We start from the raw sequence: 71,159 nt of genomic DNA, 5'->3' as shown, positions 1-71,159 counted from the left end.
TCTAGGGCCATAAATCTCAGGATCCTATCTAGCAGAATCACAACATAGGATTCAAGAGGGCAGGCCCAGGAGCCCATCCTTGGCATGGGCCATGCTTAGGTTAATGCCCTGTGTTTGCTAGCTTGACATTCTTTTTTTTTTTTTTTTTTTGTCTTTTGTCTTTTTAGGGCCCCCGGTGGCATATGGAGGTTTCCAGGCTAGGGGTCCAATTAGAGCTGCTGCTGCCGGCCTACACCACAGCCACAGCAAAGCGGATCCAAGCAAAGACTCTGCAACCTACACCACAGCTCACAGCAATGCCTGATTCTCAACCCATTGAGCAAGGCCAGGGATCGAACTTGTGTCCTCATGGATGCTAGTCAGATTTGTTTCCACTGAGCCATGACGGGAACTCTCAACATTCTTTTTTTTTTCCTTTTTAGGGCCACTCCTATGGCATATGGAAGTTCCCAGGCTAGGGGTCTAATTGAAGCTGCAGCTGAGGCCTATGCCACAGCCACAGCAATGCCATGTCCAAGCTGCATCTTTGACCTGTGCCATAGCTTACGGCAATGCTGGATCCTTAACCCACTGAGCAAGGTCAGGGATCCAACCCGCACCCTCACAGACATTATGTTGGTTTCTTTACCCACTGATCCACAATGGGAACTCTCTGAAATTCCTAATTTTTTTTTTTAAACAAGGAGCTCTGCATTCTTATTTTGCACTGGGCCTTGCGAATTATGTAACTGAGCCTGCCCAACAGCACTCATGTTCCTATGGACCGGGCCCTCTTCTTGGGTCTTCTGGACCAATTCCAGATGTAGGAAGCCTGGTGTGGGCAGGACCCCCTCCCCAAGCCGGATGCTGCTAGCACAGAGGGCAAATCAGGGCTGGCCCCAGGGAAGGGCACAGATTGTTCTCTGGATTTCTGGCATCTGGGATTCTTGGGTCAGTGGGAGGAGAGGAAAAACGTCATCATTTACAGAAGAAGGTGGAAGAGAAGCGAGATGGGCTTCCAGGAGCTATAACCAGGGGAGCTGAGAAAATGAAACAATCAGAGATCTGGGAGGGTCATCTCCCTGGGGTCCTGGAACCACAGGAGTATGGCCAGCTGCAGGGACAGAGTCTGAGGCAGCATATCAGAAAAGTTGGGCACCTGGGGTTCAAGTCACACTCTGCCCCTCGGCAGGTATGATCTTGATCCACACAAGGTGTTTCCTGATTTGTTACATAAAAATGATACCTACTACTGTGCAGAGGACAAATTAGAGGTGACGGAAGTAAGGAACAACTCTCCAAAATGCCTGCCACATGTCAGGCAGTGTGCTGGACACAATATATATCCCTTAGGAGGCTTTATTTAATTCTCACTATCAACCTATGAGTGGATGTTGAGGCTTAAAGAGCAGACCCTGCCCAAGGTCACAGAGCAGATGAAGTAGTGAAGTTTGAAGCCAGTTTTGTGATACTCCAAGCCTTCCCGGTGCCACCACCCCTCCCTGTTAGGCACTGTGATGCTGAACTAGGGGTGTGTGTGGTGTGGGTTTAGTCACACGGATCTTGTCAGGGAGAAAAGTATTCCAAGAGTAGATGACATCAAGGAGGTTCTTCTGCGAACTATCATTTAAAGTCCCTCTTTTGGAAAAAGAAAAAAATTTTCTTTTTCTAAAAGGAAAAGTATAATTAGAGACCATCCACACCGTCTCCTTGGAGCCTGCCCCACCTCCCACCATCGGCCACCCTGTCTGAGACGGGACTGAACGGAGGCCGCCATCATGTCTGGAGTGAAGGATGCTGGGACGCCTGCCAGCGACCCAGACTCTCCCATAATCCCATTGTACTTATGGGCTTTTTTTCCTAACGTTTTATGGGAGTATAATTTACATGGTGAAAGTAAAAAAAAATTGGTAGGTACGTAGCTTGATGAAGTTTCACAAAGCAAACACACCAGATGACTAACATGAAGAAACAGAACATTCCCGTCATCCCAGAAACCTCTCTCCTATTCCCTTGGAATACCTACCCCACCCCACCCACCAAAGGCTGACTTCCAACACCACTGATTAGTTTTACCTGTATGGAAACCTTTATGTAAATGTAATCAACCCACATACTCTTCTGCAACTGGCCTTTTTGATCAATATCATATTTGTGAGTCATCTATATTTTTCCACGTGCACCATCATAGTTCATTGATTCACATTGCTGTATAGTATTCTTTCACATGACTATGCTATAATTTACCTATTCTGAACATCTGAGTAGTTTCCAATCACTAATAGGTTTTTAATAGCTTGTGATTTTGAGTGACTAGATGTCAGGCTCTCCAAAAAGCTCTTTGTAAAAAGTAAGGTTATGTTTTATCACTGACAGATGTTTTTAACCAAGGATGTTGAAGATTTCTCTTCTGTGAAGTTGAAAGTATCACAAACAATTTGTGTGATGGTTTCACCTCTAATAGGAGTCCTAGAAAAATAATAACTAAAAAGTCATTTGAGGGAGTTCTTTGGTGGTGTAGTGGTTAGGATTCGGCACTTTCACTGCTATGGCCTGAATTCAATCCCTGATCTGGGAACTGAGATCCTACATCAAGTTGCTGCTCACTGTGGCCAAAGAAAGAAAGAAAAAAAGAAAGAGAGAAAGTCACTTGGAATAAATACATGGGTAAATTCTACAGGCATCCCACTGAATCTTCTCTTAGAACCGATTACAGTTTCAAGAAAATTTGAGCTTTCAAGACAGCAAATTATATTGAGAGAGACTGACAACAGAGCATGATAAGAAAAAAGCTTTGCATAAAATGTCCCTCATGCCAAAGAAGGGCAAGGAAGACCCCTTCAGGTAGCAAATGCTTGTCATTTTTTCCCCAAAATATGAGAGATGAAAAGGTGATTTAAATAGCTAAAATAATTTTCCTCTCTTCTGTTCCAATCACGGGGAGGGGGGCAGAGAGAGTGGCATATGTAGACACAGTAAATTTTCTCTGCCATGAATTTCTCGGTGGTGATAAATGAAAGTATTTATATTACTGAAAATATCTGCAAACTCATTTGGCCCCCAATCACTGAAATTTTAGCAGTTACTCCAGATTTTTTTTTTAAACTAACTTTTCACTACAGGGCTAACATTTTTAATTAGTAAAGTGATAACATTGAGAATGCTGATAACATGGAGGAAGAGTTGGGATGAGGCTGGACCTGTGGCCAGGGCTCAGATTACACAGGGCTGTAAGCAAGAGGAACTTGGATGTTCACTTACTTGGGACTATGGACTAACTTCTATATTTTTAAAAGAACAGAAATAAAATGTCAAAATACATTTTAAACTTCTTCAAATTAGGCAAAAATATGTTTTGCTCTCATTGTTTAAATCAATGTGATCTTTCAAGCATAAATTGTTGGGTTTTTTTTACTCTTTTTGTCTTTTGAGGGCCGCACCCACAGCATATGGAGGTTCCCAGGCTAGGGGTCTAATCAGAGCTGTAGCTGCCAGCCTACAAAAGAGCTACAGCAACACCAGATCTGAGCCGCGTCTGCAACCTACACCACAGCTCACGGCAATGCTGGATCCTTAACCCACTGAGCGAGGCCAGGGATTGAACCCGAAACCTCATGGTTCCTAGTGGGATTCATTTCTGCTGTGCCACAACAGAAACTTCCAAATTCAGTCTTCTGAAAACTTACCACAGAAGAGTTTGAGCCCCTTTTTAATTTTCTCTATTTGATTAAAAATAATATCCAGGGGAGTTCCTGTCGTGGCACAGTGGTTAACGAATCCGACTAGGAAACATGAGGTTGCAGGTTCGATCACTGGCCTTGCTCAGTGGATCCAGCATTGCAGTGAGCTGTGGTGTAGGTGGCAGACACAGCTCAGATCCTGTGTTGCTGTGGCTGTGGCATAGGCTGGCAGTTGTAGCTCTGATTTGATTCCTAGCCTGGGAACCTCCATGTGCCACAGGTGCAGCCCTAAAAAGTAAAATAATAATAATAATATTTTTTTAAATAAAAAATAATAATAATAATATACAGAGTTCCCACTGTGGCTCCGTGGGTTAAGAACCTGACTAGTAACAATGAGAATGCAGGTTTGATGCCCGGCCGCACTCAGTGGGTTAAGGATCCAGTGTTGCCGTGAGCTGTGGTGTAGGTCACAGATATAGCTTGGATCCTACATTGCTGTGGCTGTGGAGTAGGCCAGCAGCTACAGCTCTGATTAGACCCCTAGCCTGGGAACCTCCATATGCCATGGGTGTGGCCTAAAAAGACAAAAATAAAATAAAATAAAACTAGTAGCCAAGATTTATCATTGGGGAAAACTGGGTTCTCTTGTACATGTTTCTGCAACTTCCTGTGAATCTGTAATTATTTCAAAACTTAGAAGTTGAAGAATAATGATAGCATTAAACTAGTAAAGAGTTCTGTTGGCCAGGCGTTTGATTCATTTAACCCCACGGCAGGCATGATCTGAGTTCACAAGGCATTTTGGAGACAATGAAGCTGGGAACCTTTCCACAAGTTTATCATTCCAGAGGGCAATATAGAAACATAACCTCAAAAAAATGACTCCAAATTATAGACATTTGTAGCCATACAAGACAGAGTTTGTAAAACATCTACTTTCTTTCCACTTGAAACCTCTTTTTGGGGGGCAGAGGTTGGGGGATAGTAGTGGGAAAGAAACCTTTAGGCAGCTTTTCTCCCCCAAAGTGATTATGCAGAAGGGCCTGGCCTTGCTCTATATTCTGTGTGCATTTTTGCGTGCATTTACATCTGAGAATAGGTATTTTTTCTGCCACAACTACACTTCAAACACAAGTATGGAGTTGTATTAACAAACGTTCATGCAGGCAGTCTGAGTTTGCAACTGACAGGAAAATAAATTTTCTAAATACTGAATTTGTTGAACATTGTCCAAAATAGTGTCGTCTTTTTGTTTGGGGGCTTTAGCAGGGTGCTGGCTGGAGATCCCTCAGACTACCTTACGCAATGCCTCTGCTTCATTCAGAACCTCAACAAAAGATCCTCCAGCCACATGCTAGGCACTGGACAAGCTGCCAGGAGCAGCAATTAGGTTGCGAGATCATGTTCCAGTTCTGGCCACGTCTTTCAGGACAGAACTTGGATGTTCTTTTACTGGTCTCCCAAACAACAGGAAACGCAAGAGTAGCCAAATTCACAGAAGCAGCTATGGCAACAAAAGCTCCAGTTTATTCAATTAATATGGGATTGACCCCTTACTCCCTCACTTGGGACCAGATTACTTAAATCCCCAACCAAAATCACCAAGTGGGTACACAAAGGCAAGGAAGTGGTTAAGAATTGGAGACTTGGAAGTCCAACTGCCTGGGTTCGAATCCCTGCTCTCACTACCTGTATGATGCTGAGGAAAGGAATTAGCCTCTGTACCTCCGACGTCCATCATCTGTAATATCCAGATAATAATGGTAACTGATAGCATTAGTTATTGCAAAGATCTAATGAGATAATGCATTAAAGGGCTTAGAAGAATGTTCTCTATTCTTGTTCTTTAAGTACTCAGAAAGTGTGCTTTATTATTAAGTCGAATTATTCACCAGAAGGCTGCTTGGTGAGCCCAGAATTTGTTAAAACGAAGGGCAGTTACTGCAATAGTTGCCCTCAGCTTCAAAGGTATCTGTAAAATAGCCCTCGCCCCTTGAAACAGTGGACATCGTCTGGTCACAGGCTGCTCATGATCTTCACCTTTTATAGTTCCCTCCCCCGGGCCCAGTGTGAAGAAGCCTGACACATGTTGCTTCTCTAAACTCCTTTTTCTGTGTGAACCACCTCTTGTCTGTTGGCCCATTTTCTCCTTCTGCTTAAAGTGCAGGAGTTCCCATCGTGGCGCAGTGGTTAACAAGTCAGACTAGGAACCATGAGGTTGAGGGTTCCATCCCTGGCTTTGCTCAGTGGGTTAAGGATCCAGCATTGCTGTGAGCTGTGGTGTAGGTTGCAGAGGAGGCTCGGATCCCGTGTTGCTGTAGCTCTGGCGTAGGCCAGTGGCTATGGCTCCGATTAGACCCCTAGCCTGGGAACCTCCATATGCTGCGGGAGCGGCCCAAGAAATGGCAAAAAGACAAAAAAAAAAAAAAAAAGTGCATTAGGATTGTTCTTCCCACAGTCCTGGTAGATGCTGTTTCTCCACCCCACCCCCACGCATCCCAGTATTGATTCAATTAGAACCACTCTCTGAGCTCCAGCTGGGGCACCCAAGGTCACAGCCCATGTGCAGAAATCACATTACCCTCCCTATGAATCACAACTCATCATTTCATACTGGTGTCAGCAAGACTTAAATAGTTCACTAAGGGCTACACATGGATTTCAGTGGTATAGTTCCTGCCTATCTTCCCCCCCAACCCCCAGCACAATTAGGTTTTAGGGCACATGTAATTTTATTTTAGGTTCCATGACTTTATTTGCCTCTCACAACGGAAAATGTGTATGCGTTTGCGTGTTTTTAAGCTTGACAGGTAAACATGCTGAGGTAGCCCATGTTAACTCCTTTGATCTCAGTTTTCTTGCTCAGCTGAAAGGCAACTACTTCCATTCTGAACATGAACATCATGTTTTCAGATGACCTGCTTTGGAAATGCCCTAACCGGGGTATATAACTGTTGACAATTCCCCTTTGATCGCCAAAAGCATCTTACATTCAGTATATCTGAGATTAAACTCATAATCTTACCTCCAAACTAGGTCTTCTTCTGGGGTCTCTCATCTGAATGATGGCACCTCCATCCCTGCATCTGGATAAGCCTGGACTCTAGAGCCCATTCTTGGCAATTTCTCTTCCTCACCTGCCATACGCAATTCATCTCAAGATGTTAGCTCCTGAACATCCTCTGAATCCATCCACTTCTCTCCGTCTCCAGTGCTTTCAACCCCAGTCAAAGCCACATTTGTTTCTGAGCCAGGCCATAACAATAGCCTCCTGCCTGGTCTCTCTGCATTCTTTCCTAATACTCTAGTCTCTTATTGATAAGAGAGGCATATTCTGTTTTCCAGATTGTCTAGCTGTGATTTCCAACCATCATGCATGTCAAATCACCAAGTATCCTCGCTAAAATGCAGCATCCACCTGTGGAGATTCAGATGCATTAACTTGTTTGCTTGTTGCCTTTTTAGGGCCGCACCCATGGCATATGGAGAGTCCCAGGCTAGCGGTGGAATCAGAGCTGTAGCTGCCAGCCTACACCACAGCCACAGCAACACAAGATATGAGCCACGTTTGCAAATTACACTGCAGTTCATGGCAACACCAGAACCTTAACCCACAGGGTGAGGCCACGGATCGAACTTGCATCCTCGTGGATACTAATCAGATTAGTTTCCACTGAACCACAACAGAAAATCCTGATGCATTAAGTCTTGAGCAGGATTCCAGAATCTTGTATAAGTAACAAGTACACTAAAATGATTTTAATGCAGTGAGTCTGTGAATTAGCATTTGGGGATCAGGGGCAACAGCTCACCAATGCCATACCTGGCCCATTTAGAGATAGCCACATATGTTTCCTGCATGAATCAAGGGATGAGGACCCATCTGACAAATATTTCTGGAGTCCTCACTATGTGCCAACTGAGGCACTTGGGATATAGTAGTGAATAAAATGGACAAAGAGAACAGACTCGTGATTGCCAAGGAGGAGGAGGGTGGGGGGGTTGGATTGGGAGTTTGGGACTAGCAGATGCAAACTATTATATATAGAATGAATAAACAACAGTCCTACTATATAACACAGGGACCTATATGCAATATCCTATAATATACCATAATGGAAAAAAATATGTATATGTAAAACTGAAGCTCAACTATACTTCAATTAGAAAGAAAGAAAAAATCCCTGCCTTCATGGAGCTTACATTCTTACACTAGGAGACAAAGCAAAAGAATAAATAAAATATATAGAATGTTAGATGGCAGTAAGTGCTACGGAAAAAAAAATAAAGCAAGCTGAAGGATGGGGGGGAGAGAGCTGTGGAGGGAGGGACAGGTTGCCATCAGAATAGGATGGTTAGGGAAGCCCTCCCTGGAAAAGCGGCAGTTGAATAAAGACACCAAGGAGAGGAGGAGAGTGAGCCATTCAGGTGACTTCAGGAAGCACACGCAGTCCTGCAACTCTAGAAGAAGCAAGCAAACTTCGCTCTGCTAGTATTCCCCAGGAGAAAGATATTGTCTGCAGATACCCCTGGTCCTCAACCCCATACTGGAGAAGACACTCACAATAAAATGGTACGTCTCACCTCCAGGTCGCTGTTCAAGTGTTCCCTCTGCCTGAACACCTGCTCAGGACCCCTCAGCTTTGAAGCTCTACTAGCTCAGCCCTTTTATGCTCTCTCACATCTGGACATCCTTCTACCACAGCAACTAAAATACAGTATCGGTTTTGTTTTGTTTTGTTTTGTTTCTGGTTGATATGCTTGTCTCCCCCACCTTCTAAGACCAGACTTCGGGCTGTTTATCTTCATCTGTTATGGTATTCTTACTGCAGAGCAAAGTATTGGGCCAGAGGAGATTTTTTTTTTTTAATTTTTTTTTCCTTTTCAGGGCCACATCTGTGGCATATGGGGATTCCTGGGGTTAAATAGGAGCTGCCACAGCCAAAGCCACAGCAACACTGGATCCAAGCCACATCTGTGACTTACACTGCAGCTTGTGGCAACGCCAGATCCTTAATCCACTGAATGAGGTCAGGGTTCGAACCCTCATCCTTACAGAGACAATGCTGGGTCCTTAACCCACTGAGACACAACAGGAGGAGATTCTTGGTAAGTGTTAAGTGTAGAAAAGAAAGAAGGAGGGAGGGAGGGCGGAAGATGGAAGGAAACAAGGAAGATCTAACTTTGTGTTAAAGGCCAAGGTAGGTATGACATAGTGGTCGGCAAACCAAGACCCCTGCCATCCAGTCCTATGGAAAGTAACACCCTCATTCATCTCCATCCTTCAGTGGTCTCTCTGGAATTGCCTTCATGTGCAGTGAGTGACCATAAGACATGGGAATAATAATAACAGCTGTCACCTGCCGGATGTATGCCATGTGCCTAGCACTATGCTAAGTCCTCTACATGCATCACCACATTTTCTTGTTTAATCTTCACAACAGCGCTAGGAGGCAAATACTCTCCATCTTTCACAAGTAAGGTGGCCAGGGTCTTGCCCAAGGTGAGTGATGGAGCAAATATTCAGATCTAGGGAGTGTGATACAAGAGCCCATCTGCGTAATTTATTCTTCTTCTTCTCTCTTTTTTTTTTTTTTTTTTGGTCTTTTTAGGGCCACACCCATGGCATATGGAAGTTCCCAGGCTAGGGGTCTGTGGTCACCAAATTGGCGCTGTAGCCACCTCCCTACATCATAGCCACAGCAAAGTGGGATCCTTAACCCACTGAGTGAGGCCAGGGATCAAACCCACATCCCCATGGCTACTAGCTGGGTTCATTACCACTGAGCTACAGCGGGAACTCCCCATCTGCCTAATTTCTGATTCTGAGCCAACCGAGCAGTAACTTCAAGGGGACCCAAGCACTGGGTCAGGAAGCTGGGGAGAGCAGGTAAAACAGAGAGGAGGAAGAGTGGTCTGGGCCAGAAGAGAGTCCTTCTTGTGAAGAAAAGGGGCACATCAGGGGGCCAGGCAAAAGTCAGAAACTGCCCCCCACCCCAGTCCAGTCCTCTCAGGAGCTGAGGGGCTCTTCCACAAAGCTCTACCCAGAGCAGAGGAAATGAGGCTGAGAAGCCTCTGAGGGAACTTGAGGAGGGCAGTTAGATTGGAAAATGGATTGAGCAGGGATCTCAAACTCAGGAGATGCCGAAGGAGACGTGGCTCCTCAGTCGGCCACAGATAGACCTGGGGGCTCTTCGCCCTCTGAGGCTGCCCTGGGGAAGGTCATCCCTGGCCGGGACCACCTCATGACCCAGTTCTAGGGGCATCATTCATTCTGGGCTGCAAGGGGAACTTCCTTCCCCCAGGTCAACAGGCCTAAGTGTACTTGGCCCCTGTGTCCACAGGACTCTCTCATCCATTCCACAGAGCTCCCCTCTCCCAGCAGCTGTCCTCCCCCCACCCCACTCTCATCCCACATACCCCCCACCCCCAAGAAATCCTTCCTTCCCCTGGTTTTTGCTATCATCTGAAGAACACGAAAGAGGTGAAATGGAGAGAGGTGAGGGGTCCAGCCTGAGCCCAGGCAGGGCCTCTGATTCTGGAAGCTCTGGAGAAACTTGACACCAAGGCCAGGTTCCCAGCCAGGGCGGGGGAGGGAGTAAACCATCTTCCCGGAGCAGGAAGTGGGTGGGGGGAGTGCTGGAGAAGCTCTGTTTTCTTTGGCCCCTGCCTGCCCAGGAGGGAAAGGGAGAAAGGCCAGAGGGAGGAGGATGGGGCTGGTGGAAAGGTCGTTGCTTCCTACCCTCCCCCAGGAGGTGGAGGCTGGACGTGGGGAGAGGGGCGGATGGAGGGCACTCAGGCCAGGGTTTCTGCCTGCCTGCTCCCTGTGAGGTGTGCAAGGGATGCTGAGGCCAGTCAGGTGAGAATGGGGAGGATGGGGAGGGCTGGAGGCGGGAGGACGGAGAGATGGGACCGGCCCAAAGGCACAACTAGCACACTCTGGCCTTGCATTCTCTCCAGGCTTGACCTCCTAGGGCTGCCTCCGAAAGTCCTTGATCTTGTGCACTGCTCTTTCCACCAAACAGAGCCTGAGCAGGTAGGGGGAAAGCTCCAGGCCTAGGCAGGCAGGGGTACCCTTCAGAAGCGACTTGCAGAGCCCCCATGTGTCTCCTGAGTACGTGTAGACAGAGGTAGTCATTTTACTCCTAATAGAAAGGCCTCCTCAAGGGCAACTCCACCCTTAACTGTCAATCTCCCAGCAACTTCCACACCAAATGTCATCCAAACACCAAACTCAATGACCCAGCACCCTGCCCTCACTGGAATCCCAGACCAGTCTCAACCCAAACCCTGTTCAAAACTGCTTAGGAGTTCCCTGGTGGCTCAGAGGGGTAGGGATCCAGTGTTGTCATTGCTGGGGCTCTGGTTACTGCTGTGGCTCAGGCTCAATCCCTGGCCTGGGAATTTTTGAACGCCACAGGCGCAGCCAAAAAAAAAAAAAAAAAAAAAGCTGAATTTAATCCCATATCTCAATTCTCATCCAAAACCTTACTGTAGCCCCAACTCTAAACTCTCACCCTGATCAATGTGAATCACAAGCCTGACCCATCCAGAGCTGTCTGTTGTGGGGTGGGAATCAGCAAACAGTTAAGAGCTAACATGCATGGAGCATTTATGGGGTGTTGTGCATTGTAACAGGCTTTTTCTATTTCTTGTATTTAATTAATACGAACCCTATACCTTAGGCATTACTATTACTACCATTTTTTTTTTACAAATGAGGAAACTGGGACACAGAAACATCAGGCTAGTTACCCAGGTAAAATGCCACCAGCCCTGGATGTGACTGAAGTCACTGTTCCCATCAGGAATACCTCACTGGGTGAGGGTGGGGCCTCAACTGAGATATCTTCTGTCTGCATGAGGAACGCTATGGCTGTTCTAGAAGCCAAACCAACTTCCATCAGATGAGATCCAGATGGGGTCTCTGCTCAGCTACTGCATGAAGAGTTGGCTCTGAGGTAGCCAAGCCTGGAAACCCACTGCGGAGTGACACAAGAATCATAGCATAGGTGAGAAGGACCCAGTCCAGGAAAACAACCCCACATGTGGTTAACTCCCAGCTCTGCAGAACTCCTGAGGACGCCAGCACCACAGCCCCCTACCCTACCACTTCAGCAGTACCCTCCCCAATCAGCCAACTCTAACTCGGGCTCAGCTAATTCAGATTCAGCCTGGCGAGTGTGCCAGGAAAATGCCATTCTAAATCCTGAGGTCCTGGGAGTTCCCCTTGTGGTGCAGTGGAAATGAATCTGACCAGTATCCATGAGGATGCAGGTTCAATCCCTGGGCTTGCTCAGTAGGTCAAGGATCCAGTGTTGGTGTGAGCTATGGGGTAGACCAGCAGCTATAGCTCCAATTGGACCCCTAGCCTGGAAATTCCATGTGCCGTGGGTGTGGGCCTAAAATGCAAAACAAAAAACAAACTAACAAACAAATAAGGTCCTTGCAGAACACAGCGAGGAACAAGATCAGGACAGGGAACATGGTCTTCTCAGCACAGAGGTTCATCCCTGACACACACACTTAGAAACGGGCTTGTTCATACACAAGGTCCCATTCAGGACCTCACCAGTCTCTTACCTGCCTCAAACCTTAGGTTTTCTCTAGGCCAGCGAGGGAAGTAAACAGGGGGTCTACCTCCCTCATCCAAGAGGACCTCACTCGGGTGGACTCTGCCCTATAAATTTCTCAGGACATCAGCAGGTCCAGCCAGACCAGAGGGAAGGGATCAGCTCTCTGGAGTCTTCTATCCCTTTCTGGGTCAGGCTTTGGGTCCAGGTGTTATGGCCAGGGGGTCTGCCCGATCATGAAGGACTGCATCAAGAAATGCTCCATGCACCCCACCTGCACCCCCACTCCTCTCCATCAGTCTTGAGAAGGTGACCCAGCCAGGGAACTCTGGCCACAAAAAAGCTGAATCAAAGGCCAGATGGGAGACCCAGCCTATGGCCCAAGGTGCTCTGACTTAAAAGCCAGAGTCCTTTCCCAGATATTCCTGGCCTGTGCAGAGAACAACTTGACCACACAACCCTTGCCCCTAGGGTTGCAGGGTGATGTTATGTGGACCCTTTCCAAGCCAGTCCCGGGGTCCCTGAGGTAGTCCAGGGAGCCCCTGAAGCCACCTGTGCCTGGTCCCATCTTGTTCTCCCCCCACCAACATTTATCTCCCTCTCCAATGCAGCCTGTGTGTTCTTTCTCTCCTGCCACCATCCCCACTGTCATTTGGGAGCCATAACTTGGGCTCAGTAACAGTAATAAGCCTTATTAGCTCCTGGAAGAGGAGGAGCCAGTGGCATATGCAGAGTGGGAATGCAGGAGGCAGGGGGCCTGGGTGGGGGGAAGGTGTGAGACTCTGATGAGACTGCCCCCCACCCCCCCACCCCGTCTGTCTCTGCCTGGAATTGAGAAGCCAAGAACCCATGACCACAGAGAGATGGGAGCTGCTGCCCCTGACCAAAGCCCATCAGAACAGCTCCTCTGGGCCTGGTGGCATGGAGGCCTCCCCAGCCCTCCCACCCCCAGAAACTGACAGCTCCTGGGGCTGGGAACCCAGCAGGCACAGATCCCCTCCAGATTCCACAGATGCAGATAAAAGTCAGAATAGAAATAACTGGCTCTGAGAGGGGCGGATACAGATGTGGCCATCAGAGCCCCAGATGTGGCTCAGCCATGGCTGCCGCCAGGACCGCTGTGGCTGTGAACAGGAATGTAGACCCAGATGAGATGGGGGTGGGGGTGGGGGCCAGAGGAGGGGGACCATGCAGAGTTGCTCCAGGAGGGCTGGAGAAGGGTCTAGTGGCTGACTTCACAAAAAGACTCAGCCTGGTCCTGGGGAAACTAGATTCCTGCAAAAGAATACTCCACCCTCAACCAGCCAGAGCCTTATTATCCTCATCCTATACTCTCCTCCGAAGCGTGCTGCCCTTCCCCACCTCAGCCTCTAGCCACAGAATCAGCTTCATTGGGTTGCCTCTCTGCTGGCAGGTACCTCCCGCCACAGATGGGAGGCCAGCAACACTGCCTCTGCCTCTGGAAACAGAGGGAAATCTCAGTGTCAACCTGGCAGGTCAGCCTCCATCCTAAGCCCCGCTAATACCCAGCATTCCAGGCGCTGTAAAGATGAAGGGGCCCACGGCCCTGCTCAGGGGCCCCTGCACATAAACACCCCCAAAGATAAAGCTCCCTCCGCCATCACTCATGAGGCCCATTTACTTCCCACTTTGTTTTAAATGTTCATCTCAAGAAAAGTTTGCAAATTGCTAACGGCAGGAATTTTCCAGAAGTTATAGAATATAATCAGTGCTTCCTCAGCCTTGCCACTCTGAGGGAGCACCCCCAGGGAGCCGCCCACCAGAGAACAGAGGAGGCAGAAGGCTGAAGGCAGCCAGTGGAGTCTGGGTGGGAAGAGGCCAGGGAGGCCTCTCCCACCACCGCCCACCCCCCCACTTCTGGGTGAGCTGGCCTGCGCCCCAGCCAGCCCCCATCCGGCCCTGTTTGTGAAAACAAGGAGACCAGCCCACACTCAGCTATTCCGGGAGGATTAGCTATCTCAGCACAGAACACCTCCCCCAGGCAGGAAGTTTTCTTTAAATATACCCTCCCATGACGGGATCAGCTCTTGCCTTAGGTCCGGCCTCAGGGGGGGCGGCGCAGAGGAAGATCGCTGTCCCTCTCCTCTCTTAAGGAGCCAGAGCTGCTGCGCCGGGATTGCCAAGTGCCCCCGCCACTGCGCCTCTCTTTGGCATGCAACACAGACCCGTTCACCGGCAGAGTGCGGCGGCTCCCAGATCCAATGGCCTCTGAGGGGAAATTTGAGGACGGGGGTCCCTCAGCATCACCCTGTCCCCTTGATGATCTCTAGCGATGGCCAACTGCGTGTGTCAGGGGAAGCAAATCCTCTTTGAGAAAAATTCGCCCCCCTTTTCCAGTCTCCTCAAAAGAGCAAATAGATACCTCCTGAGCACCTACTATGTGCTTCACCTGCTTGAACATATTTCATCCTTACAGCTCTACTAGTGTAAAAATACCACTATCCTCTTAAACATGAAGGAGCAGCCTCAGAGAGAATAAAAGTCTTCACCTGAGGTCACGAAGCTACTTGCTAAGAGGGCAGGACCTGGACTCGAACCCAGGTCTGAGTCCTCGACTTGTGCTTTCCCCTCCACGTCACACTCCACCTGAGAAGACAGGAGCCTGGACCCGCGTGGGCAGAGGAAAGTGACACAGGAGACACATACAGCATTTCTCACAGTCACGCTTTGACAGTGACTCACCTGGCTGCCTTCCTGACAGATTAGCATCCGGCTTCACACTTGGACGCACATCTTCCGACAGCCCAGCAAGGCGGAGGGTAGCACAGTCACTGCTTTCCCCTCCTCCGCTAGAGGAGGGTAAATAGCTTTTAGAGTTTCACCTGCAAGTATAGCTTGGTTTGGCTTCTCAGTGTCACCTGGGTTTAAATCAAGGCAGACTGCCGGGAAGAGGGGAGATAGTGGCCGGTTTTACAAAGAAGGGACATTCTTTGCCCAGGAAAGAGGGAGAAGAAACCCCCAGAACAGTGAAGGGATGGCACAAAGGTTGGAGAAGTGGGCCCGCCACCGAGGGGAGCAGGTGGGGGGCGCCAGGAATGACGGGTGCTGAGCGGGGCTCAGCGGGCATCTGCAGTGCTCCCATCCAGAGCTCAGAATCAGACCCGGAGGGGGCTGCAGCAGCCCTCCTCATGCGGTCTCCTCCACATTCCTCACATTCTTTACGCTCAATTAAGGAGAAATAATCAGGGGAGCAAGCGAAGCCGCAGCGGGGCGGCCATGCCCCATACTGGCGGTGTCACGTGTGTGGAAACAGCCCCCCTCGGTCAAGCCAAACCGGAGCTGGGACCCAGGGGCCTTTAGGGGATGAGGAAGGCAAGCGAGGACGACAAGGGTGTCTCTCGGGGCTCCAGAGAGACAAAAGAGGGTGAAGGAAGTGGGAAGGGGGTGGGACAGCAGCAGGAAAGAAAAGGAGACAGAGGGCCAGGTCAGAGCATAGGGGAAGTGTGCAGCCCAAAGACCTCAGCCATCCATTATTTTAACCAGGTCATTGCTTTACCATGATCACAGCACTGTCACCATCATCATCCACCAACATCATCAAATGCCCTTTGAGACACTTTTTCTTTCTTTTTTTTTTTTTTTTTTTTTTTTTTTTTTTTTTTTTTTTTTTTTTTAGGGCTGTACTTGTTGCAGATGGAAGTTCCCAGACTAGGGGTCGAACCAAAGCCACAACTGCCAGCCTACCCCACAGCCACAGCAGCTTAGGATCCAAGCTGCGTCTGCCACCGACACCACAGCTCACAGCAATGCCGGATCCTTAACCCACTGAGTGAGGCCAGAGATCAAACCTTCGTCCTCATGGATCCTAGTCAGGTTCTTTAACCACTGAGCCACAAAGGGAATTCCTGAGGCACTCCTTGATGCTTAGAGCATTCTGGCCTTCATCTGTTAGTGGCATGTACCTCTCTGAAATCTTTTTTTTTTTTTTTTTTCTTTTTAAGGCCAAACCTGTGGTATATGGAAGTTCCCAGGCTAGAGGTCAAATTGGAACTGCCCCTGTTGGCCTACACCACAGCTACACGCCAGATCCAAGCCTCATCTGTGACCTACACCACAGCTTGCAGCAATGCCAAATCCTTAACCCAGTGAGTGAGGCCAGGGATCAAACCCGCATCTTCATGGATACTAGTTAGGTTCTTAAGCCACTGAGCCACAATGGGAACTTCCTCTCTGTAATCTTGAAAACATTCTGTGCACAGTGTGCAGAGGGATGCCGTTCTTGCCCCAGTGAAACATTCATATATTTTGCTCCACTTAGACCCAACAGGCCTGGTCAGCCAAACAAACCCGTGTTCCTTCAAGCCTCTATCTGAGGACTGCATCCACCCCCAACCCCAAACCTCAGCCCCCCCTTAAGCCTTCCCTGACATCCCCAGCAGACCCAAAGTCTCCTCTGGGCCCCTCCTTCACCTGGTACATGGAACCAGGACAGATCTTGTGCTGTTTTGTAATTTCAGGTGCATATGTCTACATCCCCATTAGAATGAATAACAACTAAATGGACGATCGTTATTCTTTCCTGAGCATGTTCTATGTGCCACACCCTGTGTTTGCACTCGATAGATCACGTCAGTTAACCCTTTTAACGTCCCTAGAGGTCACGATTATTACTCTTCCCAATTTACCCATGAGGAAGCTGAGACTTAGAAAGGTTAAGTAACTTGTCTAAAGTGACCCAGCTAGTAAATCAAGGAAGGGGAACTTGAACACAGGATCATAAAATGCCCAGACCCACGCTATTTATCTAACTCTGAGATGTCTGGGCCCAGGGTCTGTATTTAGCCCCGTTTATCACTCTAAGGCAAAGAATAGGTGCTCAATATAGGATCGGGGGGGGGGGAATAATGTGAGCTTTACAGAGTCTCAGCAGTGGAACTGGACCAAAAGCTCTCTTGCCAGCTCCTTCACAATGGATCAAATTCGTGACCCGATTTGTTAGATCAAAGACCCACTCTATGTTCCTTATTGGATCTACTGTGGCGACTTTGGAGCCGCAGTCTATGACCATATCCACACTCAATCTGTGTCCGTTTTGGGGTCTCGGTCCACGGTCAGAGGTAGGAGCCAGCTTATAATCAGGGTGGGAATCAGTCTGAACCCGGCATAGAGCATCTGTCTGTGGCCGGGGGATGTCGGAGGAGAACGCTTCTCCGTCACGCTGACCTGCAGCTGAACAGAGAACGCACAGTTCTCAAGCCAGAGTGCCATGTTCCTGAGCATCTAGATGTGAAGAATGATACGTGCAAGAGTAACAGGGTGTGTGGGATGGTCCAGACTACAGTGCCCGGGGAATGCGGGTAAGAGGATGCATCCACTGAGCGAATGTCATGTACCCCTGGGGAGTCCCGCATATGTGTGAGTGCGTGGTGTGGCACATGTGTGTGAGCTGTGTGTGTGACGGGGCGACAGGGGCTGGGCGGGGTGTGGGAGAGACAAGCACACACCTGTAATAACATTGGCTTCAGACGCTAGGAGAGAAGAAATTCCCCCAACTGTTTTATCAGAGCCGAAGTTACCAAATTACGTTGTTGTTTTAAATTTGAGCTTCTCTGCCTGCAAACGGGGGGATCTCAGGTTCACCAGCTTAATGCTTGGCTGGGCCTGGAGCTCCACTTCCCCACCCAGCCCAGGCTCCCAGAGCTCCCAGGCCTGATGAACAAAAGTCTTCTCTCTCAGGGCTTTGAAGTGGAAACACTAACTGCTCCCTTTAATTAGAAAGAAACCCCCTATTGTTCCCGCTTTATTACTGATGGATGAAGACGGGGGGGGGGGGGGGGGGGGGGTGGATTCTGAAGAATAGGAGTGGAGTGGGGGAGACAAAGAGGGGGACATGAAATTTCTATTTAAAAAAGAGGATCGGAGTTCCCATCGTGGAGCAGCAGTAATGAATCCGACTAGGAACCACAAGGTTGTGGGTTCTATCCCTGGCCTCGCTCAATGGGTTAAGGATCTGGCATTGCCGTGAGCCGTGGTGTAGATCACAGATGCAGCTCAGATCCAGCATTGCTATGGCTGTGGGGTAGGACGGCTGCTGTAGCTCCGATTCAACCCCTTGCCTGGGAACCTCCATATGCCATGCGTTCGGCCCTAAAAAGCAAAAATAAAAATAAAGCAGAGGATATCCATACTCAGTTTCCATGCACCAAACCAGGTCTCTTTGTCTACCCAATCAATCAAGATTTTACAAGGCATCCAGCCCTTAATTAGGTATTATGGGAAAGAGAAAGGACCGGATCCCAGCCCTCAAAGGGTTTATAATCTAGGTACGGGAGGCAGGACAGGGAGATGAGAAATGACAAATAATTGATACTAAAACGGTACTGCCAATATAAGCAAGAAGAGGGAGTTCCCACTGCAGCACAATGGGTTAATGATCCGACTTGTCTCTGTGGAGAGACTGTTTTGATCCCTGGCCTGGTGCAGTGGGTTAAAGATCCAGCGTTGCTACAGCTGTGGCATAGGTCATAGCTGCAGCTTGGATTCGATCCCTGACCTGGCAATTTCCATATGCCTCAGGGGGAGCCAAAAAATAAATAAATTCACAAGAAGAATTTGGCATATGTAGATCAGAGAGATAGTCCCATAAGATAACCTCTTAAGAAAATTCAGGGCGGTGGGGGGTGGTAGCTTGGGACTTGGGCTGGATGCTGCAGACAGGAGAGTATTGTCCAAGTCTTGGAGAGGGTATGTCCACTCCAGGCAGAGTAAATAAATGGTCTGTGGAAAGGCACAGCGGCAGGAACAGGCACCTCATCTTTGGAGGACTATAAGCAAATGGGTCTGGGTGTAGAGGAGGGTGCATGCAGAACTACGGAAATCAGTTTTCATGTAGCAGATGTAACTAACAGAGGAGTGGAAGGCTTTGAAAGCACATGGGGACAATGGCCTTGATGAGATAATTCGGCAGCCATGGGGCTTTCCTGAGTGGGGGCGTGATAAGAGGTGGCTCTTGGAGTTCCCGTCATGGCACAGTGGAAACGAATCTGACTAGGAACCATGAGGTTGCAGGTTCAACCCCTGGCCTCCCTCAGTGGGTTAAGGATCTGGCATTGCTGTGAACTGCAGTGTAGGTCACAGACGCAGCTTGGAGCCCGTGTTGCTGTGGCATGGGCTGGCGGCTGTAGGTCCGCTTCGACCCCTAGCCTGGGAACTTCCATATGCTGAGGGTGTAGCCCTAAAAAAAAAAAAAAAAAAAAAACCAAAAAGGACAGAATAGATATAAGGGGATAAAAGATTGGGAAGAGTCAAGATACCTCCAAGACTTCCAGCCTGGAGACCAGGCGGCCCTGGAGTGGGAAAAGGTTAGAAGCCCTCTAGGGAAAGTGAGTTAACAAGAAAGCCCCCCGCCGCCAACGCTTTATTCTCCCTTACAGATGCCAAAGATGCCCTGAACTCAGTACTCAGAGACTGGTACTCCAGATCAGGAAAGCTTTGTTCCCTGAGACAGGGAACACCATTAATGAAAATACTGGTACAATCTTTTTTCATGCACTTCAAAGTAATTCACACCTGTGCCTCATTTGAGCCTCAAAACAACCACCCAGGTATCATTCTCCCCAACTTGCAGGTGAAAAAACTGAGTCCCAGAAAGATCAAATAACTCCAAGTTATACAACTAGTTAAGGCAGAACTGGGAGCAGAAACCTTCTGACTTTCAGCTCAGAACCCCTCCCTAGGCCTACTGGCAGCCCTGGACTTGGGGGGGGTGGGGTGGAGGAGGGGCCTGGAGCTGCATGTGCTGGGGGGTGGGATGGGGGTGGGGGGTCAGGAGGCTGAGACTCAGAGAGAGGGTCCGCCCCAGACTTCAACCGCATCTCCAGTCTGCTCCTCACACGCACATAGGGCGTAAGTCGGGAGCCAAGGGTTGGAAACGCCAAGTCTAATCAGACCTCACAAGCCCACAGATGGTTTGAATCAACGTGCTACCTTGATAGGAATAATGAGGAGTCCTGAAGACAGTCTTATGCCAGCTCCATCCGTCTGGACAAAGAACCTCACCTTCCCCAAGAACGATGCGGTCCAGGTTCCCGTCACCCTCCCAGCTGGGCAAATCCTTCCTGGGGATGTCACCGGGTCCCACATCACACCTGCTCCTGGGCCCCCACCAGCAGAACCTCCCACAGATTTTTCCAAAATCTTTGGCCTCAGGTTCTGATTTGTCAAACTCTAAATTCCTAGGCCTTGTTGGAGGCTGCACATGGTTCCTGGAGAGAAATGAGGAACCAGGGGTTACAGAGCTGGGGCAGAGATTAGAAGGTAAATGTGGCAGGGTGCATGGGCCTGGATCCAGACAAACGCACAACCAGACAAATGTTCCACCCATTTCCTGGAAGAATGAGTAGCCCCAACTTCACTGTTTCATTCATTCAACACAACAAATGTCACCATGATACTTCCTTGATGGGACCCCTGATCTGGGGCACCCAGATCTCATGAAGCCTGGGGTTAGTCAATCTACAAGGTCACAGAGTCCCAGGACCAGAACCAGACCCATGGTTTAAGAAAACCTCACCTCTTAGTGGGAGAGCCCTTTGGAGCCAGACCCCCAGAACGGGAGTGGGCACCCTTCCCTAGGGAAAGCTCAGGCTTGGGATCTCGACACCCCCCGCCCCCCCCACGGGTGGCCCTGTGGGCAGGAACCTGCTTTAATGAAAATTTAGCCCTGCCCCACCCCCTTACCTAGCAAAGCTTAATTTGAAGCTTAAAAAACAATGAAGTTAATTTTTAAAAACCTTTCATTGAGTTCCATGAGACCCCTATTAATTTTATTGTTTCAATAAAGCATTTATTTAATTGTCTCCAGAAGGGCGCTGTTAAATGCACAGATGTTACCTGAGTCAGAAGGGAGGGAACTGGGAGTGCTTTTTTTTCACCCTCTCCTGTAGGCACATTAGCGGGATTCTGTTATTGGATTAGCTGATTGTCACCTTAAAAGTCACAAAGTACAGCCCTGAGGGAGAGACATGGCAGGTAGATTCCTGGGAAGCAGTTCACCGCACAGTTGCAGGAAGCAGGAAGCCAAGCTCATGATAAAGAGGCTGAGTTTGGCTAAGACCGGAGACGATTTCTTTCTGCTAATGAGGAGACATTTGTTATTTAGCCTCTGGCACAAGGCTGATATCCCAGGGGAAAAAAACCCAAAGGAGAAACACATTACTAGAGATACAATGTTCAAGCCATAGGAGGGGAAGGGCTCAGCTTGAGTTGGCAGAAATTCTCTGGAATGTCATGTTCAATCCATGCACAATTATTTAGTACTGAGACTCTGCTAGATGCTGCCACTACTTGGAGATTTGAGCAAACAGCAGCGAATAAAACAAAAGACCCCGATCTCATGGTGTTTAAGTCTAATGAGGGGAGAGACTGACTCAAAAAAAATGAAAACATAGCAGACATATCAAGATGATTTCAGGCAATGACAAATGCTCTGTAGACAGAACCGAGTCAGGTGTTAGAGAATTGTCAGAGGGGGGCTTGTCTGATGAGATGACATTTGAGCCAGACTTGAATATACAGAGAAGGAGCCACAGGAGAGTCTGAGAGAAGAGCTTTCCAGGCAGAGGGGACAGCAAGTGCAAAGGTCCTGGGGCCCCATTTTGAGAGAAGCTTTATCAAATGAATAAGTAACCAGAGGAACATGCTGTGGGAGAGGCCCAGGAGATCCTTTTACACCAAGAAGATTTCAAGAATTCGCCCAGGACAGAGACTCATCGTTCATGTTTGAGTCCCTAGTCATTTGCTTAATGTCTAGCATAGAGTAGGTGATCAGTAAATGTAGGATTGAAAGGGGGAAAGGAATTAGAGGAAGGGGCAGACTGAACATTTAGAGGGAACTTCATTTAGTCAGATTACTTTCTAATTCAACAGCCAATTAAAGGAGAAAGAAGGAGGAGGGGGAGGAAGAAAAGGGAGGGGGAGGGGAGGAGGAGAAGGGGTCGAGAGCTCAGATTATATTCTAGGTCATTCATTATCAAGCTAAGGAGGCTCAGGGGAGGAAGGCCTGGGGATATACATCTAGGTCCATCTAGGAGACCAAAGTGTAGCTGAAGAACTAGTAACACCTCTAAAATTATTATAAGCCCTGCTGGTTGTGGGATGGAATTCCTGTGAAATTGGACTATGATGATCATTATACAACTATAGATGTAATAAATTCATTTGGGTAATATAAATAAATAAATAAATAAAAATAAAATTATTATAGGCCCTGCTTTAGAGCTTACAGAATGCTCTTGCATACATTTACTGTTTCAAACAGCCTTGTGAAATAAAAAACAACATTAGTCAATATTTAGCTAATTGTCTCTAAGCCATAGCGCCATGCTAGGCAATAGGGATTTACCAGGAGAAAAAAAATCAAACAAGGCTCCCTTTTCATGGAGTATATAGTCCAGAGCAGACAGATTTCAATCAACTGACACAAATGAGAGGAAGGACAGCCACCATGAGTGCTGCGATGGAGCACAAGAACCCACACTGGGGTGGTCAGGGAAAGCTTCCTGGAGGAGGTGTCAAGAGCTGAGCTCTAAGGACGAGAGGAGTAACTAGGCAAAGAGAGGAGACGCAAGGGTTCCGAGCAGAGGGAAAGAGCAAGGTGCAAATGAGGAGCAGGGGAGGGTAAGAGGGGCTCAGCAGACACCAGGAGGCAGGGCATAGTTAAAGGGGAATCGGGAGCGGTGGGCAAGGCTACGGTCGGTATGTGGGGCCTCAGAAAACATGAAAGAAGCTTTGTTTTTGGCCTTTCTTCCTAACTGGAAGTCAGTGAATGTTTTAAGTGATCTTCAAATATTTGAAGAGCAGTCCTGAGGGAGATGGTTTAGATTTACCGCAATTAAATCCTGTCTTGGCTACCTATAAGAAGGTGTGCTTTGGAGTTCTCACATGGCTCCACAGGTTGAGGATCAGGCATTGTCACTGCTGTGGCTCTGGTTATAGCTGTGGCACAGGTTTAATCCCTGGCCTGGGAATTTCCACAGGCTGCAGGTGCAGCCAAAAAAAAAAAAAGAAGAAGAAGAAGGTGAGCTTGTCCCTCTTGGGGGTGGGGGTTAGGGGGTGACTGGGCTATTCCATTGTCAGGGAGGAGTTCTACTTTGGCCAGGAAATGGGGCAGGATCAGTGGCTCCCTTTTATTTATCCTGCTGCCCCACAAACCCTAGATTTTTTTAGAGTCTGCCTCGCAGGTTACATTTACGTTACATAATTTTCCCCCTGTTTTTCTTAATAAACAACTGGTGTCACTCATCAGACAATGAGTCACTCGAGAGACGCAAGGCGTGATATAATTCTGGCCACAGGCAAAGAAAGTCAATGTTTCCTTTGGGCAAACCTATCATGAAGTATTTAGGGTTAGGGTTAGGATTAGGGTTTTCTGGAATTTTGACAATAGCTACCCCCTCTCCCTAATACATTTACAGACTCCTGAAGATCTTTGGAGTCCTATTATTTGATGGTCACAGCCAAGGTATCTTCCAAGCAGGCGACCCTCTGGGTCATGAGGCATAGCCTTCTTGTGGTCAGGCATTTGGGGAATGAGCAGTGGATGTGAACTAAAGTAGTCAGGGAAAGCTTTTGGAACAAGAAAGCCTGGAGATGGGCCATGAAGGACCAGCCAGCTTCAGATAGGTGCAGAAAGGATGTCATTAGGCAGAAGGAGCAGAGGATGGTCTGAGATGGGTAAAGCAACCAGCCAGGCTGCAACACAGAGTCAGGAAGCACTTGTGGATACAAGAATAGAAGAGGTAGGTTGCAACCGACTCTAAACGCCAAGCCAAATTACTCTCCAAATGAGGGGGAATCATCAATGATTTTAGAACAGGAAAATGATGTGTTGGAAGCGGTGTTCTTGGCAGATGGACCTGGTGCCCATACATGCTCTGAGGTGGGAGAAGAACATCGAAGAGACCCAGTCAACAGACCAGATGTGCGAGGAAGTGCCTGGACTGGGGAGGATGGCAGTGAGGAAATAAAGGGGCAAATCCAAGAGATTTTTTTTTTTTAAGGGCAGGACTTAAATTTGAGTTTGGAAGCAGCAAAGAGACCAAGGTGTCCTGGAGCCTGCTGGTACAAAATGAGACAGTCATCAAGGGAAACTCAGGGATGGGGTGGGTGGGATGTGGGGGGAGGGGACAATGACCGCCTGTGCTATCTTAGGGCATCTTCACACACATTGCCCTTCCTAGTTATCTCTGCAGGTGGGGATGGAGGGGCAGGCAAGGGGGCTTTTTATATCTTATGATATATAATCTCTTTTAATGGAGGGATTTTGTATAATTTTTACTTCCTTTTTGTACTTTTTTGGAATTTTTCAAATCATTATTTTAATTCCACGCAGACGCCCAGAGTCTTGTTAACCCTTTGTAAACCACCACTCCTGGTTTGTTCCCTCTCCCTCACAGAGAAAGAGAAGGAGAGAATGACTTACAGGCTCTGCTGGGCTCTCTGAAAAACACTTCAGAGGGGTTTAGTCTTAGCCCCTGAGTCTGTGGGTTTCCCTGTGGGTGGGGGATGGGAGGGCTCCTCAATGTACCTCTTTTGGTATCTTCTTCCCTCTCTCCCCACTGCCCTCTGCCCCAGCAGGGCTGCCTCTGTCCTTTAAAGACTCAACCAGCATCAGCCACGGCAGTGCTGCACTTAGAAAGATGGACCTTGGGATGTTTATAGCTGAAATCAGCCCAGCCCAGCCCAGGAACGAAACTGCGGGCACGGGACAGAGATGGAAGAGTACAGCTCTGCCGTCAGAGGCATCTGCTCTCTGTACATCAATTTTCTCATCTTGGAAATTGGAGATAATAACAGTATTTATCTCCCAGAGGTATTAAGTGGATTAAATGATGATGAAAGGCATTTAATGAGTGTACTCTATCATTAGAATTAGTAAGAACAATAAAATAATAAATCTTTATGACCAAACTTGGTGGCTCGGAGGCAAAAATCACCTTAATGCACGTCTATCTTGGTTCCCACTGGTGGCATTTCTTCACCGCTCTGCTGCTCCCTTTGACGGGCACTTTCCTTCCCCAACGAAGAGCTGAGAGGAGACTTGAAGCAGGGCCGGAGTTGCTGCTGCCTGATTTCATGGTGGTCTGCTCTGCCACTTACGATTTGTGTGACATTCAACAGATTCCTTAATCTCACGAGCCTCAATTCCCCCATCTATAAAACGGGTGTAATCATACTGACCTCACAGTGTGTGTCAAGAGGTTAGACGGTTCCTGGCTCACAGCAGGCTCATAGCTCTCCTTGAGGGCTCCAGGTAGGGGCCAGCTCTTCCCTGCCCCAGACCCTCCACAGTCTCCTTGGTCCCTGGTGGCCTGACGTGAATCTTCCCAATTACACGGTAAGCTCCTCGGGGCAGAGGCAGGGCCAAGGCCTCTTTAACTGTGAGGAACAGCCTTCTTCCCGGGCCTGGGTCCAGGCCAGCCTCCTGCGGCAGCTGGGGAAGAGAGAGAGAATTGTCAGCCTTCTGGAAGCCCAGGACCAGATGTACAAACTCAACAGCCCCTCTTTCTTCTTCTTCTCTCTCTCCTTTCCAAACCACAGTCCTGGGGCTGCTCAAAAAGAACTGTTTCTTTCTATTTGACCATGGCCTGGGAGAAAAGTTGTCCCATTGACTCCGGGCATTTGGCTTGGTCAGAGAAGGTGTGATTTGTTATATCTGATCACCTGGCCCCTCTGCTCCCAGTTCCATCCCTCTCCCCTGCAAAGACCTCTGGACAAAGGCAAAGGCCTCCCCTCTACCACCCTCTGCCACCGGAGTCTACCCATCAATCATTGATCCAATGGCCAACTCTTCATCCTTCTACCTGCCTCTCCATCTGCTCAGGGGACAGAGCCCCTAATGTTCAAAGCTCACTGTTCTGCCTCCTTTAATGGGTCTAAGACAGAGTCTTGATTCTGGCCAGGGTCCAATGCTGAGGCAGCCTCCTCCCTCCACCCCCCAGGTGATGGCTCTAAACAGGTACCTCTCAGCCTTCTCCATCCCCAGCCCCGCCTACTCGAAGCTCGTCTAGTCAAAGGAACCAGTGAAGGAGGAGGACGCACAACCCAGACAGCCAGGAACAGGGAGAGAAAGAGAAGCTGTTATGGAGCATCTGGCTGGGCTGGTAAGTGAGGCTCAGCAGGAGAGAAGGGGAGGAAGAGAGAAGCTGGCTCAGGGAGAGAAACGGGAACCCAGATCTGGAGGCCGGCGCAGGAGAGCTCTGCGCTCACAGGGCCTTTTAGCTTCTGGGGTCCTGGAGGGCCTCACTCTCTGACAGGGTCATGGAGCCAAAATGGCTCAAGTTCCCATGTTGAGACCCAAGGAGAGGAACTAAGCTCTTTTCCAGAAACAAGTGGCAAGGTCTCTCCTGAGCCAAGGCTTTCTCTGTCTTTGTCTGGCTACCCTCCGCAGGATTTAGGCAGTTTTCTCTCTGTCTCTGTGTTTCTGCATCTCTGTCTATCTTTTTTCCTCTCTTTCCTCCTCTCTCTGCCCTCATCTCTGTCTCAGATCATTTCTTGGGGACTCTGCCTTGGGGCTCCCGCTCTCCGGTGTGTAGGAAACCTGACCTTCATCATCTGTTTTTTATATTTTGGAAACGTCAGCTTCACTTCCTACCTGAGGGAAGTGGGGGTGGGGAGCAGGCTGCCTGGCTCCGCCCCCTCCCACCCCCACTGTCTGTCCCCTCCCCCAGCTCCTTGCCCCAGGGAGGACAGATCGAGGCCTTCCCCACGCACTGGTCACAGCAGCCAAGAATCAGGCCTTGATTCGCGGTCTTCTCTCTGCAGCTCCCCACAGGGTGGGGGAGGCTATGAGGCCTCTTCTGATAGACCGCTGGTTTGCTGATTTGGGGAAAAGTGAAAATTCCAGACACACAGAGAGTCCAGGAGGTTGAGGGATTTCGCCGGTGGAAACCAGTACGGAAAGTAGTTAAAGTCATTTCTGCCCCTAGGCAGAGTCAGAGTTAGTTGTCTAACCTGTTGTCACAGATGGTAATTTGTTTAATACTATCATTCATACCAGCTATAGATTATACATATTGAGGGCTTCCCCGGTGCTAAGACATTTTCATGTCTTTGCATTTCATTCACTCAACAACTTTAGGGACGATTATTATCTCCCATTTCCTTCATGAGCAAACTAATACTCAGAGAGGTTAACTAACTCACCCAGAGTAACTCAACCAATGAAGTCTGAATCCAGGTTTCTTGGACTCCAAGTCCCAAGCTTTTCACTCTGTATCAAGGTTACCAAGACCCGAGAGATATATTTTGTACATTTCCTTTTAAAGAAAATAAATCCACAAAACTCTTGAGAAGAGACCTTGAAGATTGCAAGGACCCACCTATCCCCGTTGGAGAAGTATTGTAAGTCCCCATTTTCTAAGAGACCTTGAAGAACCAGCTGGCAGAGATTCCGGGGAAAGGCTACAAGCGGGCATTGCAGGAAAAAGACCTGGGAGGGCCACAGGGGAAAAACGCTAATGATGGCTGCAAGTCAGGAGACAGTGCAGCCGGCAGGCCGGGGCAGGAAAATGAAAAGGGAGGCCTGGGCTACGTGGAGGCCTGGAGTCAGCTCAGAGAGGCCCGAAGTCCCAGCTCAGTTTATCCTCCAGGTTTTTGAGCAAGGAGAGTGATACCCCAAAAGTAAGTATTTGAGACTCAGGCTGGAAGGAAATGGTAGCCAATAAAGAGGGCTGAGGAGAAGTTGGGATTGCAATCCAGGGAGCCTAGGATGATCTGACAAAACATGCAGAAAGACATGTGCTAGAAGACACTGCCAAAGAAATGCCGCATCTTGGAGTTTGGGCCATCTCCCTAAGGATTGCTGTCTAAGTTGGTGTTTGGGTGCTGTGGGGTGTGAGGGGCAGAGGGAAGAGCTGGAAAACACTGTGTGTCTGGAGCACTGAGCCCGCGCGCTGCCTGGCTGGTCTGAGTGCCACTGTGGCCCAGCATGAGACTGAAGGAGGACAGTCCTGCGAAGATGGCACTCAGTGCTCTGAGCCACATGCGGGCCTGAGGGCCCTGGCCCGGGAGGCCCAGGCTTCTGGCCTGGCCAGGTCTTTGGGGCAGGGCAGATGGGTAGACTGTAGGTCTGGATCCTGAAACAGAGTTTCATGTCTTTTTCAATGCTTTGAAATGATTCCACTCCTTGGGTGGCAAAAAAAAAAAAGCAAAAAAAATTTGGTTAAGAACTCAGAAACTGCCAATTCAGAAACTCTAATCTGTTCAAAAAGTTCAATCCCCTTTTTTCAGAGGCCAAAAACCTATTTCCGTCAAAGATTGTATATGTCTGTGTGTCTGAGAGCTGGCAAGGGAGACAGAGTGAGTGTGAGAACGAGAGCTGAAATGCCTTTGTTCCTGTATGTGGGGCTACTGCTCTGTGGGCTCACGTGTGTGCCTTGTATGTATATACATTCAGGCCTGTTTCTCAGGCCCTGTGTGCACTGAACTTTCAAACCATAACAAAAACACTGAAGCTTGGCAAAGATATCACAGGAATAATTATCTAATTTCAGAACATGTTATTATAATACCTACACGATGTGTAACGAACTTAACAATGTTCACGTTATATTCACCAACGCTGAGTTAGAGACCCACAAGGCCACGTCTTACCTCTGAGGCTTCTCCAAGACCCTAGAGCAGAGCAGGCCCCAAAGAAAACTCTCGAAGGAATATTTCCCTCCCCCCTGCCCCAGTGGCTTCTTCGTGGATCAGGAGGTTTAGCTGATAGAAATGACATGATCTCTGGAAAGGCGGCAGAGCCTATCCTGGGATGGCAGCTCTGTCCTCCCAGAATCCCCATTCCTCCCAAACAGAGGAGCCCCTGGAACTGGTAAGGAAATGGCCATGTTGAGGTCACAGAGGCAGAGAGGCTTTCCCTGACTCAGCTGTGGGCCAGGGGGGGCCTCAAGGCTCCCCTCTGCCCCAGGAGGCTGGATTGGACTGTGGCTGAGTGTGAGGGGAATGTTTGCTGTTTGCTGCTGCTCCCTGTTGACTTTAGCCAGTAGCTCTGTTTACAAATCCAGGTTGGTTTTCCCAGCACAGTTAATTAGACCAAAGACATCTGGTGTGAGGACTGGGGAGGGCATCTGCTCAGAGCCTTCCCCCCACACCCAGCAGCCAAGGGCCAGAGCAGGGCAGAGCAGCTAAACAGGACCAGACCAGAAGCCACCAAGCCCAAGGTCCTCGGGAGAACTATGCCTTTTCTCACTCTGCCCTTTCCACACTAAGTTAGGCTGGACCCCACTCTCTTAGGGGAACCCTAGGAGTCAGGGCTGGATTGCCCCTACATCAGTGGGATCACAGGCTGGAGATCAAGGACCTTCCAGGTCCAAAAGAACTGGACAAGGTTCCTGTTTCCTCTTCAAGTCACAGAGACTCTGCATTCTGTTGTAAGGCCTGACCTCTTCAGCTTCCTGGAGAAAAGATTTTTTTTTTTTTTTTTTTTTTTTGGTTCTCCACCTCTTCCCTGACTCCTCTCCAAGCAATCTCTGACACTGAGGGGAGGGAAGGAAGTGGGTAGGTGGACAGTTCTAAGGCGGCGGGGAAGTGAAGTGGAGGGCTGGGAGGGGGAGGGGCAGCGGCTTATGTCTCCCAGGAGGGGGGAGCTCACTCCAAACAACTAATGCACTGGCGTGTGAAAGCTCCTCAATTAGCACTAATGATGCAATCAGGGAGGGAGGAGGAGGGACCAGAAGTTCTGGTAGAGTCAGCACCTACTTACACTCACGATACACACTCCCTTCCTCGAACACAGGGGCCCTTTCAGACACACTAATGCACACACTCCGCAGACAATCTGAACCACGCATGTCCGTGGGCACAAATGCACTCTTTGCCCAAACTACTAGCACGCATGTGGTTCGTGATCCGCTGCTGACCCCGTCTAACTGCAGGGGTCCCAGAGGAGGGATTCGATTTGGGGCTTCAGGGACAAGGAAAATCAGAAATCAGAAAACAAAACAAAACAAAACAAAACAAAAAACTGGTAGAGGAGGTTAAAGAGGCCATCTCCGAAAACTTCATGATTTTTCCTCTGATCCCGGAGTTCCTGTCCCACGCGCGCTCGCAGGTGCCAGCTCCTCAGCTCCAGCCTTCCCCTTCCTCCGCGCCAGAATCCAAGACTGGGCGAGGAGCTGCCACCCGCAGCTCCACCCCTGCGTCGTCCGCCCCAAGGCCCTGGGTCGCCGAGAGGGCGCACTGGGATCACGCGGATCCCCAGCACCCGGACCCAGCGGCTTGTCCCCACCGGAATCCGTTACCCGCCGGCCTCGCCCCTTCGTCTTCTCCCCCACCCTGCCCAGCCGGCTCCGTTAGCCGCTTCCCGGTCCCGTTATTCGGCCACCCCAGCCCCGTTATCCACCCGAGCCCCCGCACATCCCGGGGCCGCCACCGCCCCCTCCCTTTCTCCCCGGCCGGAGCTCAGGGGCCGCGGGCCGGGCAGGGCGGGAGCCGCCTCCGCGCCGCTTCCCAGGCCGGGACAGCCGCGGGAGGAGGTCCCGCTGTCAGTCAGCGGGGAAGGCCGGGCCGGGCGGCCGGAGGGGGCGGCGCCGAGGACGGGCTCGGGCCGGGAGCTGGGAGGCGGAGGCGGAGGGGGGCGGGGGCGGGGGCGGCTCCGGGCCTTATAAGCGGCGGGGGCAGGGCGGGAGGGAGGCAAGTGTCAGGCCGATGTGCCGCCCGCGAGGGGCCGGGGCCGGGGTCGGGGCAGCCGGGGCCATGCGCGCAGGCTGCGCAGGGAGCCGGCGGGGCGCTGAACCGAGCCGCCTCGGAGCCTGAGCGGCCCCGGGCCGGGGCCGGGGCCGGGGAGCCGCGCGGGGCCGGCCGGCCGGGGGGGAGGGGAGCGATGCGGCGCCGGCGGGCGGCGGTGGCCGCGGGTTTCTGTGCCTCCTTCCTGCTGGGCTCGGTCCTCAACGTGCTCTTCGCACCGGGCTCGGAGCCTCCGCGGCCAGGCCAGTCCCCCGGGCCCTCGCCAGCCCCGGGCCCGGGCCGTCGCGGGGGCCGCGGAGAGCTGGCCCGGCAGATCCGAGCGCGCTACGAGGAGGTGCAGCGCTATTCCCGCGGGGGCCCGGGGCCCGGGGCCGGCCGGCCAGAGCGGCGGCGCCTGATGGACCTGGCTCCGGGCGGCCCGGGCCTGCAGCGTCCCCGGCCCCCGCGGGCCCGGCCCCTGCCCGACGGCGCCCCGGGCTGGCCCCCAGCTCCCGTTCCGGGTTCCCCCGGCCCGGGCCCGCGACTGGGCTGCGCCGCGCTCCGCAACGTGTCCGGCGCGCAGTACGTGGGCTCCGGCTACACCAAGGCCGTGTACCGGGTCCGCCTGCCCGGCGGCGCCGCGGTGGCGCTCAAGGCGGTGGACTTCAGCGGCCACGATCTGGGCAGCTGCGTGCGCGAGTTCGGGGCGCGAAGGGGCTGCTATCGGCTGGCGGCCCACAAGCTTCTCAAGGAGATGGTGCTGCTGGAGCGGCTGCGGCACCCCAACGTGCTGCAGGTACGAGGGTGGGAGTGCGGGGCTGAGGGTGCTGGCTGGACCTGCCCAGGCCCGGTCACTCTGGCTGGAAGAGAACCCTTGGTCTTAGCAGATAAAGAAGCGGAGCTCAATGATTGTGCCCAGGTTAAACTAGGGGCAGGACCCGGACCATGGCAGCTTCTCGGTACCCTGACTCTCACTCCTGGCTCAGTATCCTTTTACAAAGGGTCTCCCGTATTTCTCAGCTTCCATACCGTATCTCTTGAAGACAGGCCAGTACAGAGGGTCCCCAAACTCGAGGGTGGAGGTCCGTTAGGACTTCGGACCCTGCTTCTGCCTGAAGCTAGGGTGTTGAGCACCAGAGAAATGACCCCAAACCAAGACCTAAACAGAGGTCATCCCTGAGCAGGGATCCCAACTGAAGTGATAGGGTCCCCTTTCTTGCTGGACTCTGAACCCCACTTCTCTCAACTTCCAAACAGTGACTTATCTAGCTTTGAAGTTGGGGTAGGACAGCAGTGGATTTGGGAAGAGCTAGAAAAAGACCAGGCTTGATTCCCAGAGAACACCCCCTACCCACCCAGGAGCCACTGGAAGGACCCTTGGGGACTAGGGTAGTAGTCCAGGAAACACATAGCCCTTCCCAGAAGAGACGGGAAGGTCTTAAAGTACGCTTGGGAACCACTGGGGAAGCCTCAGGGTCCTAGCTTAACCCTCAAGGGACAGGCTGAGGGCCTGAGGGTCTGAACATCACATTATCTGAGCAAATGTGGCCCAGAGGGTGGAAGATTGAGAAGGCCAGATGCTCAGGTTCCTACTCAGTGAGACTCTGTCTCCTACTCACTGGTGGGCAGAGGGGAAAGATGAGACCCCGCCTTGTCCGTTCTGGGCTAGACAAGTGCGGGGCCTCTCCAAGTCCCAGCCCAGCCCAACCCTAACACACCCACTTCCTCCTCTCCCCCAGCTCTCCTCATCTTTGAGTCTGCCCTAGGATCAGACACACTGTTCCCTTTGCACACTTCTGAGCAGTCTGAAACGGGAATCCCTGACTGTTCTTGGCCCCGTGAACGGAGGGTGTGGGCTGACTCCTCAGCCGAGGAACCTGGCCCACACCTTCTGCTCCTAAACCACTCAAATTAACCTTTCTGCACCCAGCAGAATGAACCAGAAACCTAGGACTTCCTCCCTCCTTTCCTCAGGAGTGAGATGGACCTCAGGTCTGGGTGGGCGTTGCAGAAAAGAAGAAATAGGCCAGGGAGCTATTTATACCACAGCAGACTCCCAGTCTTCCCAGGCCACTCCAGCCCTGGCCAGACACCTATGGACTGGGTCCTGGGCCCTGAACTGATTGCAGAAGGTCAGGTAGAGCCAAGAGTTGTGAGCAGTTATGTCTGGTTGCGCGGCTGACACTGTGGAGCTACAGGGAGTGAGCGGCTGGTTACGTGGCCATTCTAACTGGGAGGATCTTGTTCTCTTTGCTTCCCAGGGGCTCCTGGGAACTTTTTGGAAACCCTGGAGTGTCAGCCAGATTCTGAGGCAGTGGAGAAGGTCTTAAGTGTCTTAGCAGGATATTAAGTGTTAGTTAATTGACTCAAGACCCCTCCCTTAGGACAGATTCGAGGTTTGATGTGCTTGCCTGTCTCTTAAGGAATGTCAGGCCCCTGGCCGATGCTGAAGGTGCCAAAAGAAAAAAAAAAAAATTACAACTGAATAGTGTTCACCCATTTCCTCTCTAGACCAAACTCCATCTGTCTGGGGTTGGCTGTGTGACTCTTACAGGGTCGGAGACCAGAATTAGTTGCCCTGGGACACATGTTATAAAATGGAGAGGGTCCCAGGTCCTTTGACAGAAAGAGGGACAGAGAGGTACCTCGGTATGAATTTAGGGACTGTTTTGTGGTGGGTCGCCTACATCCGTCCCCCAACTCCCAGGCCGGTGTCCCTCTGGCTTCTTCAGCAGTGCCACCTCTGCTGCCAGGGAAGACCCTGCACTGGAGGCTTCATTTGGGGTGTGCCAAGAACTAAAATAATGTTGTTTTAATACCCCTTAATCAATGTAAAATTTCAAAATCCTTCGACGGCTGAACTGGGGAGGAGCCAGAGAATGTTTCCCACTCCCCGAGGCTGCCCAAGGCCCCCTCCCCATCTCAGGCAGCCCCAGCATTGGCGCTGTGGTTCTAATAGAAAAGGCCCAGGATAGCATGTCCCACTGGGCACTTCCCAGTGCATGCTCTGGTCATTAGGGACTGCCTGGCCGAGATCTCTCTATCTTCTGTGACCCCTCCCCAACCCACCCTCTGTCTCTCTCACTCACACACACACACACACACACACACACACACACACACACTCCCTCCCTCACGTGACTGAGGTCTCTATAGTCCAGGGTCAAAGGGCACAAGGGTCTTCCCTCCCCTCCACCTCTGCCGTTCCTGGGGCCTCAGGCCTAGGATGGGGCCCCAGGCCTGCTTGGGCCCTGATTCTGGCCCTGCTAGAGTATGTTTCTTCTCCGAATGAACAAAAGATGGGACTGAAATGCTCAGCCTCATGCTTCCTGGGGGGGTTAATGGTGTCTTTTTATTTTTTCCTGAGGGGTGTTGATTAATACCTCGTTAACAGCGCATTTAACGACCTCCGGGTGTTTAATAACCTTCAGAAGTTTCCCACAAAGGCTCAGACTCTGGGCAAGAAAATGAGAACCAGGCCCCAGGGCTGCTCTCCTTACCTCCCCACCCCCACCCCTGCCCCACTGGGGTCTGGGGCCTCCCTAGACTGAGGTGGGGTGAGGGAGGAGGAGAAGGAGGGATGAGGAGGGCACCTGGGATTGCCCACCGATCTCCAAAGTCACGGCCCTAGTGACACTGAGACGTGCCTTCCCGCATGCCAGCTGGACTGAGGCAGCTGGCTGCAGGGACGGGGAGCTGAAAGGGTTCTCCTGGGATGGAAGGGAGCATGTGAGGGCCCGAAGTGGAGCTGGAAAGGGTGGGAAGGGTGACAGTATGCAGGAACATGGAGCCCAGGGGCTCGGCTCCCCCGCTGCCCCCCCCCCATCATGCAGCTCTCCCCTCTCCCTCCTCTGACCTGGACAACTCCGCCTTTGTGTTCCTACCCCACAGGGTCCTGGACATTTTGAGCACCGCCTGATCCCTAGCTGATGTGCAGTGTGGTAGGAGAGGCTGGGAGAAGCAGGGCTCTCGCTGGATGCTGGTTTAGGTGTTAGTGACAAAGTCAGGCTGTGCTTCCTAGAAGCCCCTTGCCAGCTGAGCTGTACCAAGCCCTCCCCCAGATCGCATGGAGTGACCAGGCCCTCAACGAACTGATCTTCCCCGGGAACCTTCTCTTAATCCTGCCCCAGTTGATGTGGGTGATCCCCCCCTCCCCCCGCCCACCAACTATACAAAGAACACCCATGGAGGTGTCCCTTCAACACTCTGTTCTTATCCACACTTGGTACCAACCCCAAGGGAGACTGCTTTTCCTCCAGAAAGACTAGAGCAGAGGAAAAACCAAGGTGCCAGAAAACGGAAATGATGCAGAAAAGACAAGGATGAGAGCGGGGGTCGGGGGCGGGGGGGTATAATAACCATTTGCTGGCTTGTCGATTAGCAAATGGTTGGTACTCTTGGAAAGAACCAGGCTGTGGAATCAGGGTGACATCAGTTTGAATCCCAGCTCTTGCATTTTGTAGCTGTGTGACCTTGTGCAAGTAACTTATCCTCTCTGAGTTGGTTTCCTCACACGCGAATTGGAGATGATAATAATAGTACCTACTGTGCCCTTTTCAGGTTATTCTAAGAATCAATGCATAGAAAACAGTTAGTGATTAACATATGGTGGCCAGACCTGCCCATTTATCTGAGTGGCCAGAGGTAAGGGGCTGATGGAGTCAGTAGGAACTCAGGCTGCTGGGACAGAGGGCAGGCTTCCCAGGCAGTGTTGCTATTCTGAGCTGAAGCAGAGACCTAGGGATGGGGTGGCAGGGGCGGGGTGGGGGAGAATCTGACAGCCCGGCCCTTCCCTGTCCCCACCCCCACCCTGTGACCTCATGACCTGCCTGGGCCTCTTCCAGCTCTATGGCTACTGCTACCAAGACAGCGAAGACATCCCGGACACCCTGACCACCATCACGGAGCTGGGCGCCCCTGTGGAAATGATCCAGCTGCTGCAGACTTCCTGGGAGGATCGATTCCGAGTGAGCAGGGAGGCAGGCCAGGGCCCTGGGCTCCTCGCTGGGATGGTTCTCCCTTAGAAGGCCAGCCCTCCAGAGCAGCTTGGACTCCTCCTCAGCCGAGGGAGAGGGAGAGAAGAATGGAGCGAGGCTGACTCGGCCATCGGCCAAAGGGTTAAAAAAAGAAACAAGATAGGATCCTGATGGGTTTGTGCTCACACACACACACACACACACACACCCTCAGCCTGGCTGCAGGAGGGCCAGTGTCCTGGGTCTAGAAAAGGTCTTATGGTCATCTTGCCCCTCCCTCAATTTGCATACACTGGACAGAAGCCACACGGAAGATGCAACCTCAGGGAGGAGGGGCACTATCTCCAGCCTCCCTGCCTCCCATTTCCCACTTATTCCGTGTAACCCTCAGGGTCATACCAGCCACGGGGGAAGAGAAAATCACTGGCTTGCCATCTAAGGCCCTAGGCCTCAGCCCTTAGTGAGCACTAGAGTCTTTAAGAGAAGGGCAACCCCTCCAGCTCAGTCCAGAGTCCCAGAGGAGGGAGCCCTGGAGCCTCCCAGAAGAGAAGCAGTGAGCAGCCCTGGTGTCTGCCCCTCAGATCTGCCTGAGCCTGGGCCGCCTCCTCCACCACCTGGCCCACTCCCCGCTGGGCTCGGTCACTCTGCTGGACTTCCGCCCCCGACAGTTTGTGCTGGTGGATGGGGAGCTGAAAGTGACGGATCTGGATGACGCCCGCGTGGAGGAGACGCCGTGTACAGGCAGCGCCGACTGCATGCTGGAGTTCCCAGCCAGGAATTTCACCCTGCCCTGCTCAGCGCAGGGCTGGTGCGAGGCCATGAACGAGAAACGCAATCTCTACAATGCTTACAGGTGACTGCCAGCCCCCACTCAGAAAGGCCAGTGAGGGAGCGTAGCGCTGGGGTGGGTCGGGGGGAAGCCAGAGGGACTAGGAGGCAGCCAGGGCGGGAGATTCAGCCATGACCAATGGAGCAGCCCGGGCGGGGAAAGGCTTCCACTCGGTCAAGAAGGGAACATTCAGGCTCCTGCCCAGGAGGCTAAAAATAGTCAGCTCCAAGGAGAATCTGGGTTGGGGGGTGGCAGCTGAAAGCTTCTTAAAATAGTGTCAGACTCAGAACCTAGGGCTGGTGGGACAGGCCCTGCCCCTTCCTTCCCTGGCCCTTCACCTCTGGAAGCTCCTCACAGAGCCAAGCCATGGGCTGCTCTGACACGGGTCTGTGGGGGGATAACGTGGGACTGAGGGGTGGGAAAGTCCTGGGGACGGATGAGGAAAACAGACCTCAGATTTCAGTTTTGCACGAAGTTACTTATAGCCTTAGCATGTGCCCAGACCCCTACCCTGAGTCTGAATAGACTCCTTGGCACGCTCTGGGGATATACACCTAGTTGGTCGGCCTGAGGGATCAGGCTCCCCAGGCAGATTGGGGTTCTGTGCCCAGAGGCTGCACCACTGAGCCCCTGATTTCTCTCTGCCCCAGGTTTTTCTTCACATACCTCCTGCCACATAGTGCCCCGCCCTCGCTACGGCCTCTGCTGGACAGCATTGTCAATGCCACAGGTGAGCACTCCAGGGCCCACCTGCCTCCCATCACCCTGCCCCTCCCCCAGCAAGCATGGGAACAAGAATGACTCAGGATGACACATGGTCCAGAAACCCTCATTTCCCAAAGTGGCCTTCTGTGGCAAGCCCCCTCCCCAGACCACTAGTAGTCAGGGCCCAGCCTCCAGAGGGAGAAGCGGAAGGGCAGATGGCTGCCTCCCGCAGGGGCAAGTGGGAGCCCAGGTACCCTCTTACAGCCACACTGACCTCTGCAGGAGAGCTCACCTGGGGAGTGGACGAGACCCTGGCCCAGCTGGAGAAGGTGCTGCACCTGTACCGGAGTGGGCAGTATCTGCAGAACTCCACGGCAGGCAGCAGAGCTGGTGAGTGGCCCCCAAAGGGACCCAGGTGCAGAGCGGGTGCAAGTGTGACTGATCCCCCCTAATTGGGCTAAGTGGCTCATCTTCCCTCTGAGACTCCCTTGGGGTGACTCAGAGGCTGCCGACTGTTTAGTCTTCACATTGAGGACTTGTCTCTGACTGAGGTAGAACAACTATAATTCTGCCTTGAACTTGGGGGGTGGGGATGGGTACAGACACCTCTTGTTTGGGTGGCTGCAAACCCCGCTATGTACTGTGTGACTTCGAACAAGTTACATCTGGAGCCTCACTTTCCTCATCTGTGAATTGGGTTCAGTATTACTCACTGGCCCTACAAAATTCTTATGGGGATTAAATGTCAGCTGAAACGTGTGAAAGCAATTAACTCGTTTCCTAGTACACAGCTGGAACACAATATATGTTTGCCTCTCCTTCCTTCCTCCCTCTTCTGGGGCTAGGAGGGTGGCTGGACGTAGAGAAGGGCTCCACTCTGAAACCAGCTAAGAAACCCCAGAGAAGGGAGAGAATTCTCACCCCACTTATGGACTGTGGTCCCTCTGCTGAGGCCCTGGGGTTTAGCCCCGTTGGCAGGGGGCGAGGGATGGGCAGCCTCCGTATTCAAGGAGCTCTGGCCAGTCTTAGGGGTGGGGGAGCCCTCGTTAGCCCTGTAAATAAAGTTTAACGAGGTGAACAATGGCTGGCTCTGTCCCTGAGGACGCCGTTTATGGGGCTATAAATCACAGCCAGCCCTGGACTTTGGTCTAGTCCCTGGTAGAAGAAGGAGGCAGGAGGGCGGGGTGGCCAGAGGCCCAGGGCTTCTGCATTATCAGTCCAGCCCTGGGGTTCCCCAGGCAGCAGGAAAGACTCCGGTGAACAGGAGGCCTGCAGCTAAGCAGCTTCCAGATCAAGGAGGTTTCAGAGCCTCTGGGGGCTCTTTCTGTGTAATGGGGAGATTTCAGATTCTTCCTCTAGCCTCTGCCCCAAACACTCAAGTTGCGGATTCCCAAATGGTATTTTTTTTTTTTTTTTTTGGTTTACATTCATTTGCATGCGTCTGAATTTCAAAAACTCGTGACTGACCCCCTATCCAAGGAGCTTGCCTAACTTCTGTCCCAAAGGCCAGGAGGAAATGGGACCAAAGGGCAGCTCTAAGCTCTTGCTTCTCCAAGTGTGGTCTGCAGAATCTGCAAGATTTAACAAGATTCCTTGGAGATTCACATGCACATGGAAGTTTGAGAAGCTCTAAATGTCTAAAATGTCCTGGGCTCAGCAGGACAGCCATTGGCTCTGCGTATGTGCTTATCCTATCCCTGTGCCTGCCATCCTGTGCAGCCTGAACCAGCTGTGTGCCCTTAGACTTTGGAGATGTGTCTCCCCAAAGCCAAATCTGAGCTCTGCCCTCCCTGAGTGGTCATCCCAGTTCCACAGTGATAGCTCCCTTCATCTCCATGCTAGGAGGACTGGGCTAAATTTCAGCTTTCACCTAGGAAATGGGTCTCAACCCTTTGAAGAAAGTGGCCCTAGCCCTCACCCCTGGGCATACAGAGTTCTCCTTTGACCTCCATCCCCAACCCACAGAGTACCAGCGCCTCCCAGACAGTACCATCCCGCAGGAAGACTACCGCTGCTGGCCATCCTACCACCACGGAGGCTGCCTCCTTTCAGTATTTAACCTGGCTGAGGCTGTGGACATCTGTGAGAGCCACACCCAGTGCCGGGCCTTTGTGGTCACCAACCAGACCACCTGGACAGGTGAGCCAGTGGGAAAGGACATCCTGAGGGAGGTGGCGGGACTTGAAAAAGATTGACAGGTAGTAGTCCTCCATCAGAAGCCATAAATGAGGAGTTACCATTGTGGCTCAGCGGTAACAAACCTGACTAGTATCCATGGGGATTCGGGTTCAATCCCTGGCCTCATTCAGTGGGTTAAGGATCCAGCATGGCTGTGGCTGTGGTGTAGGTCAGCAGCTGCAGCTCCAATTTGACCCCTATCCTGAGAACATCCATATGCTATACGTGTGACCCTAAAAAGCAAAAAAAAAAAAAAAGCAGCCAGAGGACAAGGAGGTTGAGATGCTGAAAGACGAGTATCCTCAAGGCAGTTGCCTTAGGGAGAGTGGCCCTACCTCCCAGGTGAGAAACACCGGGTCCCATTGCCTCTCACCTCTGCCCCTAGGTCGGCAACTGGTCTTTTTCAAGACAGGATGGAGTCATGTGGTCCCTGATCCCAGCAAGACCACATATGTGAGAGCCTCTGGCTGACCCGTCTGCGGGCTCAGCTGACCATCCCCACCAGCTGGGCTTGCCTGTGACTTGCACTAGCAGCACTGCATGTCACCTGGGCACCCTGCAGACAAGGCTGACATCCCAGACAGACCGAGGTGACCAGGACAACGTGCAATAATGCCAAATGTTAAAATGTGAGTTTACCAGTCTATGTCTGGGAGTGCTGGCTCCAGGGCCAGGAATCTTGGGGGGCTGAGTGCCCCTCCCACCCTCTGGGCTGCCAGCAAGGCTCAGGCTGGTCTCCCTGTTGGGGGCTCTGCCCCTCACTGGGACAATTCTGTGGGCAGCCCCATCACTGTGTTCGTAGTGTGAGAATGTAGCCAGAGCCCCTGCTGCTGGTGCTGCTGCATGTGTCATGGCCCAGCAGGGGCCGCGCGGGGACAATCGGTCATGGAGTGTTCTCTCAGCCAAGCTCCCAACGGGAGGCTTAAAGGGATGCTCCGGGATGTGGGCAAATCTGTACCTGAGGCGGTCGCCTCTGGGCCCCCGACAGGGGGTGCTCACCGACCGGCCCCGGGGGCCTGGGGCAGAGGAGCACACAAGGTCTGAGCCAAGTCGTGGGGTTGAGGAGCAGGTAGCGGTTTGAGCCAGGACCTGGGGTGGGGGTGGGGCCGGGGCCTTTCTGCCTCATTTGCTTTCAGTGAAAGCCGCAAAGCAGCCAAAACCAGCCTCTCCCCCCTCCTGGAGTTTGTATATCCAGAAGCTTTTGTACTTCTTGTTCATCAAAATGTTTATTTTTGTAAAAAAAAAAAAAGAAAGAAAAAAATCAATGAATAAAATGACATTTCACGGCAAGGATTCTTCCCAAGCCACAGTTTCTTGGGCTGATTTACTTGGCCTCAGCTATGTCTTGGGTGTATGTTTGCTGGGGCAGGGGTGGGGGCTGGGGAGGGGTGGTGTGTCATGGAGTGAAATCACGGCAAACACTTGAGTGGGCAAAATGTGTTTTCAGGCCCTGCTCCCCTGGTCTCGTCTCCCTCCGGGGCCCTCCACACTCAGACACAAGGGACTCCTTTCCCTAATGAGGTTAAAATTCTAGCACACACCAGCTTCTCATATACAAAGCCTTTACTCATGTCCTGATGGTGGGGCGTCCACCACACCAGGGGACCCTGAGCCACCGCCAGTTAGTTGGCTTTGCCTCGGTGCAGGGTTGGGCCTGGCCATCACCACCACTGCCCACCGTGCAGTAATGCACACTTTTCTTTTTCAGAGCCTCTCTTTGAGCAAGAAATAAATATATAGAAAGTGGAGAGAAAGGAAAGTCAATGGAAAGCCCAGCCCCCTCTTCCTGGGTGTTGGGAGGGAGCGTCTAGCAGGGGAAGGTCCAAAGATGTTGCAGCCCAGAGTGAAGGGGTTTGAGATCACACTGAGACCAGAGAGGGCCCAACCTGGATGCAAGTCTTCTAACCTGAAATCCTGCATCTTCTCTCCTGTACACTGTTTCTACTTCTAGAATATCATCAAAGTGCATAACCCTTTGAGGGCTTTTTAAAAAGAAGAACCAGACTTTAACCCAGAACCCAATTTCTTCTCGGCAGATGTGTTTGGGATAATTTCTCACACATAAGCTGTCTAAGTGATTGAGGAGCTGCTATTGGCTCTGGAGTCCTTGTCATGGACGCTGCTTGGACCCTCAAGGTTATACCTCACCACCACCTTCCCCAGCCCACACACCCCATGTCTTGCTGCTGGTTACCTGGGCTTGGTGGTTGTGGAGGGCAGGGAAGCTCAGAGCCTCCACAGAACCTCATGATTCAGCCAAGGTGGGTCCTGCCGGCGCTCCCCGCCCTCAGTCCCTACCCCGCCAGGGAGGACCTTGGCTTCCTTCAGCCTCCAGACCCCTTTCCTCAGCTGGATTCATGTGCGACCACATGGGTAGCTGTTCCCATGTCATCCAGTGTTAGAGTTTACACTGTCCTCTGTTGCTTTCCAACTGCCAACTCGTCTGCGGGGCTCGTCACCATGCTGGGCCCAAGAGGCACCACGGGGCTGGGGTAGGAAGGTCTGTGGGGTCTGTGTCCTTCAGAGGGAAATAAAGGCCCTGGTTACAGTCAGCACAGAGGCCACAGAGCTCAGGAACTGCATGACTCAGTAAGCAAAGAGAAGGCTAAAAGGTGAACCAACCACTGCCTCCTGAGCTTCTAGAAGTTTCCTGATGAGGGATTCACTGGCCCATGGAGAGGAGCAAGCTCTGGCCTCCGTGAGGTATGATTGTCATTCCAATTTTACAGACCTGAAAACTGAAGCCCAGGTCACAGCTGCTAAGGGGTTTAGTGAGCGTTCAGATCCAGCCCTAACTTCTAAGCCTGTCCCAGAGAGAGAATCTAAGAGTCAGGGAGCCCATATTCAGTTTGCCTGTGTGCCAAACTCAAATGGAGGCCCAAAGCACACAACACCTTGTTTAGAAAGACTCCCCGCAGGTGGCTAAAGGGATGGTAAACAGCTTCTTCCTCAGTGAGTGAGCCTTGCTTCTGAACCTTTAGCTGGGGAACAAAAACAGCCAGGCTCAGTCCTACAGCGTAGAGAGGGGCATTTGCAGCTGGGGGTCTAGAGAGGGTGGAGTGAGTAACAGCCAGAGGCAAAGTCATCCCACCCCCAGATGGCCATTTACATGTCACCACCTGTCTCCCTGGAAAACATTCAGTTCCTGGGAATGTCTTGTCCCCTTCCTGCGGAAGCCAGACCCATACCTGCCCGCCCCAAATTCTATGTTCTTTCCACTCCACTGCACAGCCAGCAACGCCCAGGTCTGGGTGCATGGAAGAAATGCATTCACCCAACCGAAGCATCAGCAGAGGAGAGAGGTGGGTCCTTTCCAGGGCTGGGGCGAGGGGCCGGGAAGGAAGCAAAACGAGAGGGCCTGTGTTGCTATTAGTCCCCCAAGAGACTCCAGAGTAATTCTGGCCAGCCTTTCTGCTCACCGTGTGACCTGGGCTGTGACAATTCCCTGAGCCTCCATCTCCTCATCTGCAAATTTCTGATTTATGATATCTCCTTCCCAGGAGCTTTATGGGAATTGAATAAAATCATGTACATTAAGGTCTTAGCCAGTGTCAGCAAACAGTAAGCACTTAGGAAAAACTGGCTGAGACTGTCATTGTTATCGTAATGACGGAGCTGAGCTCTCCAGCTTCATCCTCAGCCTGGCCTACACGAGTATCCAGGGCAGCTGAGAGGACTGAGGCACCAATGGACTGGCCCCCATACCCCACCTCCCGCACCCCCCACCAGGGAGCCCTCGGGCGCCTGGAGGAGGTGGAGCCTGGCTCCTGGGTCAGTGCCCTGGGAGTTGAGTGTGTGGCAGACAGAAAGAGGAAGAGGATTAACATGAAAGCAGAAAATGGGATTAGGAGGCTTCAGGATATTGTGCCCCCCCCCAACAACCTCTCCCCACATCCATGACAACAGCTTATGACTTTCACTCTGTGGCTTCTGGAGGCCAGAGCCTGGGAGGTTGGATGGCCCCCTGCTCCAGAGAAGAGCCGAGAAGAGCCACTCGGAAAGTGGCCTCAAAGCATGAGACTACTCAGTGTGCTACCAAAGGGCCCAGTTGCCGTTACGTGCACTTTCTCATCTAACCCTCCTGGCAGCTCTGCGAGACAAATGATAGTCCAGAGAGGTGATGAGCTGGGACCCAAGCCCCTGCCATGGCTGCGGAAGCCTGTGATCCTTCCCCTCTACCCACTGTTGCACCCCGAAGCACAGCACCACCCCCCCCGAACCTGAAAGATCAGTGAACCGCTCAGATCCACCTCTTCTCTTGGGAAGGATTCCCAGACTCACACTCTGCCTGTGATGGGAAACCCAAAGGACAATTTGAGGAGACCAGGTCCACCTTCCTGGTCTCATCCCATAGGGTGAGGATGTCCCCAAGAAGCCTGACCTTTTTCTGTTTTTTTTTGTTTTTTTTTTTTTTGTCTTTTTTATTTTGGGGCTGTACCCTCGGCACATGGAGGCTCCCAGGCTAGAGGTCAAATAGGAGCTGCAGCCACCAGCCTGCGCCAGAGCCACAGCAATGCCAGATCCGAGCCACATCTGCGACCTATATCACAGCTCACGGCAACACTGGATCCTTGACCCCCCAAGCGAGGCCAGGGATCGAACCCGCATCCCCATGGATGCTAGTCAGATTCATTTACACTGAGCCACAACAGGCGCTTCCGAAGCCCAGCCTTTTTCAAGCACCTGCTGAGGTGGCTCATGGAGGACTTTGCTTTCCCTCCATCAATTCCAGTGAATTCAAGCCTGTGCCACCCCCTTGGGTGGAGAAAGCTCCAACTATGTGAAGGAGATGGACCACGACATTTTTTAAATTACTTCTCAAGCTTTAGCTGATCCTTGATGACCAAGTAGGGCTAAGTTCATTTTCTCCCTATTCCAGAAACCAGAGCCAGGCCCCTTTCAGCCCCACCTTTTTTAGGACGGTGATCCCTTGTCCTCCGCACTCATCCTACCCAGCCCCCAACATCCTCTCACTTGCCCTTTTGCTGGCCTCATTCCAGCTCCAGGGTGCAGTGACAAGACCACCCCCCATCATTCAGGGTCCCAGCAGGAGATGGAGAGCACAATGAACATGAGATATATTACAGATGTGAGGGTACAGGGAACCCCATGGGATAGCGCTATAACCTGGGACGAGAAAGCAGAGCAGTTAGCATCTCTACCTGAGGGGGAGAAGTGGGATCTGCTACCAGAACCCAGAAGAAGAACCTAGGAGAAGTCAAGTGACCCAAGGACACAGCCAGACCAGATGACCTCACAAGGAGGGAACCCATCTCCCTTCATTCGCCTTCCTCCCTTCCCGCACCCCTCCATCGCCTGCCGGGCTCTCTATTGCCAAGCCCACCTTGAAGCCAGAGGGAGCTTGATGTAGGTCTGCAACTGTCAGGCCTCTAGGACAGCAGGGTGAAGGGGGGGAGAGCCGACTGGGAGGGGCAAGAGGGATACACCGAGCACTCCATCCCACTTCCTGTTTGCACTTTTCTCGGCCACAAGAGCAAGAGAAGAATTTTTCTTTTTTGCTCCTCATTTCTTTCTTTTTTTTTTTTTTTTTTTTTGCTTTTTAGGACCACACCTGTGGCATATGGAAGTTCCCAGGCTCAGGGGCTACATCTGCCACCTACACCACAGCTAAGGGCAACACCAGATCCTTAACCCACTGAGCAAGGCCAGGGATCAAAGCTGCATCCTCGTAGATACTAGCTGGGTAACCCACTGAGCCTCAGCGGGAACTCCATGCCCCAGTTCCATTCTCAGATATCCAGCTATTTGTTGTTCTATTTGGATAAAGGAACACATTGAGCCCAAACCTTCAGGGCCTCCTCTACAGCATACATTTGTATCATCCCCAAGGAGATAAAACTTGGTTCTTGGGAGATAAAAATCTTAACTATCACAATGGTTTGTGGCTCTCCAAAGGGCTGCAGTTCATAAACAGACATGCAGTATAACTGTGCTATTAAAATTAGGGGAGTTCCATGGTGGCTCGGCAGGTTACGAACCCAACTAGTATCCATTTGGATGGAGGTTCAATCACTGGCCTCGCTCAGTGGGTTAAAGATTCGACATTGCTGTGGCTGTGGCGTAGGCCAGCAGCTGCAGCTCCAATTCGACCCCTAGCCTAGGAACTTCCTTATGCCGCAGGTGTGGCCATAAAAGGCAAAAAAAAAAAAAAATTCCATTAAGGAAACAAAGTATCCTTACAGTACTGAAGGGGGGACCTAGAAAAATAGGTTAAGAAGTTAAGTACTGGATTAGAGTGACCCCAAACGCTTTCTTGGGCTGTCACTGAAAGCTTTGAATCTATCACTCGTAAAAGTACAATTTATATTATTTTCTTCAAACGGATGTATACATTTATGTGTATTTCTGTACCGTTCGTAATAAAAACAAGGTGCAATTGGAATTATTTTTCACTTAACGACTTATTCAATGTACCTTGTCCACGGTGAATGCCTTGGACCACGCAGAGCTCCTGCATCTTTCTGCAGCTTCCAGCCTTTGGTGTGTATTTCCCTACACAGAAGAGATGAGGTCATTGGCAAGCCAGAAGATTTCAAGGCACACTTACACTTCTCTCAAGTGATCAAGACAAAACATTTCTTGAGTGCTAGTCACCGTAACGAATAATAAAAATCAGACATAGCGCCTGCCTTTTAGGAGCGCCTCATGTCACGAGAGATGTCACAAAGATGAACTAATTCAACAAGGTACTATATGAGCGGTGACCATAGAGCAATGAGGCCAATTTCCAGGCGTGGCTTGTGAAAGCAAAGGGCCTGAGCATCACATCTCAGATCACCAAGGGCCAGTTAACCTGGTCCCCCAGGAGCATCCCTTCCCCACCAGGAGGCCCACTGTTAACACTTTTCCAGCCAGAGGAAGGCTTCCCCTTACTCTCTATTTCTCATCTGTAAATCCGCTCCCTTCTGTCACCCGACATTCCCCCCACATTCCCATGGCGACTCACCAGGCTTTGGTGTGGAGCCTGTCAGAGGCTCCTTGAAAGTGTAAATAGAGTGTGTCTACTGTTTCCCCCTTATCCATACACTTCTTTGGCCCTTCAAAGAGCTCTAGTAGATTAGAGAGGCGCGATTTCTCTTCACCAAACACAGGCTGCCTTTCCACAGGAGGTGGAGTTTCTCAAGAGCTGCATAATCCAGCCCTTAGGTTCTGCTGACTCGCCTGGCATGGAAACAAAATGTGGGGCCCATTTCCCAGAAGCCCTTCTGGTGCCCTTCAGGTCTTCAGCCACGGAGGTCAGTCTCAAGAAAAAAGTTCTGATTTTGTCCCACCTCTCCATGACATCCACCTTCTTATTTCTTTGGGGAAGGACACGTAGGCAAAATAAAGCACACTTTTTTTTGCTTTCCATTGCTGGGAGATTTAAGGCACGGTTATCCATCTGAACTGGAACAGGAGACACTAGTGAGGTTATCTGTATCGCATTTCATTTTATGACATATCACCTTGTTTACACCGCTCTTTAGGGTTGTTTATAGGATATGGATTACCTTTAAATGCTCTGGTCTTGTTTAGTCATTTTTTTTCTCTCCTGTCAATAAAAAATTTTAAAGGCAGCCATTGTTCTAAGAAATGACTATTGTGCTTGCAGCACCAAGATACTTTAATCGGGAAAGACAGTTTGTCTTGCATCTCGGCCTCCCATATCTTTTTGAGCCCAGCTTTGAGGCTCTGCAGTTTGCTGACTCCACCATTGAACTATGCAGCATTTTGCTGTTCTTAAGAGCAAATGAGTTTCTTCTTTAAACATAGGCCTCTGCTTGGCATATTTAGTACTATTTGACTTGGGTCTCAAGATAGAGCTATTCCTGGAATGGACTTTACATGCTGAATTTTTCTTTTTTAATTACCCACACTCCTATCACATATGCTGAAGTGACTTTTTTTTTTTTTTTTTTCCTAGAGTCTCTCCAACAATTTGCTGAGATGAAGAGATTTATACAGGGTCTTTTCGGGTTAGGAATTTATAGGTTAACTCTTTCATGTACAAGTAATTATATAACTAGTTCATACTACTGAAAATATAGTCCCAGCAAATAATTCAAAATACAGAAAGAGTCAGGTGCACACAGATGTTCCTTGCAACATTATTTAGAATAAGAGGAGTATATAGCAATATGATGAAAATGTAAATTTATAGTGTTAAAAGAAAAAAGGAGGTTGCGAACCCAGGCATATAACTATGTAAAAATGCACGTGGAAAAAACTGAGAAAAATCCATACACCTATTGTATATAGTTGTGAAGACACACAATTTTGCAAGGATGACAAAATAATTAGGATCTTTAATTCTTCTCAACTCTTCTTGTATGTTGTTATGTTGAGTGATTAATCAGAAATGACTGCAATAAGGTCACTGTTTCAATGGATTAAAAAGGAGTAGCTCAATCTTTGTACTTAAAGTGGGACTAAAACGTCTCTCCTGGTTTGTTTATAAACTCCATTTAAATTGGACTTTGGGGGAAGTTCCCTTTTGGCCAAAAGTTCCCTTTTGGGTTAAGTGTAGTGGGTTAAGGATCTAGCACTGTGGTGTAGGCTGCAACTGTGGCATGGGTTCAATCCCCGGCCCAGGAACTTCCACATGCCACAGGTGCAGCCAAAAAAAGAAAAGAAAAGAAAAAGAAAGAAATGTAAATTGGACTTTTAGAAAGTCAGTTCCACTAACTCTCTGATTTATAAAAAGTGTCTGATGGCTTAATATAGGAGTTGAAATCACAAATGACTGTAAGATCCAGCAGGGAAGAGAGTCCATGATGCCTGACACCATCCAGAGAACTCGGGCCTGAATGCATAGATATTTCAAGGGAATTGGAGTTTATTGAGCGTCTCCTGATTTATGCATTTTGGCCACTTATCAAAATTCAAAAATAAAATAAGAGACATTTGTGGGCCAAACAGAACATGTCTACAAGCTGGATTCAGCCAGCTTGGCGGCCGGTTTGTGACCACTAGCATGAAGCCCATTTCTGAAGCTACAGCCAACGGCCTCCAAACCTCCCCCTGTTCCCCTGTTGACCCTTCATCGGTGACTCCTGCGCCACTTCTGGCTTTTGGATGAGGGTGATGGAGGATATTAGTCCTCAAACTATGAAGGCTTATGAATCTGTCCCTACTTGGAAGTACCTCTCTTGCCAGAACAGGAAAGGTGGTGACATTCTTCATATTAGTTTGTGTCTCACACTTACATTTAGTGTGGCTGAAAGGAATGGATTTGATGCTGTTCAAATGTGCCCCGTTCCATCCTTGAGACCTTCAATGGTTGTCATATGGTGCCAGCTGTGCCCAGGCTCTGTTTCCAGCTTGTCGTCCCTCAGATTTGAGTGCTCACTGTGTTTAGCACTGTTTATTCCAACACCACTACCCTGACAGCAAGATATAACCCCCTCTTCTGCTCTCTCTCCACCTCCCCTGTCTCCCCCTCCCCCTCATCCCTGGATGCTCCTTTGGCACCATGACCCACCACGGAGGGACCCTCCCGGCTTTTATGCCACCATCTGCTTCTGGTCTCTCATGAAGGGGTCCAGGCAACATTTACTTCTGGAAAACAACCCTTTTTCCTGCAGTGATCCCACTGGCTTTGCCACCCAGATCTTCCCCCACTGTTCTCTGGAATGTTTGACCCTAGCCTTGCAGCCCTGATGCTCCAGGGCTGACCATCATTCCCAGTCCCTGCTATACCATGGTCCACCCGGCCCCACAAGGTCAGTGCAATATCCCTGCTGCCCTGGGCCCCTGGCACACTGCACCAGCAAGATCGTCTAGGCATTTGTGCCTTGATCAATTAATACATTAGCCCATAAATAAACAAATGAGTTGAGGCTCCCCAAGTAGCCTGCTTGGCTTCTATCTAGAGAAGAGCTCCCTCCTTCCCCATCCAGGACATATTGTGGTTTCAAAGGCCTATTAGTTCTTGGTTTATTTGGGCACTGCAGATACTGCCAGATGTTTACTTTTAAGAGAATTACACTGCTCCTATGACTTGGAGAAGGGAAGGGGGAACTCGGGGCTGGGGGCGGGGTGGGCAAGGCCTTCACAGCCCAGTCACTGGGGGCTCCTTCCCTCTCCCCTCCAGATGTGGCCCAGCCCCCACCCCATTTTGCCAAGTCAGCAGATCCAGACTATTCCAAGCATGGAAGACCCTGCAGGCTCCAGAGCCCAGGCAGCAGCACACATGGCTCACCATGTGGGGCACACGTGTGTAACTCTGAGGTCATGCCTGGGCTCTACCAGCCCCCGTGGTGCTCTCAAGAGGGGCTCCTCACCACAGAGTCCCCTTCTCACTTTGGCTCCCCTTTGATACAGCTCTTCCTTTGACAAGACCAGAAGGCAGATTTGCCTTTTGAATGATCTGGACCATCTATAAATGACGCTTTGGGCAGTGACGGCTGTGGTCCAACCCCAAGACTACGCTGGGAACCCCACAAAGCCTGATCTATTTTGCAGCTACACCCTGTTGCCTGATCCCATCATGATTTGCAGAGCCCAGTAGGATTTGTGGGATCTTGTGCTTCCAAGGGAAGCTGAGGCTGATGGCAGAGGCCAGGACAAATATTGGTTCTTCTCATTAGGGTCTGAAGTCATCTGAAGACATGGCAGGCAATTACATACAGTCCATACCCCTTTGATGGATGGGTCCTGCCCCCACATTTCTTTGCCACCATCATCTCCACTAATGGACAAGGAAGGCTAGCCTTCTCATTGGTCCAGTCTGTCCTCCTTCTCCCTCTGCCTTCTTGGGCTCTATCTAAAGGCTGAAAATATCTTCTTTTTCTTTTTTCTTCCTGGTGCCCAGAAAGCAATATGGAAAAGCAGAAGCTCATAACCAGCCCGGCTGGAGGAGCCTTGCAGAGAAGAGACCCTAGGATAGAGCCACACATACTTATTTGAAACTTATGATGTGACATCATACAAGTCAGATTATAACTGAGTAGGCTATGGCCCATGAACTGGATTTGCTTAAGACTTCCTAGGAACTCAGAGTTCCCATCATGGCTTAGTGGTTAACAAACCCGACTAGGATCCATGAGGATGTGGGTTCGATCCTTACATCCAGCATTGTCGTGAGCTGTTGTGTAGGTTGCAGACGCGGCTTGGATCCAGCATTGCTATGGCTGTGGCATAGGTCAGCAGCTACAGCTCTGATTTGACCCCTAGCCTAGGAACATCCATATGCCGCAGGTGTGGCACCAAAGACAAAAGACAAAAAAAAAAAAAAAAAAAAGGTTTCCTAGGAACTCTACCCCTCCCCTATCTGAGCCATTTACCTCAAACTCAACAATGACTACCCTGATAACTTTCATAAGAACTTGTTTTCCCAAGAATAGGAAGCAGAAATCAAAAAATGTTGTCTCGATATGAAACTGTGAACTTACCCAGTTCATGCCTTTATCCAGCCCCCTCCACCTCTATCCTTTGCCTTCTCCATTCCCTGGGGGGCGGGGGAGAGAGAAAAAAACATAGTATATAATTATTCAGTTGGAAACGGAAATACTCCAAATCTGGTGCTCATCCTTCCTTTCCCTCTCTCATAGTTAACACCTGAGCAGGGCTAAAGCAGGATGATCTTCGCCACCGCCTCCTCCGGGAAGCCCTTTAAAGACTCTTGCTACCCCCAGGGCCTGCTTTCCTTTCCCACTTGTTCTCATAGAGTCTCTGGCCCTTCTGAGACAGCAGACCCATCAACATAGGACTTCTATGTACACATGAGTATTCCATTGTCCAGCTTTGTTTAACAACGTTACTACCCGGTGACTCTCCTCTCCCTGAAAACTTTACGGAGCCAAGGGGAGGGACACAAGGAAGAAGGGCCTGGGGACACACAGGGAGGAATGGGGGATGTATGGTTCTGGTGGCCCACTCCTGAAAGTGACTAGGAGTGTGTTTATTCCAGCGTTTTCTCAGAAAAGGAGCAGGAAATATCTAAAAACTAAGAAGTGCCGGAGTTCCCGCAGTGGCTCAGTGGTTAACGAATCTAAGAACCACGAGGTTTCGGGTTTGATCCCTGGCCTTGCTCAGTGGGTTAGGGATCCGGCATTGCCGTGAGCTATGGTGTAGGTCACAGACGTGGCTTGGATCTGGTGTTGCTATGGCTGTGGTGTAGGCTGGGAGCTGTAGCTCTGATTGGACCCCTAGCCTGGGAAGCTCCATATGCTGCGGGTGCAGCCCTAGAGAAGACAAAAAAACAAAAAAAGTAAAAACTAAGAAGTGTGGCCTTAGCCTCCACCCATCCCCTGTGGGTCCCTTGATCTCAGACCAGGGACAGAGAGTTGGTGACAATAGAGAATGCTGCTGGGACATTTGGGTAGAGTTCATGGGCCACCAAGGAGGCACTTCTGGTCTAGTGGTTATGAACTTGACCTTTAAAGTCAAGCACACTGGTTCTGAATCCTAGCTCCATAAATGATGCCCTGTGGGATCTTACACAGATTCATTTATTTCATTTAGTATTGGTTTCTTCCTCTGTGAAAAGGGGATATAATAGTATTCACCTCCTAGAGTAGTTGTGAGGTATACATATAGTAATGTTGGTAAGTCATTGAGCCTGCTGTATTATAAAATATTATTATTATCTTTTACACTATTATTGTCCTGATTCTCTCCAAGAGGTCCTGAGGAAAGATCACCACCTCTCTGGGGGTCAGTGTGGCCAGGCCCATCCAGCCTCCCCAGCTGCATTTTCAGCCAGATGTGGCTCTGTATGTAGGGCAGACGAAACAGGCTTGGAGGACCGGGACCAGACTGGACCACCCATCAGGCTGGGGAAGGTGCTGGCAGGACGGCCTCAACTGCAGCTGCTGGGCCGCCATCCAGGGTGACAGGCAGAAGGCAGTGCTCGAGGGTGTGGAAAGAGACAACAGGTGGCAGCTGGGCAGCAGTCGGCAGCTGGGGAGGCAAGTGGTGGGTCTTCTAGCATTTGGTAGCAGGGTGTTTCTACCAGCAGGTGGACCGCAGCGATGGGTAATTCCAGAGGGGTGTTCTGAAATCCAAGTGGGCAGGCGGCATCAAGAAAGTCTGTCAGCAGATCCCAGCACCCACCAAAGGCTACATCTGGTGGGGAGAGCCCAGGGAGAGCAAAGCAGGGCCCCAGGCCTAGGACAGATGAGTAACCAAGACAAGGCTGCAGGCCCAGGACCCTGGAAGAAGTAGCGTGGCCAGAACACAGCCTCTAACCAATTCACAGGACAAGAGAAGGTCTGCATGGGCTGACAGTGGAGCAGACCCTGACCTGGTCCAGCCTGACCCCTGATCCTTGGCCCAAGCCAGGGCAATGGGGGCAGACCTGAGACTGCCATTCCCCACAATGCAGAGAGGGAAGCTGGTGGTCATTTCAGGGTAACTCAGATTTCTCTTTTACATACACACACACACACACACACACACACACACACATTCTCTCCATTCCAGTTTTTCTGGTTCTTGCCCTTTTGACTATTTCATCTCCCCCAGATCTTACTTGCTGATAAAGAAGAACCAAAATATGTAGGGTCAATTTTTTTTAATGAAAAGTCCAGTCCATCAGGGCCTAACAGCTCCCCTGACAGTCACATGGCAAATGACTTGTCACCAGGCGCCTGCTCTGACCACAACTGAAAGGAACATGCCTCAGTGGTGAACAGGCGCTGGACCCCAATCAAGAAAGGATGGCAAGAGGCCCCATGGCCCCTGAATTGGGTTTGGCTCTCACCTGTCTCTTCTTTAGGCTCAGTTAACAACTCCTCCATTAACTCTGCTCCAGACCCATGTCTTGCCAATGACCCTGAAGACTTTTCTTGAAGACCAGGCAACCTTACGGATCAGGTTCATCTATGCTAGACCCACACTCTTACAGACATGGAAACCTAACCCAGATGCATCTGTGAAGGCCATTAGCCTCACACTTTCACATCTACCTTAGCCCCTAAGCCATATGTACACACACACACATTTATACTCTTTCTCAACCCATGCATATTCTTTTTTTTTTTTTTTTTTTTTTTTGCTTTTTAGGGCCACTCCTTTGGCATATGGAAGTTCCCAGGCTAGGGGTCAAGTCGGAGCTACAGCTACTGCCCTATGCCACAGGCACAGCAATGCCAGATTCAAGCAGCATCTGTGACCTACACCAGAGCTCATGGCAAGGCAGGATCCATAACCCACTGAGTGAGGCCAGGGATGGAACCTGTGTCCTCATGGATACTAATTGGGTTTGTTACCGCTGAGTCACAACGGGAACTCCCGCATATTCTGAATCACTGGCTTTCAGAGTGTAAGGGCACAGCAATGGGAGTGGCCCCATATCAGGGGACCGACCACATAAGGACAGTCGTAGAGCACCCACACCCTCAGCCTCAAGGCATTCAGCCACACTGTTCCTTCACCTGTCCTGGCCGGGTGTCTTCCTGCTCAGCAAGATGGTCTAGGAGCTAGTAACCTGGACCTGGTAGGAACAGGCCCAGGTGCCTTCTCCATTTGCTCTCAGCTGTAGAGTTTGGTTACTGTGTGTTTAACATTCTGGTCCATCTAGAGCTGAGCTCTCCAGACTCCATCTAGAGCCAGCGTCCAGGACTCCAGGGCTTCCTGGCTACATAAAATGCAGATGACCAGTGATGTCAGTCAGAAGAAGCTGGATAGACAGAAGAGGTTACACAGGTGATGAAAGAGCTAAGACGCTACACAGGGATGCTCAGCCAATCCAGACCTGCGTGACACCAGGGAGCCCCTTCTGCCCCAGGGCTGGAGGGAGGCTGGAAAGAGAGAAAGTGAGGTCACCAGAGTCTAAAGCCAGGGCTGGCCAGTGGGAATGGCAACCACAAAGAGTCATCTGATACAAGCTGGAGCCGTAACAAGATCCAGCTTCTGTCAAAGACACCTCAGGAAGCAAAGAGAAAGAAATACCCTAACATTTCCCCCACCCCATCACTTTCTAACCTGCTGCCAGGCATCCACTGGGCAAGCTCACCTGGAAACCAAAGGGGCAAAGAGCCTGGGAAGTATAATTGCTGCAGAGCAGCCCATGAAGGTCAAGCAACCAGTCTGAGGGCAAACAGGCAATAGACCACTGGCTAAGACCAGTAGCCCTGGATGGGCCAGTGTCCAGTGTCTCTATTTTAGAGAAGTGCTAGCTCCCCAGGAAGCAGCCTCCTCCATAATCCTCTTGGCCACACAAGATGGAAATGGGTCAGCTATCTTGATGCCTTGCTCATGTGCACTTCCAGAAGGTTTTGTTTTATTTTGTTTTTCATTTTTGGCCACACCACAGCATACAGAGTTCCTGGGCCAGGGATCAGATCCAAGTCATAGTCACCACCTAAGCTGCAGCTGCAGCAACGCCAGATTCTTAACCCACTGTGCCGGGCCAAGGATTGAACCTGCGTCCTCATAGATGCCAGATTCATTTCCACTGAGCCATGACAGGAATTCCCCACAGCCTCATTTCTGATCAGATGTTGTCATTTGCTAGGTATAGCATTTCAGTGTTCCTTGTGTCCTCCGATGGCCTACAAGTTCTCCACGGGCAGGAGTTCCAACCACAGGGCAGAGTCAGCCCAGGCCACCCCTTACCATGCTGCACACACCCTTTACAATGGGGGTCCTATGCAGGACCTTCCCCCTGATTACAAAGGTGCAGTGCAAAGTGAAAATACAGAGCTCCTTGTTAAACGTTATTAGAAATTTCAAGATGATCGTAACAGTGCATTGAACCAAGCAAGGGAGCCTTCTAAGTGTGGGACCCCATGCCCTGGTCCTATGTGGTGGGAGTGGCAGCTGGCCCCCAAAGATGCCATCATCAACTCCTCTCCCCTCAACCCACATCCACTTCCACATCGGGAGGTGGAGTCCAGGTCCCTTCCCTTGAGAGGACTTGACCGACAGAACTCAATGGAAATAACTCTTGTAATTCCATGTCATAGGCCTTGCGAGGTCTTCCTGACCCTCTTGAATACTTGCTCTTAGGATTCTCCTTCTCAAACCCAGCCATCATGTTGGGAGAAACCCAAGCCACACAGAGAAACTATGTGTAAATCAACAACCCTCAGCTAAGCCCCCAAGCAGACAGGCAGGGTCAACCTCCAGTCATGTGAGGGACATCAGATTGAAAACATAAGGGAAACCCCAAGCCAGAACCACCCAGCTGAGCCTGGTCAACCTATAGCACCATGAAAAACAGGTGTAAATCATTTCCTTAAACTGCTAAGTTTTGGAGTTCCCATTGTGGTGAAGCAGGTTAAGGATCCAGCCTTGTCTCTGCAGTGACTTGGGTCATTGCTAAGTCTCAGGTTCGATCCCTGGCTTGGCACTGTAGGAAGAATCCAGTGTTACTGCAGCTGTGGCATAGGCCACAGATGTGGCTGGGGTTCAATCCTTGGCCTGAGAACTTCCAGAGCCCTCAGGTGTGGCAAAAAAAAAAAAAAAAAAAAAAAAGACTGCGGTACTACAAAAAAGATTATGGTACTACAATAGATAACTGGAATGTGTTCCAAGGGGTGGCATTCACTTGGAATAAAAGGTGAATGTCCTGGCTTGTGTATCTTGACTCAGCTGAGCACATAGTAGGAGCTCAAGAGAGGCTGAGCACTGTTCACTGTTGGCACCAGACATGTGGACCCCCCTGACCCAGGATGTGACGCTCCCCCCAACCCCTGCGGATGTCCTTTGTGATGTAACATTTGCCATCTGGTTTCAACCTGACATCTCGCTGGCTGAAGAGGATGCGGATACTGCTGTCTCCAGAGATTCATGGCCACTTCCTCCCGGCCCATTCCGACCCTTCCCATCTCAGGAAATGAAAAGCAATTTCTCCCCAGGGCCTGTTTACCCCTAGCAACATAACAGGGTTTCAAAAACCAATCTCACAGCCAGTTCCAATATCTGTCTTCACTCTAATAATAATACAGGTGCTGCACCTGCCCCCGGATTCCGTTTTCTGCTCTTGTGTTTGTTCATTTGGTTCTCCAGGATCTTCAAACATCTGATTAAATTTCATGCTTCAAATGAAAAGTTCTGAAGATGGAAGATTATCAGACTTTGTAACTTTCCTCAGCCCTCCTCCCTGCTCAGGGGATTTTTGCAACCCTTCTTCTCTTCCTCCTCACCCTCGGCCTCCCAGAAGTGCCCCTGTGCCCTGGGAGTTCCTCTTCCAGCTGCCAGTCACACTGTCCTGTCCTGGAGCCCCCGACATTGGCAGCAGCTAGAGGAGGACATCAACTCAGCTTGCAGCCCGAGGCTGACAAAAGGTGTGGTTTGGCCGAGGAGGGGACTCTGTCTATGTCAACTGGACAAAGAGGGATCTGAGATCCCGGCTACCATGACACTCCCTCCCTCCGGTTGCTATGACCACACATGTCCCTGCTTTTCATAACACCAAAACTCTCCCAAAACTCACCCCTCCTTGAAATGGGCAGATGGCACAGGCCAAAGCAAGTCACCACAGACCCAAGCACTGAGGCTGGGATGTGCAACCACCGGGGTGGGAGTGGGGATGAGGAGTGGGGTTCCCCAAGCCTGAGTGTCCCACCTGCTCACAACTGCCCCCCTGCCCCTCCGGGAAAACAAAAGCACGTGATGGAACCCAGGCTATGCTTCATCTGCACAGCCTGACCCTCGTTTTTTGCTCTGCGAACACAAATCGCCACTTCAGAGATCTGGGTTGCAAGCTTGTGCCCATTTATTGCATTACCTGCAAGCAGCACGTTGGGTTACCAGGTGGGCACTGGTCTCAAGGCCAACAACGCCGAAGCAGCAGGAGACAGTTTGGAGGTAATAACTAAGTTCTGCGCTCCTAGGAGCTCCCTCTGTCCTCCCATCCCCCTCACTCACATTCAAGCAGCCAGGCTGCCTCAAGGGAAGGATGTGATAGGGAGAAAAAGGAAAATACAAGCTTTGATGTCTGGGCAAGATTAAAATATTTAGAAGAAACATCTTGAGTAAGAGCAGGGTTTCTCTCCACCCTTCCTCTATGCCCCCGAAGATAAACAGTAAAGATTCCTCTGAAATGGTGTTGGGGAAAAGAGACGGGGGGAAGGTGATGAGAATAGAGGGGCTGGGGGGGCCTGACCTGCAGAGCCCACACAGATGGGAGGAAGAACGTGCTGGAAAAGGGCCTCTGTGAAGGTCACTGTGGCACCCAGAACCAGCACCCAGGGGCCCCAGGCTGTCTTTCCGATGGCTCCCTGGTGGCTCTTCCTTCTACAGCAGTGGAAAGCCATATGCAGCTCTCTTTCCACACAAGCACCCCACCTCCAGCACCCGGATCCCTGAATCCTCAAGAAAAGGAAGTTGGATCCCCCCCACCACCCGACATCACGCCCCCACACACACCTGCTGAGAATGAGCTCAAAACCGCCCTCACCCAAAAGCTGGAAGAGAATTAAACCTCCCCTGGTCACAACGCAGGTTGAGCAGGCTGAGAGCGTGCTCAGTAGCAGGCACCTAAGGAAGGCTTTTCACATCTAATCTTAGTGCTGGAACGTCCTCCATTCACCCTTAAAAGCAGGACCCAGACTGAGCCTCTCTCTAAGGCATTTGGGACAGCACTGCTCAACCGCACGGCGCAGTTACTCTTTCCTCTGCATCATGTGCGTCACCTGGTCTCCTTTCCATCATTCTGCTGTTACACTGCGATGTAATTATCTACAGCCAGGTCTCATCTGTTATTGGACTGGAACGCTTTGGGATCAGGGCCCAAGTTTTACTCACGTTTGCACGCCCTGTAATTGGCACATTATGGGACCAAACTAATGGTTCCATTGAATTGTCCACCCAATTCTCTCTTTAACATCAAAGTCAGGATTCCTCATTAAAGCAGCTCCAGAGCAAAGGAGATAGTCCTATAAAGCAAGAATTAAGGAAAACCCGATTTGGGCAATTCTCATCAGATCTCACCTGTTCCTAATCATTGCCCAATTTTTGCTACAGAGGTTGTTCTGAAGTTTTCACCTTGATTCTTCTTCTCACTCTCCTCGAGCCCCTTACCCCTGGGCCCCTCATTCTGCACTTGGGCCAGGCTCTCACCTCTTAATTTATTGACAAGAATAAGAATATATGATATGAACTTCCTCAAATTCTCATCACCTTTCTGAAATGACCGGCAGAAGATGTGGGAGCATGGGAAGCCTCATATGTTGCGTAGGTGAGATTGATAAAATCGTACTGGAGGGCAATGGGGTGATGTGAGTCAAAATGTTTAATGTGCAGAAGCTTTGTCCTAGCCCTTCACCTTCTAAAAGTTTGTTCTGAAGAAAGAATTGGACATGTGCACCAAGAAATCCAGAGATGATCTTTGCAGGGTTGTTTATAAAACACAGTCTCCTAGCCTGGTTTTGGTGCCATCTTTGCTGTCTGGGATTTGGCTGCTTGTTTTTCAATTTCTCTTTCTTCTCCCTCTTTCTCTAACATCTCAAAAGTCCCCACATCCCACCCTAAAACCTCCTTCATGTCTCCTACACCATCCAATTTCTTCAGCCTAGCTCAGACCCTCCATGAACCACCTGGAGACTATCAAATTGGCCTCCTGGAAGAGTATCCTTGTGAAGGGCAAGCAAAATAGTGAAAGACCCTGCAGGGAAGAGGAGAGAGCAGCTTATGGTGGGCTTGCTGGCTCCTGGCCCCTGGGGCTCCCTGACTCCCACTCTGGCTGTGCTGCTCTGCCTAGGCATGGGCAAAATCCTTTGTTCCTGGGTTTATCTGAAACAGATTAGAATTTTTCAAAAGGGACTTTGTTTTTAAGGAAAGGGAGATAAATTCTGACATATGAAACATTTTAGAAATGAGTTTGTGTGTTTCCAGCTTAAAATAATGACTACCTGGCAAGATATCTCTCCCCTGGAAAAGCTCGCTGAAGTCCCAAGCCCCAACTCCCTGTCCTTCAGTTCCTCTTCTCTTTGCCATTGGGATGACTGAGCCCACAAGCTTGACCTTGGATGAATAACAGAAAGCCCATCTTTCTCTCTAGTTGTCGTCGCCAAGAGCATTGCATTTTATAGTAAGCTGTTTTTCGATTTTTTGCTTTTTTGCTTTTTAGGGCTGCACTCACGGCATATGGAGGTTCCCAGGCTAGGGGTAGAATCAGAGCTGCCCCTGCCGTCCTACGCCACAGCCACAGCAATGCCAGATCCAAGTCTCATCTGTGACCAACACCACAGCTCACGGCAACACCAAATCCTTAACCCACTGAGCGGGGCCAAGGATGGAACCTTTATCCTCACAGATACTAGTCGGGTTTGTTTCCACTGAGCCATAACAGGAACTGTCTAAACTTTTATTTTTGAAAATGTGACCCCCGAACATGTTTAAAATGTTTTTCAAAAATACCAAAATATATACAGTGAAAAAACTTGCCCCCTTTCATCCCTAACCTAAAGGATCATCCAGCTCCTTCCGCCAGAGGCAGACCCTGTTCCCCAGGCTGCGGGCGTGGAGAAGTGTAGGCGGAGCACACTCTATGCCCTGTTCTCCTCCTTGCCTTTCTCGTTCACTTTTCTTAGAGATTATTCCATGACAGCCGCACAGTCGGCCTCACTCCTCCTATCAGCTCTATGGAGAGACAATAATACAGACATAGAGTCACCTCTTGATGGATATTTAGCTTGTTTCCCATCCTTGGAAACTGAAAACCTGCAACGATCAACATCTCTGTAGATTTCCCTTTGTACATCTATCAGTTAGGAAAATGCTAGAAAAGGAATTTCCAGAGCAAAGCAAATGTGTATTTACAGTGGGGATAGATATTCCCAAGTTGCCTCCAAAATGGTTCTTCCAGTTTGCACTTCTACCGGCCATACACGAGAGTATTGGTCTCCTCCCAGTTATGCCAATCATCCACCAAACTTTTTTTTATCTTTGCCAATCTTATAAAAATGCTGTTTTGGGGAATTCCTGTTGTGGCTCAGTGGGTTAAGAACCCGACAAAGTGTCTGTGAGGAAGCCAGTTTGATCCCTGGCCTCATTCAGTGGGTTAAGGATCTGGCACTGCTGTGAACTGTGGTGTAGGTCACAGACGGGGCTCAGATCCTGTGTTGCTGTGGCTCTGGCGTAGGTCAGCAGCTTGCAGCTCTGATTCGACCCCTAGCCAGGGAACTTCCATATACCGTGGGTGTGGCCCTAAAAAGCAAAAAAAAAAAGGGGGGGAGTCTTTTAGAATAGGTGACATTGAACAAGCAGTGTGGCAGAATGCTTGAGAGGACAAACTATGGTCCTTGGTTGCTTGGGTAACTTTGGGTAATTTATTTAAGCTCTCTCTGTTTTGGGTTCCTCATCAGTAACATGGGTATCAATACAATGCATTCCTCATACAGTTATTGTGAAAATTAAGTGTGTAAATAAACACAAAGCTCTATGCAAGTGTTAACTTACTATATTCTCCTATGTTTGATGACTATTGTATTTTTTCCTATGAACTGTCTATGCACACCTTTTGCCCATTTTTCCATTGTTTGTTATTTTTTCTCTCTGAAATATAAAAGCTCTTGATTTTTTAATTTTATTGAAGTATAGTTGATTTACAGTATTGTGTTAATTTCTACTGCACAACAAAGTGACTGAGTTATATGTATAAATATATTCTTTTTCATATTCTTTTCCATGTGGTTTATCACAGGTTATTGAATATGATTCCCCATGCTATACAAGGGCCTTCTTGTTCATCCATCCTATATATAATAATTTGCCTCTGCTAATCCCAAACTCCCAGAAGGGTTCTTTCTCTCTCTCTCTAAATTAACCTCTGTCACTTGCGTAGCAAATATTTTTCCCTGTCCTTGTCTTTTGACTCTACTTATATATGTTCAAATGTAAAAATGTTAAAGTGTTATGTAGTTAAATATATCAACCTTTCCTTTAATGACTTTTGGGCTGTAAGCTAAACAGCAGAAACCTCGCCCTTCTTGAAGTATGAATGAACAGAAACTCAAGCTACTCCCTGCTTTTCACTCCCTGCCCTTCCTCCCCTCACTGTCTCCCTGTCCCATGAATGAGTCAAGGTCATCTCCTCATACATCCTCAGTGGCTTGCCCACGTTCATCTTCTCTCTGGTCCCACCAGAAGTAACCCCAGTCAGGGCACTTCCCCGCTCAAGAGCTTCCAATATCCCCATCGCCTGCTGAAGCAAGAACAAGCTTCTCCTTGGAGGCATCTGCTGAGATGACACCAACTTACTTTGCCGGCCAGTCATTCCCCTAAGTGTGTCCTATCATCCGGCCCAATCCACTCCCCAGGGTCCCCTCGTCTTTCCCTTCTCCCTGATTTCCATCACGCTGCTTCATCTACCTGGAAAGCCTTCTGCCCATCTCTGCTCCACCCAAACTCTCCTCATCTTTCAAGACTCGTTCCACCCAAACTCTCCTCATCTTTCAAGACTCGTTCCAAACACCACTTCTCTGTGAGGCCTCGACTGGTCCCCGCCAGCTGAGCTCTGCTTCCCTTGCACACTCAAGGCGCTTTGTTCTTTTCCCAAGACGTGCATCTGAAGCCGTCTTAATAAACCAAGAACTCTGGGGAAAATGGGAGCTGCATCTCCTTCACCTCTGCATCTGGCACCGTTCCTTAACTTCTTATTGAAATAAATTGCAGACACAAGGGAGTTCCCACTGTGGTGGAACTGGATCTGGATTGCTGCAGCAGTGGCATAGGTCCTAGGTGAGTCTCAGATTCTATCCCTGGCCATGAATGAGGCAAAAAATAAATAAATAAAAATTTAGACACAAGTAATCAGATTGATGGGGTGAGGGCGGCAGATTCCGAGGCAGTTACTGTTCTCTGGCTAAACCATGACATGCAGGCAGCTGGTCTGGAGACGCAGGCGCTGCCATTTCCCCACTCAGCCTCCCCAGCTATGTCAGATGGTGGTCCTGGGGCCCCAACCGCCTTCTTCCATTTGGAAGTAGCCGAATACCAACCCTTAAGCAAAAAAAAAAAAAAGGACTTGCTGAGGGGGGGAGGAGTAGCTCTCTCCTCCTCTCTCCAGCCCTCAGCCTCACTTCCAGTATGTTAGCTCCATGGTCACACCAAGACCATGAAACCCCCCTTGGAGACACGACAGCAGCAACACCTGAGTGGTCAGTGGTAGCCCCACATCATCTCAAATTCAAGTCCAGAGAGAAAGGGCATCTGCTTCCTACCCAGCAGCCCCAGCCAAGGTCTCATCGCCCTTTTCTGCCTCTTAAGGGGTTAGATGAGCACCCGTGAGCCCATCACGGTGACCACAGAAAAGCATTTGGTAGGGCCTGAGCACATATCCGCTCTCAGAGCCAAAGACGGGGCAGAGTCAATGAGCACTCAGGCACAGCGTACAGCCTAAAAGAGTCCCACAGATGGAAATTGACATACAGTGACCGAAAGAAGGAAGAATGGATGCTGCTGACCAAACCACCAAATAATCACTGCACAGAATGCAGAAGAGTGCTGCCCTCCTGGAAGAGGGGGATGGGTCTGAAGTCCCAATCTTGTGTGATTTCTCTCCTGCCTGCCACTCTCCCTTGCCCTGGAGGCAACAGTTCTAGCTTCCAAACACAACACGGTCCCCCAAGGTTTGTGGCTGAGCCGCAGGACCAGTGTGAACAGATCCTAACCAAACCCCAGACCAGGCGATGGCTGGCGTGGTCCAGCCGGCTCCAAGTTATTAGAACCAGGAGTCCCAGCCCCAGTCCCAAGAGTTGTAGGATTGTTTATCTTTGTTGGGGAAAAACTGCAGCCAGAGCCATAAATCACTGCCCAGCTGGATGGCTTCGCTGAAATGTTTGTTTAAACAATGAAATCTCCCAACGGACTGAAAATATAGGATGGATCACCCTGTCCTTCTCGGGCCTAGTCATGCAGGCTGGAGCCTGGGGCCTGTGAGAGGGACTCCAAATTGGCTCCCCACCCCCCAACCCCCCTCCCACCCACCCCCAATATCAGCACTAAAGAATGAAGCCACAGCATAGCTAATCCGAAACAGCAGATAATGCAAAAGCCATGTCTATCAATCTTTGAAATACAATCTCTAGAGTGGTTTGCATTGGACGTGCCTTCCTAATGGAAGTAGCATTTCGTGGCTAATGCGCACCGAGAGGGTGGTCTCCAGGAGGACACGGGCGTGGAGCATAGGAGCTCTGGCTCTGCCCCAGCCGCTGAGCGGCGTGGGCAAGTGACTTCCTCTCTCCGGGCCTCAATAGCCTCTCTGTGACATAAGGGAGTTAGACTTGGTCCTGCTGTTCTCATCCAGCTCTGGCCTTCTAAGCAAGGCTGCCCTGTGTTTCTGTTCCTAAAGGAAACCGAGGTGGGGGTGGGGGGGCAGGGATAGGAGAGGGATGGGAAAGAGAAGGGTGATGATGATTCGTTGAGGTCACTTCCAGCCCCAGGGCACTCCCTTCTGGGCTCCCAGCCCTTCAGAGAAGGAGAGAAGAGGAAACCTTGGACCACGGGCAGCGTTGGGTCTGCCCAGTGTGTTCCAGAGAGGAGGGAAGAGGGTGATAGCTGATGGTTGTGTCCGACCAAGTCGGACTGCAGGACTGACCGGAGCCTGGGCCCCAGCAGTACCAGCTTGTGGACGGAGAGGGGGAAGAAGGGAGCTTGTGCAGACTGATGGGGGCGTGGTGGGGGGAGGGGAAGGAACACTGCAGAAGGAACATCCATAGAAGGGACTCCTTTCCCAGCCCTCTCCTAAAGGAAGAAGGCCACGGAGGGCTGAGTCTTTCCAGTTGGGGGGGGTTGTACCCCTGGCTCTGTGATGGGACCCATGACAGGCCTGTGATAGAGTATGTGACATGGGTTATGGAGCCATCCGGTGGTTGGTTTGCCAAATGTTTTCAAGAACATATTACCTGTCTGGTACTGCGGGAGGCTTTGGGAAGGCAAGGAGAAATAAGCCCGGGGTTCTTGAGGAGTTAGTGATGGAATTTTCCCAAGGGGTGAGTAATGGCATTTACAAGGATGCGGAGGAGACTGGGAAAGAATTGTAAAGGGATTCGTTAATGGTTCTGTGAGGGAGGTGGAGCGAGTAGAATAGGGTCAGTTATTAAGGTCTGCAATGAAGTCTGGGACGGGATTACAGAAGAAGGGGATGAGGGGAGATTCCTTAGCTACAAATGAGAATGTGATGGGGTGTGTGCTGCTAGTGTAACAGGGTATGTGAAGGGGTGGGAGCCGTTAGGACACACGGTGGTTCATTAATAGAGCTGTCTTTCCTGACAGCCCAGAGGAGATAATCGAATCCTTTCTCTTAATAAGATCTTATAGTACTTTTTAATCTATCGTTTATAACACTTACCACAACTGAAATGAGCTCATTGTTTTATAATTGTTTGCTGAACTCCGGTGTCCCTTACCGGGCTGTAAGAGCCGTGAAAGGGTAGCCTTGGTGCATCCTACTGGCATTGTCCACTCCACACCAGCAGCACCGGGAACACAGTAAGGTTTCAGTAAAATATGATTGAACAAATAGCTTCCCGATAGTCGGAGTGCCAAGACCCTCCCCGAATCCTGCGGGGCCGCTGGATATCCTCAGAATAACCAACAATTTTGTATCAAGAGTCCGGTGGCTCCGGTTCTGTTTGAAGGAAGGTATTGCCATCCGGTGGCCAAAGAGAAGAAATACACTGAGAGGATGCTCCAATTCCGCCCTGGTCCTAGACTCCATGGCCTCAGGAGGCCAGCAGCCTCATGGAAATCAGTTTACAGCCCAGACTCCTGCATGGAAATCAGCCCCAGGTTTCCCCACCGCCTCAGGAGTGGAGCAAGAAGAGGGAAGAAAATGGAGATCACGTGGGTCCTGTGCTAGACTGCCCTTTCTTCAATCTGCCTTCTCTGGGTCAGGCTGGGCTCAGCCCCATTCTCCCTAACTTTTTGTCTTTTTTGGGCTACACCCATGGCATATGGAAGTCCCCAGCTGCCGGCCTACACCACACCCCATGGCAATGCCAGATCCTAACCCATTAGTAAGGCCAGGGATAAAACCCGCATCCTCACAGATACCAGTCAGATTCGTTTCCCCTGTGCCACAAGGGGAACTCCCTCCCTAATGCTGAACTCAACCCTTTATCCTGGGAAGCAACTAGTCCAGGGCAGTGGGGTGGCACGGGGTGGTGCAAACGAAGTTGTGATGCAAAGGCTTCCATGTGAAAATTTCTCATCATTTGAGGTTTCGCTATCCAGAGTGGATCAATCCAGTTCCACACACACACACACACAGAGCAGTATCTTTGCTCTACATAATGATGAGTTCTGATTGAAATTGCTCCCTTCCATTCTATTTCTATGCCTGTTACAGTCAAAGTCCGGAGCAAAATACAAGGCAAAACCCCTGTCCTAGGGAGTTTACATCCTAGTGGAGCATCCTTAACTGCACAGCTTTCCCCATGGAGGTCCTCATCCTCAGCTATAAAACTGGGATAATGACACCCTCTTTGCCAGCTTACAGAGCAAAATACCTATGAAATAGTAACAAGAGAATCAAATGCCAAAAGGATTGGGTCACAGGAATATTGAGTATTATTGAGTTGCCAAGGATACTTGCATATTATTTGTACTTGTCTTCTCAAACATCCACATAACATGTTTTACTTTCATTTTTCATTATCACAATTGGATGAGTGACCCCAAAACCATCCCATATAAGCATGCTGCCTGAACACAAAGAGTGCATTCACAAAGCACACCCAGATACATGTCCCTTTACCACTTCCCGCTCAGGCTGCTAATCTATTCTATACAGGAATTCTGAAGCTGTCATGGCCAACAGGAGCATGTCCTGTTCCCCTGAGGACCCAGAAGCATCTTTGAGTGTCCTCCATCAGAACGCTGCTTCCCTCCAAACAGGCAGCATCCTGAGCAGCTCACAAGCAATGAAAGATTTCCTCTGCCCCCACAATACCAATTTCTGCTGGTGCCCAGATACCCAAGTCAGCACTGCTTCCAATGCTCCCTCAACAAGGATGGCTCTTTGCATTAATTTTCCAAAGAGTGGCCTGATTCTTTCCATTTCACTACAGCCCCTTCTCTTTAATAACTTTTTAAATGGTCGCCCAGGGCAAAGTTGAAGGAAATAGAAAGACTATCCACTATTGCCACCTTACAGTATCCTTGGGGAGCTGAATTGGTACCCTGTATCTCAGTCCATCACAACCTCAGTGTAAGTCCTTACTCTATCCTAAGAGCAGTCAATCCCAAAAGAGATTGACCCCCACAACCTTGACCCCCACCTTCTTTATCCAATTTAGCCCTAACCATTGCTCTCCAATTTTTCTTCACCATTCCTCCCAGAAGGCCCATGATGTTCCATCCTTGTGACCTATAATTCTTACCACAGGTGTACAGAGTCAGCCTCCCCAGGGGCCACTTACTGGAAAAAGATAGGCTAGATACATGGAAAGGATCTTAAATTATTAATACAAATAAATAAAGTAGATAAATCAGAGTAAGATAAAAATGGGTGGATCAATACAACTAACTCTGCCAGATAGGAACACACAAACATAAAGCCCTTTCTTCAATTAAAAAAAAAAAAAAAAAAAAAAAACTGGAGTTCCCGTCGTGGCGCAGTGGTTAACGAATCCGACTAGGAACCATGAGGTTGCGGGTTCGGTTCCTGCCCTTGCTCAGTGGGTTAACGATCTGGCGTTGCCGTGAGCTGTGGTGTAGGTTGCAGACGCGGCTCGGATCCCGCGTTGCTGTGGCTCTGGCGTAGGCCGGTGGCTACAGCTCCGATTCAACCCCTAGCCTGGGAACCTCCATATGCCGTGGGAGCGGCCCAAGAAATAGCAACAACAACAACAACAACAATAACAACAACAACAACAAAAAGACAAAAAAAAAAAAAAACTAAAAATATAAAAGTTAACATCCTGTGTATGTTCAAAGTGACAACTTTAGGATCCTTGACAGGGAATACATGTGAAAGACTAAAAGAGAAGTTAAGAAGCCCCTGGAACAATCCTGGCTAGAGCACAGTAGGCAGGGAAACTTCAGATCCCATCACTGGGTCCACATCAGGCCAAGGGCACAGGCATTATCCTCTGTGTGTATGTGACAGAATGGAACATGCTAGACGCTGCTTGAATGGCGGTGTGGGCAGGGGGTGGCAGGAGTCAGACCACAAAGGGCAACAATGGATGCTCAAGTGAAGGGGGTTCAGCTATACTCTAAGGAGACAGGCTTTTGTTTAACTGAAGGGATGTGCACATTCGCTCAGGACAGTGGAGGGGAAGCTGAGACTGCAAAGAGCAGCCACTGATGAGAGGCAGCTTTATAAACAGAGAAACAACGGTAAGAACTACAGCAGATGGCTCATCAGAGACCATGCAGGCCAAGAGAGAAAGGAGTGACATGTTTTAAATGCTGAAAGGGAAAACAAACAAACAAACAAAAAAACCCTGTCATCCCACTAATCTATACACAGTGGGAAGAAAAAAAAAATATATATATATATATATTTTTTTTTTAATGAAGGAGAGGAAGTTCCCTTGTGGCACAGCAGGTTAAGGGGCCAGTGTTGGCACGACTGCAGCATGGGTTAGATCCCTGGCCCAGGAATTTCCACATGTTGCAGTTGCGGCCAAAGAGAAAGAAAGAAAGAAAGAAAGAGAGAGAGAGAGAGGGAGAGAGAGAGAGAGAAAAGAAAGAAAGAAAGAAAGAAAGAAAGAAAGAAAGAAAGAAAGAAAGAAAGAAAGAAAGAAAGAAAGAAAGAATTAAAATGAAGGAGAAATAAAATTTTTTCAGACAAAAGCTGAAAGATTAAAGTATTAGTAAGTCTCTCTTTCAAGAAAGGTTAAAGCAAGTTCTCCAAGGAGAACCATTCAGAAACTGGGATCCACACAAAAAAATTACCTTCAGAAAAAGTAAAAATTAAAGTAAATACAAAAGTTTTTTTTCTTATTTTTAATCTCTGTTAAAAATAACTGATTGAATAAATCAAAAATAATAGTAAAGTATTGTGGGTTTACAGCATAAAGTGAAACAAATGATGATAGCCTAAAAGTTGGAAGGAAAGAACTGGCTCTGTATTATTGCAAGGTTCTTACACTCTGGATAAAAGTGTCAGAGGTAGGCTTTGATTAATTGCATATGTATGTTTTAAATCCTAGCGCAATCTAAATCTATGGTTAATTAAATATGTTCAATTTAAACTCAAGGGCAACATGAACATTTTTAAGGCATAAATAATGATACCACAGTAGAGACAAAAAACAAATGATAACAAATTCTCAATCCAAAAGCAGGCAGAAAAAGAGGAAAAACCGAGCAAATACAGATAAACAGAAAACAACTAGCAAGATGTTAAACTTCGATCCATGTGAATGGTCTAAACAATCAGATTAAAAGACAAAGATTGGGAGCTCCCACCCCGGCTCAGCGCTAACAAATCTAACTAGTATCCATGAGGACGCAGGTTCCATCCTGGCCTTGCTCAGTGAGTTAAGGATCCAGCGTTGCCATGAGCTGTGGTGAAGGTCACAGATCGGCCTGCATTGCTGTGGCTGTGGCGTAGGCCAGCGGCTACAGCTCTGATTCAACCCCTAGCCTGGCAACCTCCACGTGCTGCAGGTGTGTCCCTAAAAAAAAAAGGAAAAAGAAAAACAGAGTCTGTCACATTGGATAAAATAGTGAGGTCTAATTATATACTGTCCTCAAGAAATCCACTTTAAATAAAAAGATACAAACACGTCTAAAGAAAAAAGATGGTGAGAGCTATAACATGTAAACACTAATCAAAAAAAAGGTAGTGATTGCATTAATACTAGACAAAGTAAATTTCTTTTCTTTTCTTTGCCTTTTTAGGGCCATACCCACGGCACATGAAGGTTCCCAGGCTGGGGGTCGAATCAGAGCTACAGCTTCCAGCCTACACCACAGCCACAGCAACTTGGGATCCTTAACCCACTGAGTGAGGCCAGGGATCCAACACGCATCTTCATGGATGCTAGTCAGATTCATTTCTGCTGTGCTATGATGGAAACTCCTAGACAAAGTAAATTTCAATAAAATAAATATTAACAAGTATAAAGGATGTTACTTAATGATAAAGGGATCAATTCACCAAGAAGACATAATAGTCCTAAATTTTTAAGCCCCTAATAAATACATAAGAGCTTCCAAATACATGCTAAAAACACTGATAGAACTGAAAGAAGAAAGTGTAAACCCACAATTACCTTGGAGGCTATAATTAAGTTACACAATAAGCTGACAGAAAATTATGAGTATAAAAGACCTAAACATCACCATCAATGAACCTGACCTAATAGAATACATAGAACACTGCACTCAACACCTGCAGAATTTACATTTTTTTTTCAAGTGCAAAGGAAACATTTACTAAGTCAGACCACTTGCGGGGACATAGAGCAAATCTCAACAATTTTTAAAGACTTGAAGTTATACAAAGAATGCTCTCTGACCAAAATGGAGTTAAACTGGAAATTAAAAACCAAACGGTACCTGGAAAATGCCCAAACATTTGGAAATTGAAAGTCTGATAGGAGGATTACTCGGCTGTTGCTATTTGGTATGAGAGTCACCCATCTCTCAACAGCCTGACAAAAATTCTTAGTAAATCTGTGTAGCTTACTAATGCCCGGGGGTGGAAAACGAGGGCGCACGAGATAAATCTGGCCCTTGGCCAGTCTTCGTCTGGCTTGTAACCTAAGAATGGCTTTTACATTTGTGAATGTTGTGAAGAAGGAGAAGATTTAAGAGAAGGTAGAGGAGGAGAAAGAGGAAGAGGAACTGCAGCAGCTGCCTAAAACAGCCTAAAATACTTGCAAAGCCCTTCTTTAATAAAATGAGTTGGGAAGTGTTTCTGCCTTTATTTTCTGAAAAAGTTTGTGACAGGTTTTGTTTTGTTTTGTTTCTTTAAATGTTCACTCTAGAGAAGCCTGATGTTTGGTGGTTTTCTTTGGGAAAAGCTTTCAAATTATATATGCAATTTTTTAAATAGATACAGAGCTCTTCAGTTTTTTTAATCTCCTCTTTTATCAGCTTTGGTAATTCACCCCATTGTGTTAATCGATAGTTCCTTCCGCTGTCATTTGAAGGATTCCCAATAACATTTCATGCAAAGCATTTTGCCAGTGTTAAGGTCCCTCAGCTTGTGTTTGTTTTTGTTTTCATTTTGAAAATGCCTTTATCTCACTTTCATTTTGAAGGATATCTTTTGCTGGATATAGAATTCAAGTTTGACATCTTTTTTCTCATAGAACTTAGAAAATATCATTCTCCTGTCTTCTGGGTTTTGTTGTTTCGAAGGAGAAGTCAGAGTTCATTTCCACCTTTGCTTCCTGTTTGTAACATGTTTTTTTCTTCTGGCTGCTTTTACAATTTTTCTCTTCATTGTTTGAGTCTAACAATTTGATACGATGTGTCTTGGTGTGGTATTCTCTGTGTGCAACCAGCCTGGGATTCATTGAGATTCTTGGATATTTGAATTTATAACTTTATCCAATATGGAAATTTTTTTAGACATTATTTTTTCCAATTCAGCCATATTCACTGATTTTCTAATCAATGTGCTGTTGAGCCCATTCAGTGAATTTTTCACTCTGGATATTGTGCTTTTCAGCTCTAGAAAAAATAAAATACT

General features: G+C 49.7%; 1 protein-coding gene across 2 annotated transcripts; it reads left to right on the top strand.

Annotated features, from left to right (window-relative positions):
- Window positions 1–30,887: 30,887 nt before the first annotated feature.
- On the top strand, window positions 30,888–40,913 carry PKDCC (protein kinase domain containing, cytoplasmic). Of its 2 annotated transcripts, none has more exons than XM_047782206.1 (7): window positions 30,888–31,718; window positions 35,767–35,889; window positions 36,480–36,751; window positions 37,378–37,457; window positions 37,715–37,822; window positions 39,398–39,571; window positions 39,996–40,913. In XM_047782206.1, exons 1-7 carry the CDS (start codon window positions 31,080–31,082, stop codon window positions 40,079–40,081), a joined length of 1,482 nt encoding a protein of 493 aa, XP_047638162.1. In that variant the 5' UTR covers window positions 30,888–31,079; the 3' UTR covers window positions 40,082–40,913. The 2 variants fall into 2 exon arrangements, with proteins under 2 accessions (XP_047638162.1, XP_047638161.1); XM_047782205.1 differs by having other exon boundaries at window positions 31,065–31,718; window positions 37,697–37,822.
- The last annotated feature ends 30,246 nt before the right edge of the window (window positions 40,914–71,159 follow it).

This window comes from Phacochoerus africanus, chromosome 5, assembly GCF_016906955.1.
Source record: "Phacochoerus africanus isolate WHEZ1 chromosome 5, ROS_Pafr_v1, whole genome shotgun sequence".
Taxonomy (NCBI): Eukaryota; Metazoa; Chordata; class Mammalia; order Artiodactyla; family Suidae; genus Phacochoerus; species Phacochoerus africanus.
This window is presented reverse-complemented; position numbering and strand designations above follow the sequence as displayed.

Coding starts and splice junctions, on each gene's coding strand:
- PKDCC (XM_047782205.1), top strand. CDS start 31,080: ATGCGGCGCCGGCGGGCGGCGGTGGCCGCGGGTTTCTGTGCCTCCTTC. Junction 37,458..37,696: donor CAGCATTGTCAATGCCACAG/GTGAGCACTCCA, acceptor ACCCTCTTACAG/CCACACTGACCTCTGCAGGA. Junction 37,823..39,397: donor CACGGCAGGCAGCAGAGCTG/GTGAGTGGCCCC, acceptor CCCAACCCACAG/AGTACCAGCGCCTCCCAGAC.